This window comes from Phaethon aethereus (assembly GCF_964289735.1).
Source record: "Phaethon aethereus genome assembly, chromosome: 2".
NCBI classification, from domain to species: Eukaryota; Metazoa; Chordata; class Aves; order Phaethontiformes; family Phaethontidae; genus Phaethon; species Phaethon aethereus.
In genome coordinates, this window is record NC_138582.1 from 105,901,891 (window position 1) to 105,965,218 (window position 63,328).

At 40.3% G+C, this 63,328-nt stretch overlaps 2 protein-coding genes across 7 annotated transcripts in view; both read right to left on the reverse strand.

Annotated features, from left to right (window-relative positions):
* Nucleotides 1-3,864, reverse strand: part of RECK (reversion inducing cysteine rich protein with kazal motifs) — a gene marked incomplete at both ends in the record, with an annotated part of 67,370 nt that extends 63,506 nt beyond the window's left edge. Inside the window, one exon of the mRNA XM_082015043.1 lies at nucleotides 3,786-3,864. Coding sequence (XP_081871169.1) covers nucleotides 3,786-3,864 — 79 coding nt within the window. The remainder of the gene's footprint in view (nucleotides 1-3,785) is intronic.
* Nucleotides 3,865-31,291: 27,427 nt separating this feature from the next.
* Nucleotides 31,292-59,818, reverse strand: TGFBR1 (transforming growth factor beta receptor 1; the record flags this gene model as incomplete). Of its 6 annotated transcripts, none has more annotated exons than XM_082014685.1 (8): nucleotides 31,292-31,417; nucleotides 33,745-33,875; nucleotides 34,493-34,617; nucleotides 40,928-41,084; nucleotides 41,783-41,950; nucleotides 52,468-52,698; nucleotides 58,946-59,188; nucleotides 59,575-59,731. In XM_082014685.1, the coding sequence occupies 8 exons, from the start codon at nucleotides 59,714-59,716 to the stop codon at nucleotides 31,292-31,294; spliced, it is 1,323 nt and encodes a 440-aa protein (XP_081870811.1). The 6 variants fall into 6 exon arrangements, with proteins under 6 accessions (XP_081870811.1, XP_081870812.1, XP_081870815.1 ...); XM_082014686.1 differs by having other exon boundaries at nucleotides 58,946-59,176; nucleotides 59,575-59,716; XM_082014689.1 differs by lacking the exon at nucleotides 58,946-59,188 and having other exon boundaries at nucleotides 59,575-59,818.
* Between the last annotated feature and the right edge of the window lie 3,510 nt (nucleotides 59,819-63,328).

Here is a 63,328-nt window from a genome sequence, read left to right on the forward strand (position 1 = left end):
TTCACACACAGGATCATTTAACGATTACAGATTTCTGTCCAGCTGTGTCTGAACTACATATCACACTGATAAAACATAAAAGCAATACTGTACAATGATACCACAAAGTCGTATTTCACAATACCTAATTACTAAACAGATTTTGACTGAACCAGTAAGAGGGATCTTGGGCATGAATTCATTGATAATTTCACAGTTTACAACTGTTTTCATCTGAAAGCTTATAGCTGTTACAAGAAGATATCCAATCTAAAACCGCAAAGAATCCACCACCAGCAAAACCAAAATTCTCCAATATTGAAACGACATTAAAAAAGAAAAGAAAATTTCAGCCTGAAAATGTTGAGTAACTAAAAAAAAAAAATCACTGAAATGCTTGTCTGAAACAGTCATAATTTAAAACAGCTACTACAGGATTGAGCTATATTTTAATGCAGAAATCTATCATTCCTGAAAAGGAAAGAAGATAAACCAAAGTAGGACTTGTAACCGGTGAATGTTTTCATTACTAATTAGGAACAACACAGCAAAATGCCTGTAATAGATGAAGAAAGCACCAAAATCCTGCTTACAACATGATGAAATGAAAGAATGAAATTGTAAAATTGACTTCAATGTTTTTTACCAATCTTCTACCAATGCAGAAAAGGATCGAGATATAATACAGATGGCTTAAAAACCTTTCCAATTTGAGGGCTATACATGGGATCTTGCAAGTTTTGCTGCGCAATGCTTGGTAAGCTGATCTGTGACAAGAATCAACGTCATCATTAGCAGTCTCCACCATGTTCAAACTTCAGTTATTGTTTCATTAAACTGAAAAACTTTGCTTTACACTTTCTCAGTCTTATTATAAAGCCATGGTATTAGAAATATATAACAACAATAAAAAACATTAACTTCTAAGATCAGTTAATTTTTCTTAAGGCAAGAGTTGCACTTATTTTCAGAAACATTTCTAAATTTCAGTGCCTATGCAATCAGACTGCAAGCACATTAACACAGTGCTGGAGAAAACATTCAGGTTCACAATGAAAATATATCCAGCAAATTAACTGTCCTAAGTAAAAAATCCAACCAAAGGTACTTAAATATAGGCATTACTTAACATACTGGCTACTCAATCACATTTTTGTTGTTTTATTTCACCATAAGTCCCAAAAATTTTTCATTATATAAATTTTTATTCAGAGTAACCGCTACATTTAAGAGACCCAAGAATTCAGAGTTCCCAACCTATAAAGAGAATTCACGTTGGCTTGGGTGACAATGTGTATGTTTAACTGTGTATGTCACTATGATTTGAGCTCATGAATACCTTAGGCAGCATTTTATTAAACGTTCCTTCACATCGATTATTTAATGCTATGTGGCCTTTTATCCATTAGTTTTCAGTGGCTCTCAAACCTCTTATGATGAACTAACACATCCAGGAGAATTCTCCTTCTCAATCATTTCCACTGCTGAGTTTCAAATCTTACCAATTATACCAAAGAGTGTAACGATGAAGTACCAATATACAGTACCAAAAAAGTCGGTCCGGAGACAGACTTTTTAGCAGGGCCTGTTGCGATAGGACAAGGGGTAATGGTTTGAAACTAAAAGAGGGTAGTTTTAAACTAGATACAAGGAAGAAACTTGTCACAATGAGGGTGGTGAAACACTGGCACAGGTTGCCCAGAGAGGTGGTAGATGCCCCATCCCCGGAAACATTCACGGTCAGGCTGGATGAGGCTCTGAGCAACCTGATCTAGCTGAAGATGTCCCTGTTCCTTGCAGGGGGGTTGGACTAGACGGCCTTTAAAGGTCCCTTCCACACCAAACTATTCTGTGGTTCTACTAATATACTAAACTTTATGGCTGTTTAATTCCTTTTGTACAAAATCCTAATCAATTGATGGTATCTTGAATTAGCAGCAAATTAAACTGGCCCAGAGTGATCTTTAGTGCTTAAGTCAGAAATGGAAGTTACTAACAATATCCATTCCAAACACAATTTCTCAGTTCTCTTTCCAGTTAACCTTTTCTGACATGTCTTATGACATGTCTTTCAGTCAGTCCCTTACTTTCTCATTCCTCCTTTTTCTAGTTTTACTAAAAAATTTTCATGTTTCATTTCAAAATTTTATTCATGTCTAACTATGAAACATCTATGCCTCCTTCTTTGATAAGATCTGCTATCTCAGCAATATGAGTAAGTTTATCAATAGAAAGTTGAGCTAGAGTATGTCATATTTCATTCCACTAGCTTTTTACTGCCTTCTTCCTAAAACTGTTCCTCACTAGAAATCAGAGCTGTAGAACAACAATGAAATGCCCATAAATTGGTGGTGATTGCAGTCTTCTGCTTTAAAGTATTACGTATTTTGTATTTTCCATTCCGTGACAGCATTACCAACATGATCTATTTATTAAAAGCTATTTGCCAATATCTGTGCTTGTGCTGCCTTCTTTTTTCATTACTCTTTTTTGGTCCTGTCAAGAAGTTATTTGCTATCACCAGTTTAATACAGAAACTATTTTGCCACCATCCTTCTCTCTATTAAACATCTTGCCTTCACATTTAAAAAACTCAGTACCTTGTTCAATACCATTCTTACTGAAAATGCTAGCAAAACCCCATGGAATACAAGACCTGGAATACAAGGGCTATTCTGACATTTCATATGGCAATCCAGAAGTCAGGTTTTAGCCATTTGGAGGAAGATACCGGATCTTCTCCATTTCAAATCACAATCCTGGGAACTTACCTATTGCCAGCATGATGGAACAGTTCTCCTATGAGGACAGGCTGAGAGACTTGGGGTTGTTCAGCCTGGAGAAGGCTCCAGGGAGACGTTATTGCAGCCTTCCAGTACTTAAAGGGGGCTTACAAGAAAGATGGGGACAGACTTTTTAGCAGGGCCTGTTGCGATAGGACAAGGGGTAATGGTTTTAAACTAGAAGAGGGTAGATTTAGACTAGAGATAAGGAAGAAATTCTTCACAATGAGGGTGGTGAAACCCTGGCACAGGTTGCCCAGAGAGGTGGTAGATGCCCCATCCCTGGAAACATTCATGGTCAGGCTGGACGGGGCTCTGAGCAACCTGATGTAGTTGAAGATGTCCCTGCTCATGGCAAGGAGGTTGGACTGGATGGCCTTTAACGGTCCCTTCCGATCCAAACTGTTGTGTAATTCTGTGATTCTATGACAGCCGAAGACACAAATCCTGGCTCCGAGCCATGTAACCAGGTGGGGTAAAAGAAGGGGTCAATCCCCACCACACTGCCAGGCAGGACGCGGGAGAGACGGCCGCACCCCTGCAACCCGCTCCCTCAGTTGTTTAACCCCTCTCTGCGGCCGCCGGCCTCGGCACCGGGGCTTCGGCGGGTCCGTCCGCGGGGAGGCGGGTGGGGGCGGGCACCCGGCCGGCGGCAGCGGGACGGGGACCGACACCGGGAAGGCGACGCCGCCCCGGCCCAGCAGCGCCTCGCCGGCCCCCGGGGAGTCGCCCCGACCTTCACCTGCCGCGGCCCCGCGCCCACCGGCCTCCCGCTCCCGCGGGGCAGGTGCGGACGGCAGCGGCTACCGGGGTGCCGTTCTCCCTCGCCCCTGCCTCCAGGCAGCCCGCCCCGGGCTGCGGGGAGACAGGAGGGACCCACGGCGTTGGGCCGCGCCCCACGCCCGCCAGCGACGCCACCGCCCCAAGGCTTCGGCACCCCGCGGACGGCCTCGCCCCTGCGCCATGTTGTTGAAGAGGGACCCGCGGAGTCGCCTCCCCCGTGCTCCGCGGCTGGCTACTCACCGGCCGCCCCAGGGAAGAGCAGCGGAGCCGCCGCCAGGCAGAGCAGGGCCCAGGGCCATCGACCGGCCCTCACCGCCATCGCCCGGTCGCGAACCCGTAGGCCGGCTCCGCCTCGCGACCCCCACCCGCCAGACGGACGGGCTCTGACGCGGGCAGCGCCCCCTCCCCCCCGCGCCCGCTCCTCGCCTGGCTCTGCCTCCCTCCACCCCCATTGGCTGCGGCTCCCCAGCCTGGCCCCGCCCCCTCCGCCTGGCCGCCGCGGACATTCCAGCGGGCCAGAGCCGCAGCCGCGGGGAGCTTGCGACCCGCGCCGCCGGATGCCCCGCCCCCGCCCCTCCTCGCCCGGCGGGGAAAGGCGGTGGGGGACAGAAAAGGGCGGGGTCCGGAGCAGGGCGGTGTCCGGCGGTGGCCACGCCCACGCCCACGCGAGCTCCCCTTCGGCCCGGCACCGCGCTGCAGGCGGGCAGCGGCCGGCGGCGCCTGTGTCGGCCGGCGGCGGGGGCCCCGCTACCTGCCTTGCCCCCCGGCCCACCGAGCAGCCAGGGCGTGCCCGCGGGGCGGGCGGGCGGGCATGGCTTGGAATAGGGTTAAGGAGAGGAGAAACAGTATCCCGGAGAAGGTTTTTGTGAAGGAGGCAGAGCCCCCCCATTGAACTAGTTTATTTATGTAATATTGGCATTATTAATATTTTTCTACTCATTGCTTTCAGAGTATCGATCGTGAGCCTGGTGTATAGCGCTGTTTTCTGCCTGAAATGACTTTGTGCACCCCGTGACCGTGTGGGAGAAATGAACTGAACGGCACAAAGCGCAGGTTACCGAAACGGGAATGGCACCCGAGGCTGGGAGGACGTTAACACCCCCTCGCCCCCCCCCTCCCCCGCCGAGAGCGGAGACGAGGAGGCCGTCGTGGCTGCAACCCGTTGATTCGTCACCAGCTCTTGTGATGCCACGCGCTGGGGCAGGTATGGACGTGGTTTGCGCCCGCGGTGCAGAGGCGGGCGGCTCCCGTCCAGGTCGGGGGCGGCGGGCAGGGGAGCTGTCGCGGCCCTCCCGGCGGCGGCGTGCCTTCCCGCTGCCCGCGCAGCAGCCGGGCCGGCCCCGCCGTTCGCTCGCCGTGTTGCCTTTCGCGGGCTTGGGTTTGGGAAGGGGAAGGCGGAATGCTGTGCCGGGCTGCCGCCGCTTTTGCTGTCCTGTTCTGGGGCGTTTGTCGGTTCTCTGCGCCTACGCTGCAGCCTGGGTCGGTGGCGAGGTGTTCCTGTCCCCGGCAGCGGGACGGCAGTCGGACCCGTGGAGGTTCGATCCGCGGCGCAGACAATTAGAGAAAGAGTCTGTAACTGAGGAAACTAGCAGCAGGGCCACCACTGCAGTCTCCTTCCCCTGTAGAGGTCAAATTATCCCATTGTTTTTAGAATTCAAGAGAAATTAAATGTAAGCTCGCCAATGAAGTCAAAGCAAACTTAAGTTACTGCTCATTTCATGGATAGTAACTATTTTGCCTTGAAGTCTGGCCGTTCCAACGTGAATGGAGCAGCTTCTGACAGCTCCAGACTTCTTGGATGAGCACCTTAGCAGCCCGTTATTGGATTTTCTGGCAATAGTAAAACAGGAACATTTCTAAGAACCCAGAAAACTCGGTGTCCCACAAAGTGCTTATATCCTTTTTCCAATTTGTCATCCCAATTAATTCCTCCAAAGTCGGTCTGACAAGCTACCAAGCTATTAATGACTCCGTGGTCTTCTATGGCCAGACCATTAATGACCCCGTGGTCTCCTACAGGAGAATCTGTAGGAACCCAGTACTCTTTAATTCCAGTATCAAATTCATAAATGGTCCAGAAAAAAGCCTCAAGGCAATAACCCCCCCCCCAAGGAGAACACTCTGATGAGATGAAAAAGTTTTTCATCTTGTCTATCTGCCTATACACCAGTATAGAGTGATTAAATTGTACTACTTCTTTATGGAGCAAAGCTGTAAGAAATAACAGTACATTTTGTTGTATTTTAATTTAAAGTTGAATAAATTAAAAGTTGTTGCTGTAATTGTGAATTCAAGAACCTGAGAAGTGGCGAATGTAACCTGATTATAAAAAAAAAATTTCACACCGGGGAAGAAATGATGCTTATATGTAAGTGGGCTTACATGTCAGTTAAATAGCTGGGCTTTTCCCCAAAACCCCAAGGTTAACTTTTGTTACTCTGCTTACTATCTCGGGACTTAAAATTCATCATGAACCCACGCGGTGGCAGCAGATCCAAAAGCAAAATTAGCCAGATGGCCAGATCTGTGGGCTGGTTTAGTTTCTCTGAAAATAGAAGGGGCCTGAACAGATTAGATGCATTTTTCCCCACTTATGCTAAATGGTTTGATTTGCCTCGATTTTTTGGATGAGGGCAAACTGCTGTGCAGTCTGCTTCCCCTGAATGCCATTTATGTGCAAAGTCATTATCAACAGTAACTTACCCCACCAGTGAACAGGCAGAGAAAAGATGCTAGTATGTCTGGTAATTTAAAGGACTGTCACTCCCAAGTCACTGCTTCAGTTCCAGAAGAAACAACTGAGACCATTGAAAGTATTTCCTTCACTTTAAGGAAGCAAGCTGAACTTGGAAATAATATAAGCTTTTAAAATTTAGCTTTCAGTGAGGATAGTATAAATTTTAACCTGATTGTTCTAGAAAGCAAAGACTTTTGTTCCTTGGGAATCTGGATGTTGAATCTGCAGATGACTCTTTTCCGGTTAAACTGCATACCAGTCTTTTTAAAACAGAATCCATTCGAAATTGATTCTTAGCCAGTGTTTAACAATGACAAGTGGAATTTTGGGGTTTGAAATAATTAAATGCCTTTGTGTAAAGCGGTTTGCTACAAATATACTGACAGCATTCTTTTTAAATCTGGTGATATGACAGAAAGACTTCTGCAAATGTGCGTTGTTTTTTGCTGCTCCTGTCAACTGCTAAGGGAAAAGGAATACTTTATATGCTGTATTTCTCATTACTTAGAATATAATAAAATCTGCTCATTCAGCTAGATTTTTTGGTATTAGCTTGAAAAGTTAGTTCGTTACACTTTTTTCTGAGCAGCGTTTGATCCTGCTTCCTTATCCTAAAAATTGCTGAAATGTTAAAGGGTTTGAACATTACTCTGTATTTTATGTTGAAGTCTCCCTCAGCAGTAGGTGAAGATTCTGATGTAGTCACGGTCTGAATTACTGGTCCAGACATACATTTTACTGAAAGATATCTGACCTGATCAGGATCCTCTCAGAAAGTAAAATGATGCCACATTTTTCTTAAATCCAGAGAACTATATTGTCAATGTGGCGTTCCTCTATACCTTTCAGCAGAGTACTCTGGACTGAAAATACACTGTCCTATATTCGAATCTAACATACTATTGAGATGTATGTGAACTCTGTGTACCATAAAACCGCCTTCCCAACCTTCTAAGAACTTCAAGAACAGAGCTACCTCTCTCAACACAGTACATTATCAGGCAACAGGTTGTCTTCACCTTGTATACCTTCCGTTTCTAATTTTATCGCATTACTGGAAGCCAGTAGCATTTTCCTTCTTGGTAATTTCTAAAACCATTGTATTTTAGCTATGAATATTTAAAAAAAAATTGCTTTGCTGTAATTCTTAGGATACCTACACTTTACAATTGGAAAGGTACTTAACAACATTTGCAGACTTACCCTAATTAGCATTAATTTGTCTAATCTGTGTATCAACAGCTAGATACCTGCATGATAAGCCAGCGCCAGATTTTTAGCACATGTTGAAGAGCTTTCCTGTGCTGAGACTTGTTCTGTTTCATCTCTCTGTTCGATCTCAGTAGGGCTTTACAGCTGCCTCAAATGCATCTGTGTGCAAACTGGTAGGAATTGTTGGACCAGTTGTGGGTCTGTCCCTAACAAGTTGCTAGCAAGTGAGGCTGGTGCCTGTTTCTTCAGGCTAAGGATGAATTGCCACATCAAAGCCTCTTTCAAAGAGATTTTGTTCTTAAACAGGCAAACCTTTCTGTTCAGGCAAACCTTAGCCACTTTATTTTTTCTCCATTAGATCTGAGGCAGTGTTTTACAGCTGACCTTCCAAATAATGAACATGAAAGATTAATTTATTTTCAAATTACTTCACTTTTTTTAAAACCAGAAAACTAGAACGTGGGTTTTTTTTTTAATAACAATTATATTAAAAGGTAAAACGCAAATACAAAAGCAAGGTTTGGTGGCTTCTGTTACACACATCTGAAGCAGTGTGCAGTTGCAGTGATTAAAGTTGTATACAAAGCAACACAGATGTGAAATTAAAGCCAATAAAGATGTACATTAATGGTAAATATGATGTCTGCAATTAATTCTAAGTGAGTTGAACATGTGATGCATATTAGAGTTCATAAATTCTTGCTATAGGCAAATAATTAATGTTGCATACATCAAGTCTGGAAGGTTAGCCAACCGAAAGTGATTAAATAAATGTGGAGCATATAATTAATTACAACTAGCTGTGAAGGCACTAAAGAAGTAAATAAGATTCTGTCATCATCAGCAAGCATAAGTTAAGAAATTATTCTGTAGTTTTGGAAAGGAATTTGAAATAGTTCTCACATTTGCTGAAGGAGGCAGTTTTGATGTTCATAAAAGGTACCATAAAAAGATCCATTGCTACTTTACATTGCGTAACTTTTCTCAACAGAGCAAATGACCTGAAACTAAAGTCACCTGTCAGTCTAAATTTTAAACCCCTGAAACCAGTTATGGGATTAGAGACATGTCTGCTTCTCTTCAAATGGCAATGCTGAGTGAAGTAATATATACATCTTGGTAACAGAGCTTATGAAATAGATAATTGAAAAAGAGCTTGTGGAAAGGGGGTTGTGGCGAGGTGGGTGTCGGTCTCTTCTCCCAAGTAACTAGTGATCGAATGAGAGGAAATGGCCTCAAGTTGTGCCAGGGGAGGTTTAGATTGGATATTAGGAAAAATTTCTTCACCGAGAGAGTGGTCAAGCATTGGCACAGGCTGCCCAGGGAGGTGGTGGAGTCACCATCACTGGAAGTGTTCAAAAAACATGTATACATGGCACTTAGGGCCATGGTTCAGTGGACATGGTGGTGTTGGGTTGACGGGTGGACTTGATGATCTTAAAGGTCTTTTCCAACCTTAATGATTCTGTGATTCTATGACTGATGGAAGCATAAAGACAACTCATTCTTTTTGACACAGAAAAATTGCATCAGTAAAGCCTAATTACCATGTCCTTTCATGTTAAAGAAGGTAATGCTAAAAATAATGCCTAAAAAAATGTCACCAGGATACATTTACATTTATGCTGTTTGGCCAGTTGCTTTTTACTCTCTAGCCTGCTTTGTACGCTCTGTAGTCTTTGTACTGTATACTCTCTATAATGGAGTTTTATATTAATGTAACTGTATCAATTTGCTGCCTTCAAGACTACTACATGTAGGCCAGGGTTGCTAGCAAGTGTGTGGAGTACCTCCATGTAAAAGACTCTCTAGTAGGAAGATCATTTCAATTTGATTTCTGGAATAACATTAAAGAGACTGATAGGAGAAAAAAGGTTTTTTTGGTTTGAGAAATTGGAAATGAGGGAAACAATACTGGAAGATTCTGGAGTTTGGGGAGTAGAAAAGTAATCCCTTCAAAATGTGGAAAAAGCATATTTCAAATGGAATTGTGTTCAGTCCAGTCGAATCCTTCAACCATCCTAATGATCTATATCCAAATCTAAACTCAAGTGTCTGAATATGAAGTCTGCCACACCTGTACCGTGGTACAGACGGGCCGTGCTCGTGCCAGCCAAAATCCTGTCTTCCTTCTGCTCTTGGCTCACCAGCCAAGAGGACAAATAAGAGTGTTTAGCAAGTGATGACACATCTGTGTCTTTGAACAGAGATAAAATGGATATTCACTTTGCTTTTCAACTGAGGCTTCAGTATCAGCGGTGCATCTGCCAGCGTATCATAAGCATGGGCTGGAGATAGAAAAGGATGTGTTGAAGAACATTGAGAATGCCACATGGAAATTCTTCTGTGGATTATCCCACTGAATCATTGAGTCGTGTATAGGATTAGTTACTTCTCCTTATGGTGTTTAAAGGCCAAATAGCTGCTGGAATATTTTCCAAAGGTTGTTTTTATGTTTTGCTGTACTATTGAATTGTGTTAAAAATTACATCATAACCTGCACCTACAGTGAGATATTTTCAAGCACCCAAAGAGTTTTATACATTTTTCCTCTGCATTTTAGCAATTATAATACTGTCTTAATTAGTGATCTTTGAAGAACTGTGTGTATTTCATTCACTGCTATACATACATTTCTGTATGAACACAATTTGCAAGCTTTGCAAAAAGGGATGTGCGTGGTATGAAATAATTTATGCTGCTAATTGACAATTATGCAGTTGCTTCTGGTTTCAAACAGAAAAAAAATCAACATAGAAAATAAAAAAGAAAGGGGAAGACATAAAATTACATTTTTTTGCAACCAGTTTATGACACACTATCTAAATCAGTTCTAGTTAAACTAGCTGAAATAAAGTTTTAGCTAAAGTAAAATTATTTTATTCTTGCTATTCCATACATTAGCTAGCAAGTTCTGTCAAGATGACATAATAATTATGTGAATTACAAAACAGAGCAAGATCCACGTAAAATTTAGTGACTTAAATCAAGACTGAAGTTGCATAAACCTAAAACTGAAAAAAATATATTGACTGCTTGGAAGCACGTGGACATTGTATACACTTCATGCTTCAGCTTCCTGGGTTCCTTTGGCATCTGCTTCTTCCTAAATCCTCAGCTGTGCTGGTGGATCGCCAACCTCCAAATCTCAGCTCCTCCAGTGGCAGAGAGGCAGGATGTGGGTATCGACATCCAAGACAAAAGCTATGAGCCCCTCACCGTTCTGGGTGCCTACACTCTTCTCCGGGAAAGTCTGAGAATAAATAGCCTTTCAAAAATGTGATGAAGTCCTACCCATAGCATCTTAAAAGGAGAAAATGAAGAAGCAGCTTGGTTTAAAAATGTTATGACTAGTGCCCAACAGGTAAATCAAGTAATACTTTAGTGATGTCACAAATTAAATTATATAAGTGATACCATTTATGCATACCTATATACCTTATATGCACTACTAATTATGTTTTAACTCAACAAATAGCAAATAAGAAAGACACAATAATGAGATAAAAGCTGGGGAAGGGGGAGCTGTCAGTGTACTTTATCAAGCTACATGTTATTATACATCATATACATTTAGAGGTGCAAGAGTATTTTCAAAAGCAGAACCAAAATTTTATCTTTAAAATACTTCTAGGGTCTGAAAGTCACCTGGTGTGGTTTCTACTGTTCTGTACATCCCAGCTTTGGAGATATGAGAAAAATAGAGGAACACAGTCCTAAAATGGTACTTTACATTCTTCTGCAATTCCTAAAGGAAAGGCTATTTTAAAAGAAAAGTTTATTTACTTATTTATTCAACAACCATGACTACACCTATCCAGCAATAGTAAGAACAACAAATTCCTAAGCCAACAACTGAAATTAAACTAACACCATACTTGTAGCGTTAATAACAGAAGGAAAGTCTGCCAAAGGGTCCTTTTGCTGAAAGCTGAGGAAAACGTAAAAAAGAAAAGAAAAGAAAAGAAAAGAAAAGAAAAGAAAAGAAAGAAAAGAAAGAAAAGAAAAGAAAAGAAAAGAAAAGAAAAGAAAAGAAAAGAAAAGAAAAGAAAAGAAAAGAGGAAAACGTAAAAAAGAAAAGAGAAGAAGAGAAGAAGAGAAGAAGAGAAGAAGAGAAGAAGAGAAGAAGAGAAGAAGAGAAAAGAGAGGAAGAGAGGAAGAGAGGAAGAGAGGAAGAGAGGAGGGGAGAGGAGGGAGAGGAGGGGAGAGGAGGGGAGGAGGAGAGGAGAGGAGGAGAGGAGGGGAGAGGAGGAGAGGAGAGGAGAGGAGGGGAGAGGAGAGGAGAGGAGAGGAGGGGAGAGGAGAGGAGAGGAGAAGAGAAGAGAAGAGAGAAGAGAAGGGGAGGGGAGGAGGGGAGGGGAGGAGAGGAGAGAGGAGAGAGGAGAGGAGAGAGGAGAGAGAGGAGAGAGGAGAGGGGAGAGGAGAGGGGAGGGGAGAGGAGAGGGGAGGGGAGAGGAGAGAGGAGAGGGAGAGGAGAGAGGAGAGGAGAGAAAGAGAAGAGAAAGAGAGAAAGAGAAGAGAAAGAGAAAAGGATTCTCCCGAGAACACGGTGTTGGGGATGTGCCGAATGCAGCAGCCCCGGCAGCGGGGCGGCTCCGTGCCCCCGGTCCCAGCGGGCAGGGGCGCAGCACCCGCGCACGCACGGCAAGAAACGCGCAGCACACGCAGAGGCGGCGCCGGCAGCCTCTCCCTGCCGCCCTCCCTGGCTGGTCGGGACGGGGCTCTGCCAGGGGAAGACCCCACGTGTGCCTTCCGCGCGGATCCCTCCAGCAAGCTGCCCCCGGACCACCCCCACACCCGCCCAGCCATCGGCACCGGGGCGTGCGGGTTCCCACGGCCTGCAGCCCCCTTCGGCTGCTGGAGGAGGGGACCTCCCACCCCCCGCGCACGCCCGCGCACAGCCACGCGTGCTCTGCTCCCCCCCAGCAGCTGGGCTTACACGCACAGAGCATCGTCCTACATCCTCTGCCTTCCCCAGCTGCCTCCTGCACCGGTGCAGATGCACCGACGGGTCTCCCGGTCAACCCCATACCTTACGGTCTCTCCAGCAGCTGGCCTGGACCTGCCGGGGTTGGCACTGGCCGCCAGCTCCTCCAGGAGTCCCACCTGCGGAAAGGCACGAGCTCACCTGGCTCTCGGGCCGCTTGGCCCACTTGCCAGCAAACCCAGCCCCACCTTCATTAGCCATCACGCGCCCACGTGGGCACCCCCGCTCGCTCCAGCCGCCGCAGCACAGGCGCGTGGGCCCCGCCACCCATGGCCCAGCTCCGCTTGCTGGCGCCTGGACCTCGCTGCACACAGAATACACAGTCCCTTGGCCCAGAAAGTAGTTAGAAATGGAATTTCATGAGATGACAGGACAGACCGTGCTGGTAGAGCGCGGGGTGCAGCCTTAATGTAATGACGAAAGCCTAATGACCTTAAGTGTAACGACAGGCCACCTGTTTATACACAACCAGCCCCTTTTATCGCCTTTTATCACCTCGATCCCTCCCTTTCCCCACCTCTGGTTCCCCCCCTAAACATGCCACAGCAACTCTAGCACAACCCCAAAACCCTCTTCAGCCGCATGCCATGGGCCGTAGCCCTGCCAGCGGTGACCCTACCTGAACCTGCAAGAGAGCTTCTCCAGCAGGTTCATCGTCTGGGTCTCACACCTGGACGGCGAGGCTGATGTCTCTCCCAGAACATCTTTGGGACAAGCTGGGACAAGGTTTCCATGCCTCTTACCAGGCTATGGGGGTTCCCTCACCTGCCGCTGGGCCTCTGTGCTCCTTTGTCTTTGTGGGGACGAACTGTTTATCACATAAACCAACATTGAACCAAATAATGTAATCCACTTTTAGATCTCTTCATGTGTTATCTGCAAGCCAAAGAAAACCAGGACACATAATCAGCTAGCTGTCTCTGGATCACTAACCTCACGATAACCAGCTTGAGATCCTTTCCTTTAAAATGGATGTGAAGGGTTTTACAGTTAACCAAAATGGGGAAAAAATAAGTTATGATACCTATTAGAATTCACTCTGAATATTAACTGAGGAAAATATGCAACAATGGAAGTAAAACAAGTTGAAAAAACCCCCAGTGAATGGAAAAAACAACAGCTGAAAACTGACCGCTTGTCTAGAGACAGTACCCTATTGCAGAAATTGTACGTGCTCTTGCTCTTCCTCTTGCATTCCCCGAATTTTTCCCGGAGGAGCCTGTCATAATTTATGTATCCCTGTAAAGCATGCTGCAGCTTCTGAATACCTTACATGTGAGCAAAACATGCTATCTTAAAGAACAGCGTGCAATTTTGAAGGTACCATTTCTACAAAATGCCTGAAGAAAGTCTTGCTCCTAAAAAGGTGGTATGCAACAAACAGAGCAAACTCATTCTTTCTAGAAAGCATCGAGGGCACGCTTCCAAATGCTATGCAGGTAAGGGAAAAGAACATTCTGGCATATTGATTTTCTGGCTGGCTAAGTTAACATTTGTTATTTTTTCTGCGTTTATTGTTGCCGCAGAACAAATTTTATATTAGTAGTGCAATTCTAATATTGCTAATTAGTCACTAAAACATTAACTCATTGACAAGGAATCTCTAATTCTACTTATAGGTTTAGAAAAACTCCAATTTTAATTTTTCTTTTCTTCTTTTTGGGCTGACTGTTACTGAATGTTCTTCTTGTTATTGACCATAGAACAAGAACAAATGCCCACATGTCAATATGCTTATGGGCATCAAAGCCATCAACCAAAATCAAGTCACCAAGAAGATCTGGGGACATGTACCATTTTGTGCCAAGTCTGGGATTGTTGCCAACATCTGATCAGTTCTTTGTCCAGGAACGCGTTACTGCAAGGCCTAAAATGAAGATTAAAAATACTTCAAGATGAAAATTTAATTCATATAGATTTGAATTTAGCATTATCACATTCATTAAATCAGTATTACCTATTTAATACCAAATCAGGTATGTAGAAAGCCTGAAGTGCTCCAGCAAAGCAGAAATGCTCTAACAGGAAGAGGCAGGTTGTTTCATCTATGCTAATTAAACCCTGAAATTACTGGAAGTTGCTAGCTAGCTGACTATATCCCTTAGTGAGAAAAAGTGAAAACAGGTAGAATATTGCCTTCAGATTAGTTCAAGGTGATTCACTCATTACAGCAGTTTAAGGAAACAGCTGGGACTTGATGTTCTTTTGACAGCTTGTGAAGGATTGGGAATGTACCAAAAGGTTGGGATAGTGGGCAGCGATTCTTTTGAAGAAGGACAAAGGAAAGAGAGGAGAAATTATATATCAGTTAATTTTGTTTTGATTGTTTGGGGGAAAAAAACCCTGGAATGAATCATCTAACATTATTTTGGAGTACCACCATGACGGCAAGCAAAAGTCAACATGCATTTTGTCATGAGCAAGTTGTGGCAAACTTGTCTTATTTCCCTTCACAACATTGAAGCAAGGAAAATTCAGGTTGGACATCAAAAAAAGCTTCCTAAAGATAAGGCTAGTGAAGTAATGAAAAGTATTGCCTAGGGAAGTTGCAGAATATCCACCAGAAACAGGCTGGCAAATCTTTCCAAAATCCTCTAGGCAAATGGTGGCCAAGCACATGGATACGGCTTATCTCATCTTGCATTGGAGGTGTGTGAAAGGTTTGATGATTTCTGGAATCTTTTTGCGGCCTATTTTCTCTGATTTTTCCACACAGACCTCCAGGCTATGTGTCAGAAATGAATGAGGCTGTCGCTAGCAGGGCAGAGACTACTGTAAAGGGCTTTTGGCTGTAAAGGACACATCTGAAGGTGCTTCAACAACCCTGAAGCAGCTTAAAGAACCCTTGTTCTGGCTGGACCTTTGTAGGCGACTGCCTCTAAGTGTGCTCTGGAAGAGAAACCCAGCAAAGGAAGCTGTTGAAATTTTCCAGCCTTTTGGGGGATTAAAAACCAAAGTTACATTTTCAACAACCTCAGAATTAAGACCTAATCACCAGAGCAGACAGTAACAAACAAAAACGCTTCATCTCTAGGAAATGCTCTGCATTTTCTAAATGTCAAGACTCATCTCCCACATTCAAAACCTCCCAGATTTCATCTCTTTCTAACGTGAAGTTCAAACTCCTTGTTGCATATCTGTGAGACATTCCTGTGTTTTAATATATAGTAGAAACAAAGTGGGATTACGTATCATAGGAGTTATGGCCTCAAATGCTTCAAAAGAGACAGGCAGAAAATGAGGGGGGGGGTTAACATCATTCATTATATAGTTGCAGGAGAAGTTCTGTTTGCTCTGTGAATTTTGTGAAATTAATTGCTAGATCTTATCAAGTCAACTTAAAGTTTGTAAAAAGTTCGTTCGACGGTCACTGGAAGTTCCCATGACTATTTTTGCCTTAGCGCAGGCACTCTGCCTGCTGCAGTGCTGTGTTCAGAGTCAACCACTGCAGCAACTGCTTAATGCCGCTGCTTTCTGCTCCGCAATATAAGGGATTTTGGGGGAAAAAAGCTAATAAAAATAGTCTGTCCTAGTAATGAAAACCAAAGGAATTATAGATACTATGAAAGACGTGAGAAATAAGCCCGCAGAATTAATTCCAAGCAAATTAGTTATATATACCTTCCTTTCTCTATTGCTACTACAGATGCTTGAGTGTATGACTGACAACAGTAAATCTTAGCAAAATCTGTGCTTTGAGTTAAAGATATTTATAGAACTATTTTCTTCGGAAGAACATAGAGCATAGGTCCATCTGAGAAAGCATAGTGCAGAAAATACATAGCTAAAGAAAATTACCTAGATCCCAAAAGATAAAAAAGAATTAGTTTTGCACACTTATGAATAGAAATGCAGTTGTTTATGCTTTTTAATGTAGGATATTACAAAATTTAATAATCCTTAATTTAATATTTCTATTAAATATTACAAAATTATTAAAATACTTATTTGATTATTTAAATAGTTAAAGCTATTGCTCAATTATTTTTTTATTTAATCTTAAATGTCAAGTGGCAAAAATTAGGAAGGTTTTGAAAAAATGTTATGAATAAAGGCAGTTTAAATGAAGAATCCTTTCTTGTAATATTTATAATTTATTGAGAAGTTATCCATGCTAGGTTTCTGCCTTGCTTCTGGATCATTGATTTTATAGTCACCTCAACTATCAGCACTGGTAATTAAAAGCTGTAACGTTCTTTTTGAAGTGCAATGCAGCCAAACAGACATTATATATTTTCCTCACAGTCTTTCTATCCTCTTTAGCGTTTTCTGTGTACAAGTGAATAAATCATGAACCATGCGTTATCAATTGTAAGGTATTAGGATTAATAGAGTAGAACTTCTGATCAGATTGATGTATTATTCCTGAGACTAAATATCATAATAGTGTTTTATATGCAACACGAGTTGTCCCATAAATGCTACTTTTTCCTTATTCAAAGACATGGCAGATCTACTAACTGCAAGGAGAACAGGTTATTTTTAATCCAGAATTTGTTATAAAAAGGATTATTTTTTGAACAATGAAAATTCCTTACTGGGCTCAGCAATGCACAGTCCTTAACAAAGATATTTTTACTTTTTTTAATGCCTAAGTGTTGTTGCTGGTTTATCTTCTCACCCAAATATTTTAATATGTGGATATACAAGACCACTTGCAACAAAAAGTATAAAATTTAAATAACCATTTATTATCAACTGTATTACAGTTATACAGTGACTCATTTTTGTGGTAGCATTTAAAAATAATTTGATATGGTGGGAGTGGATCAGTAAATCTATCAGTAGAGCTACTAATTAACTCCAGTGTTTGGGTTTTTTTAAATTAAAAAAAATCAAAACACAATCCTTGTTTTTTATCAAACCATCTTTTTTGTGCAAATGAGAATGAAATCACTGATGAGTAAGAATTGCATTCTATTAAAAGAGATCAGTTCCTCCTAGGTCTTATTCTGAAGACTACTTTTCTGTTTCAACAACTTATTAAGTAAAATTGTTTTTGATTAGGATTTAAGTAAATGAATAAACTACAAAAATGGTAATTTTAGACAGATTCGTAATGCACACTTCTCTCCAGACACGTAACATATAAGACAGCCTGAATGTTTGTTGCTTTAGTTTGAAAAAAAGGATATTAAAAGCCTCTGTATCATATAGATAATGTTCTTTTCTAACCCCTCTTTAAGAAACATCAAACAAAACCTTGGAGAACTATCTGCGAAATTACAGGCTTGTAAGAAAAAATATTTCAAATCTTTCAAATCTTTCAAGAACTTCAAAAGTTCTTTTCTCTATTAAAAATTTCAAGTAAATTATACACCTGAGCAAAAATTAAGTACAATGTAACTTCTTTATTCCCCCCCAAAAGAACCCTGAAAGGACATGACTAAGATTTTCTCATTAAGAGATAAATTTCTGAAAAATTAGTCCTTTTTACTTGGAAATAAGGATACCAGTATACACTCATGTTGAAGTAGTATGGTACTAAAAATGTCAGCTTCTTTAAACCATGATTTTTTTTATCCCTTGATGAAAAGATTCTCACAGCAACAGTCTCTCCTTGCCACCAAGCTTTCCAGACTTCTCCATTGTCACCTTTTCTCAAAAAAAAAAAAAAAAAAAAAAAAAAAAAATCAAATTGTTGGATAATGATACATGTTTCTTTTCAGAGCGGGGCATAATTTAAGTAGATGTGTATTAAGAACTTTGGTTGTTTTTCCTGGCAGCTTTTTAGCATTTATAATAAGATTAAAGATGGGAGATAAAAATCTCAGGGTTTTAAAGTGGTGCAGTGAGTCTTCTGGAAAGTAGACCATCTAGCTGCAACATTGCAACAGGTTTTTCTAAAGAAATTCACTGCTGTTCAGTTCTTAAGAAATTATGTCCCTCTGATGCCTATAGCAAAAATGTTCCATTTTGGGGCAGAATAAAGACAGCAGACTTCCACTGTCAGTTAAAAGATTTATCACTATCTTGTGTCTTTGATCTTCAGTACGGGAAGTAGAGCTGACGAGTGTTCTTTCTCATTCTCCCTCTTCCAACAGTGCTGATCTTTCCCAAAATCTTTAATTCCATTGCAGCAGAACAATAATTAATTGAGGTTCCAGCAAATACATTCTTATTCTCATCGGTCCAAACAGGAAGCCGAAAGAGCTGAGTGATTCCCTGACCAGACTCACAAGAATGAAAAAAATGACATGCATTATTTATTGATGAGAAAAACAAACAAACAAGCCAACAGCCCAACAGAAAAACTCTTTCACTGGTATATGGAAAGCATAGTACCACCCAAACTAGCTCCACCTTCCACCTGAATGAACTAGTTGCAACGCAATCGCGCAATGCATTGCAATTTTAGTAATCCCCTCCAGTGTATCTACAGTGATGCACTATGGAATATCTTAAAATTAGAAGATGACTTGAGAAATGGAGATGGTTTCCAATACTAAATTACAATTTTATTTCACCTGTGGTATAGCTGTGTAAAATATGGAAGGCAGGAGAATAGTTATCATTGTAACTTTACAATTCATTGTCTTTAAATGTGAAATAGCATGGTTGTTTTGGTACCATACATAGGCAGATCACTAAAAACAGCTAAGCAACTACCAAATCTGACCTTCCTTCCAATGAAGAAAATGTATATAAAATTATTTAAAGGCAGAATAATCTTATGTAACAAGACCTGCAAAGTTTTTAAATTCAGATGTGAATGCCTCACATAATGTGAGTTTTGTGATGAAGTGTTTTGATTTGGTGCTTTTACATTTTTGCTGCAAGACGTGATTAACTCTTGACCTACCTACATCTATCTATCTAGAGTGTTTTGCAGTAAAAATAGCAGTGCTGAGCTGCTTTATGAGGTGCAGGAATAATGCAGCAATTCCTAAACATAGGGGAGATTCTTTTTCAGTTAAAACAAAGAAAATATTGGAATAAAGAGATCCAAAATTCTTGACTAGCGTAACTTAAAATTGCCGCCTCCTCCCCTTTCAGTATTAAGAAAATACTATTGTCCAAATCAGCTAGACTTTGCACTGAGTATTAAATGAAATATTTAAAAAGCAAATACTTTATTTTACGTGTTCAGCATCAATGTGCACATATAACTGATGCATTTGAGTTTGACCAATTTTGTGACAGGCTGTGATTGCCAAAAATGACAGAATTAGCAGCACTACAATAGGGCTTATGACAAATAAGAAAAGTATCAGTACTGGATTGTATTGCATCAGATACCAAAAAAAAGAAAGCATATGACCAGTTTGTGTACCTGCTTCTACTTCACCTATCTCAAATTTTCTGCCAGGCCCATGGAAGTATTACAGTTCGTAGAAGCTTTTAGAACTCATTGCAAGGAAACTAATTGCCTCTGATTAATTGCACTTTAACATGAAGTAGCCACATAAAATAGAGGCAGACATCATTACATAGCAGCCTGTCTTGTTCCTTCCAGGTAGCAAATCAATCTACCTACATGACTGTTAAGCTTATGCCTTTGAAACTAAGGAAACAGAAAAAACAGAAGAGAGGCAACAAATGCATGTTGTCTGAACACGGCAGTCAAAGAAGCAAATGTAAATTGTTCCAATTTTTTACTAAGTACATTGACAGAACAGAAAATTCCAGGTATTGCAGCGAGGAGAATAAAGGCATTAAAAAAAAAAAAAAAAGGAAAAGAAAGGAAATAGGTTTTTAACCACAACCTGATTTCTTGGTCAGTTAAGCGAGTCCTCCTTCTCTATAAACTTTTTAAAAATATATCAGTAAATAAGACACATACAAAACTGAGTGTGGGAAATGACAAACTTCAAGCCTGTATAGTGCAATGAAGAACTAGGCTGACAAACAAAAACACTTTGCAAGAACAGAATGCTTGTGATCCCCTGCACAGAAGAGTTCTGTGTCTTGGTATATAAGGTTTTTGTGGCAAGGAAGTGTCCCATTTTGATCTAAATAGCACAGTCAGTTGCAACAAAACCAGAATCCAAATACCAAAAAACTTTAACAGTGTGAAAGCAATAAATCATATAGTAACCATGTCAAAATACTTGCCATACCCAGATAGATTTGTAATTAAAAAACAAACATATGAAAAGTAGTTTCATATTTACTAATCTGTTTATTAAATACATTAATCAGAATAATAGAAATGAAAACTCTCATACCTTGAAAGTAATGGCTTTTCACTGATCTTCCCAATTACAGAGATTTCCGTAACAACATACAACAACCTGACCTACTGAGGGTGCAGTCCTGCATGACATTTCTCCGTATTCCAGAAGAATGAAACATCTTTTCTGGAAAACATATGTATCACCATTCAGGATCACCAAAGCAAAATACTGCTGAACGAAGGAGCAATTCTGACAACCATATGAATTCACCTCACAAATGCATTTAAACAGCACGGATTTAACAGCTTCAGCTGTGGAAAAAATGTATATCAATGTTTTATAAGCAAAAATATCTACCTTTATACCAGCAGAAAATATCTACCTATGTACCAGCAGAGTTTGGACAGACTGATTAAATTACAAATGGATTTTATTGTGCACATTCTACTAAAAACTTAGTCCTTACTAGGTCTACAAAATGAAAACTGAATTAAAACACTATAGATATTTGTGAGCTACAGGAGCACAGACGGTCTTTAACCTCCCTCCTCACTGCTCTCTTTTTGTGCTCATGCTTCAAAAAGAATGCCACAAGTAGAATCACAGAATTATAGAGTATCTTGAGCTGGAAGGGACCCATAAGGATCATCTCCTTGCTCTTCACAGGACTACCTGAAACGAAACCATTTGACTAAGAGCGTTGCCCAGACACTCCTTGAGGTCTGATGGGCTTGGTGACCTGAGGAGCCTGTTTCAGTGAGCGACCACCCTCTCAGTGAAGGACCTTTTCCTAATGGCTAGTCTGAACTTCCCCTGATGCAGCTTCATTCCGTTTCCTCGTATCCTATCACTGGTCACCAGAGAGAGGAGATCAGCACTTTCCCCGCCGCTGCCCGCCTTGAGGAAGTTGTTGACTGCCATGAGGCCATCCCTCAGCCTTCTCTTCTCCAAGCTGAACAAACCAAGTGACCTCAGCTGCTCCTCCTAAGTCTTGCCCTTGAGACCCTTCACCATCTTGGCCACTCTCCTCTGGGCGACAGACTCTGACAGTTTGATGTCCTTCTTACATTGAGGATATAAGTATTTGCATTCAACTCTCGCCTGCACAAGAGCAACTTAAAATAACAGCGTCAGTCTAACCACAAGTAAGATGAAAGATGCCTATGAAGCAAACAAAACAATAACTAAGCCCCAAACTGATAAACTCCTACTGCAGTTACAAAGAGGCCAGTTGCTATCTTTACAGTCTTCAGATATCTATGTATATAATCTCATACACACACACATTCACATCATCCCACTCTTAGGACAGGTTTCAGGCTAAACACAACTGTTAATATCATTTTAGACATGCCGGGGCATGCCAGCTGTCACTGCAGCAAGACGCGTGTCTATCTTGCTTTTGTGTTGTATCAATCTGCTTAAGTCAACGTGTGAGATATCCCAGACGTTATTATGGCGTTGAAGCCTTTGTTTATGCAACTGAACCTACTCTAGATGTGTAACTTAGATACTTAAATTGCCTGAGTGGACTCAAACTATATGAAACAGTGGAAAATGAATGTCTGAAAATGGAAGGAGAATCCAGACACTCTCCCGTCACAGTGAAACACCAGGGATAACTTTTGAAGATCACTTCAGTAATGACCTTGAATATATTAAAATATCCTGAACGTCCATCTTGTTTACGAAATGGTGACTTTGAAGACAAGAACAAAAACGTGCAAGGTGTATCAATCAGACATGCCTGCAGCTGAACTTAGGGGGCTGTAAAACACAACAGCTTCTTCAAATTTCTATTTCTCAGTGCACCTTAATTCCTGGACTCTTGGCAGAAGAGGCGAGAGTGCTGTGCTGTGAACCTAGGGAAAACACTAGCAGTTGTAGAGCTGCTGGCACAAAAAGCTCCCCCTTCCCAAGAGATCCAAGTGTAGCTTTGCTAACTGCAGCATGACATCACTGCACATGCGTAGAAACACACCTGAATGGAAAACCTCCTTTTTCCAGCCAAGATCATGCAACTGTTACAGTGGGCAGGCTGGAGACATTAGCAATGCTGGAATTTTCCCGACTGCAGCGAACCTCTGTCCTACCTGCGGATATGGTCTTCTCATTCCCCGGTATGCTACTTGGCTACAATTGCCCTGCGCGTTTGTACCACATGAATTAACTATGGTCCTTCTCCGTGGGACTGCGGGGTGAATCGGAGCATGCAGCGGGAGACTGACACATGGACTGCGTCTGCTAACAGAAAGGTTAGAGCAGCCCAGTAGTACTTGCTATAAGATAAAGCAAGTTGCTTTTCTGTGAAAACAAGGGAAGAAGCCTCATCACAGACTAGGATGCCAAAGCTCACTTTTTTTTCCGGCTCCCTTAAGCCCTCAGCAAGATGCCCTTTGCAGAGTGGAATAATCAGGGGTAACTTATCCCCTACATTCACAAAAGAAACATAATCTACTACATCAGTATTTTCCAGCTTGCTTTATGTCCTTTCACGATACAGGAGATGGCTGATATATAAAAAGAATCATGGTTTTCTTCCTACATAAGGAGCGTATTTTCCTTCAGTTGTTATCATTTCACTCTTTTCTCTACCAGAGAGCTGTGCTTTCTCTGTATCTCAGTGTTCTAGCTGCCTAGATTACAACAGCCCATGTTTTGGGGTCTTTTTGTTGTTGTTGTTCAAAGTCCATCTGAAAACAAACTGATTTGGGGATGATTTTCTGTATGAAAGAACAAAAATAACAGTACAGACAATGCAATATTTGTGTTATCTTCAATATCGCCTTCAAAATGGGATGCATCAGCAAAATTCTGTCTAGCACCTCCTCATATGCACAGATGGCATGAGAACTGCTAGAAATACAGCTTGGTTTCTTTCTCACTTTCTTAGCCTTGATTTTTCATCCTTGATTTAATTTATCATTTTCACATCTTTTGAATTTTTATTGCATAAGATCATGTTTGTAGTCTTGCACAGACACTTCTTTATTGAAAGCTTCAAAAATACCTGCATTATGTTCCTTGCTATGATTTTTTTTTTTCCCTATGGTTGTTCTTAGGTTGTCAGATGACTTCCAAGCCTTCCTCAAGGAAGATTATTTAATTTCTCAGTGTGCATGTCACTGTCTCGGTGCTGTTTTGAATAGGGTATTGGAGATACTTGCCTGGATAAAAAGCCATCAGTCCATACTAAACTGTGCCTAAGCAATGCCAAGTGGTGGCCAGCTGTCTCACCTCCTTTCCTCTCCGTGATCATCATGATCATCTCTGGTTTTAAATACCCTTTCCTTGCTTTTATGGAAATTTTCCAATGCATTTCTTTGAGTAGGGCCTGGCACGAACAACTTTGCTTGAGAATCAGCTTTGATTTCTTCCATCAATTATTCAAGGTACTTCCTTTGTGAAAAGTGGATGAGCCAATGTACCTTCAGCCTGGCCACCTCTTTCAGGCCCACAATCGCATACACTGCTAGGACTTGCAGGTCCTGCTTCCTTGGTGTTGGGATTCATCTAGGGAGACAGTTTGAAAGAGGCTGCCAGGCAGCCAGAAAAAGCAGACCATTCTGGATTTGAGGGATTGATTCATAACCTAATCAGTCACTCATATGTAAAAAATGTGTAATAATTTATAAAGTTACTGTACTCCATCATCTTAGACATGGTAAACAGATCATCTTGAAAGACGACAGCTTCCTGAACTTTGGCCTATATAAATCACCTCCAGTAGCGCTTAAGACTATAAAGGAAAACCAAACACACCAAAACACATGAAAACCCCAGTGACTAGACCACTGCCTGAGCAGTTACCTCTTAGGAATCAGTAACGTAGAGCTAGTCTTGGAAGCTCCTTAAACACTACTGCTACTTCACAAGTGCATGTCTGTCTCTGCTTTTGGCAGACCAGCTAGTTTTTGCAACACCAGTTAGATAAGGTGTGTGGATGTAATGAAAACCCTCAGGAGTGCAGAAAAAAAAAAAAAACCCCAAATTTCTTCTAAAACTCCTGTTTTTCTGATCAAATATGGAATCTACAGGACGTCAGTTACCATGTGTAAATATTACTGTAACCCAGGACTGCATCAACCTTTAAATGAGAAACTCAAACTAATTTAGATCTATAAAGATTGCAGTATCTCATAGGTTTTATATTTACCTCAGGGCACAGCTGCTTTCTTAATCAAGTCTAAGAGATGGACACCAAAGGAAACTCATGTTGATAGATATATGGAAACTAACGAGCTAGTACTTCAAAGTGCCATCACTGCTCTTTTGATTTGATTCTTTTTCTATCTTTCTGGTTTTCTTAAGGGCTGTTGTAAACAAAGTATTCTTTAAAGCACAGATTTTAAGAATTCCAACTGGAACAGCTGTTTTTTTGCAATTAAAATACGGATGACATGATAATGATCCCTTTGCTCGAGATAATACTCAGGAATGATCTCTCGTCTTGTAACCCTCCTTCCTTTTTCTCCCAAGCAATTTCATTAAAGAAATTATATCTAGCTCGTGCTTAGATATTTCCCAGGATGATATCATAAAGCACTACAGAAGTCTAGTTCTGCAAGTTGCTCATTGAACTATTGCAATTGCAACTTATTTCAACCAGAAAATTAATGCAGAAGAAATAAAGCATTGAAGTTTGCTCTATTTTACTGTATATTTTTGAACTGCTTTATGCATAAAAATCTAGGAGGGATTTTGAACATTAAGGATACTGGAGTCACTGTCCATACCAACATTTCATTCTGCAAATTTCAAGCAGACAATGCAGATGTTTCATCCTGCAAATTTCAAGCAGTAAGGGGCCAAAGCAAAAGCAGTCACCTGTGAAGTGTTCTGTGTCAAGGGGCATGCAAGTGAGGGAGCTCATGTCACGAACGGGCTGTGGAAATTCCATGATCTTCCCAGGCACAGAGGTGAGGCTGACAGGTTGGTAGTTCCCAGGTTCCCCCTTGCTACCCTTTTTAAAAGGACTTTGCTCTTCCAGTCCCCATCTTGCAGTCCATCCACTTGAGATGTGTGGAAGAGACACTGCCAGTCAAGACAGGCAAATAAGTCACCGAGTATCTAAGCCTTCTCCCTTGTCCATTGTTAGCAGCTTGCCAGTCTTGCTCATCAAGGTGGGTGGGGGGGATGCTTTACTTTGACCTTCCTTCTCTGGCTGACATGCCTATAGAAGCCCTTCTTATTATGTTTGCATCCCTTGCAAACTTCAGCCACACCTTGGCCCTCCTGACCCCATCCCTATACAACTGGCCAACATCCCTGTACTCATCCCAGGATACTTGCCCCTGCTCCCACTACCTATGCATTTCCTTCTTGCCCTTTAGTTCGCCCAGCAGGTCTCAACTCAGACATGCTGGTCTCTTGCCTTCACTTCCTGATGTCTTACACCTGGGGATCAAGAGCTCTTGTGCTCTATGGAAAGTGTCCTTTAATTTCTGCCAGCTCTGTTCTGCTCCTTCGTCCCCAAGGGCAGTTTCCCCAAGGGGTCCTATTGACCAACTCCCTGAAGAGCTGGAAGTTTGCTTTCCTGAAGTTCAGGGTCCTGAATTTACTCTTCACCTGTCCCATACCCCTCAGGACTGTGAATTGCATCAGTGCATGATCACTGCAGCCCCCCAACTTCACCAATTAGCTGAGTCCAGGGCCACAAAGATGACCAAAGGCCTGGAGCACCTCTCCTATGAGGACAGGCTGACAGCATTGGGGTTGTTGAGCCTGAAGAAGGCTCTAGGGAGACCTTATTGCAGCCTTCCGGTACGTAAAGGGGGAGTATAAGAAAGATAGGGACAGTCTTTTTTAGCAGGGCCTGTTGCAACAGAAAAAGGGGTAATAGTTTTAAACTAAAAGAGGGTAGATAAGGAAGAAATTCTTTACTGGGAGGGTGATGAGGCACTGGAACAGGTTGCCCAGAGAAGTTGTGGATGTCCCATCCCTGGAAGTGTTCAAGGTCAGGCTGGATAGGGCTTTGAGCAACCTGGTCAAGTGGAAGGGGTCCCTGCCCATGGCAGGGGCATTAGAAGTTGATGCTCTTTAAGGTTCCTTCTAACCCAAACCATTCTATGATTCTCTGTAAATATAAACGGGGAGAAGGAACACTTTGTCATTGGTTATTTTGTCCAAAACATCAGAGATGCCAGCAAGGTACTTTCTCGAACATTAGTGTAGGACACAAGGAAGGTCAGACACTTTATCATTATCTGCATATCATACATGAGACTGATTGCCTAAGCATTAGCAAACCCCTTTATCATTTTTATACCAGCAGGAATTCCTGCTGAGGAAAGGAATTTACAGCAAACCCACATTTTGCCAGGTAAGAACATCACACCCAAACCCATACCTACCTGCAACTTCTTCCTCTGAAAGACAACTCACACATTTTGAAAAAAGTTATTTATTTTCACTGCTTTAATCTCTCTACTGTAGTGTTAGCACTTAACATAAGCATCCACTCTTCTACGGTCCTATTTACAATCCATTGAAATGTATACTCTACAAATACAATACATATTTGCAGAAATGTAAGGGAAATGCACAATTTTGTAAGGTTTAAAAAAAGTGACACTCATCTGTACAGGATCCTCAAATCATCCAAAAAGTAAAATTTACAAGGCAGTATCCACACAGCTATGTAATGGCAGGTGCTACAGTGACAAAGCAGCAAACTTGCTAATACAATAAAATACAGAAAATTAAAGTGTTTTGGGGCACCAGATAATACATTTAGTACCGCTGATGTTGTAAATTTAGTAATACCCATATTTCTAGAAACATGTAACTGCAGACTTGGAGAATGTTTTGAAAAATATTAAACATTATATACACATGAGGTAAATGTACCTTGGTCTTTTAAGAGGTAATTTGAGTTTAAAGCAACTGATATGGTGAAGTTTTTTTTTTTTTTTAAACACAAAATGATTAACACCTTGCAGTCGTTTCAATGGCACAATATAAACAAGAAGCTAAATAAAAGGTGAATTTCATGGCAATCACACTCAGAACCATTACTGAAAAAAATAAAATAGCCTCTTATTTCATTTGACACCTTCATGTCCCCGTACAGTCAATCCCAATGTCTTTACCTTATATAACAAAGTCTTTCTTAGGATTACAAGTGAAACCATTTGAGGGTGACAGTGTGTCATACTTGGAAAGTCAGCTTGAGAAACATCCCAGAATTCCAGCTTTTAGGGTTGGAAGGTCCCTGAAGAATTCCAGCATTCAAAAAACAAAGTTTCGGACTTTTCAGCATCAGTCCATTTCCAATGCTTGTTATTCTCCATGTCCATATCCACCTGGTCACAAGTCTGTAAACCAAACTGAGGCTTCAATGCTACTAAAATGTCAAATTGATTAAATCCACAAAACTTAAGTGAATGTATAATGTATGTAATATTTACAATAAACATTTGCATCAGTATTCATCGGAAACTGTTTTGGTATATACTTGAAATGATACAAAATTAATATTTTGAATGCTAAAATATTTTGGTCCCCCTGGATTTCCAAGAGCAGATCTGGTGATATTACAATCTTAATTTAAAAAATACTTATGTGTACCTGTGTCCATATATATAAGATATGATCTTACACAGGTGACATTTAAAGTTACATAATATATACAGACACAGCCTTTGTAAAAGGTGTTCAGTTTATACAATGGAAAAGAAGAACAAAGCTTGAAGTTGTGGTGTCAGAACTGAGGATACATATAGCTCTATTCAGAATTTTCCTGTTCTGCATTCCAATATGAATAAGGTTGTCCCAAAATAACATCCCTAAATGTCACACACAGTATCAAGCATCCTTCCTGTGCTTTGTTTTTGCAAGCTTCTATTACAAAGCGAAAAATTAGAAGAGTGTAAGAATAGTTGCTAGCAATTCAGGACAATGAAGACTAGTAGGTAGTTGAGATGAGACAGGTGTAACAAACCACTGTACCGTTGACTGAATAATCTGCATACCATGATGCTGTTCAGCTGCCACAGATTCTCTTTTAAATGCAACAGAACTGCTCCTTATATTTTAGGAAACTAAACATTATGGTGAGAAGGTTTTGTAGGTGCTAAAAAAAGTCACTAATTAAATTATCTGATGAGTTGTATTGGAAGCTCTCTCATGTTACCATCAAGATTACTATAAAAATCTGAAGTGTGTCTGATTATTCTGAAGTAGGAACTATACCATTTGTATCTATGGTAAAGATCCAGGTATGCGCCTATGAAAAACTCAATTTAACAAGTTAACAAATTATTTAAATAGGAGGCCTTTGAAATTAGTATGGAGCTACAGTAAGTTCTACTTTGATGATGACCTGTTTTCTTTCAAGATTTGTCTAGAAACATAGAACTTATGAGAGAGGCATGCCAGCTGGATAGACTTGGGAGTTCAGTTATATTCAACAATTTTTTTAGAACAATCATAACTGAAAAACTCTGTGGTGCACAGCTGTCCATCTGCACAAAGGCATAGTTTATTTAAAATACCTACATGAATTAATTTTTGATCCAGCTTTGACTGATAGAGGCCTGAAGCACATGACTGGTCAGATAATGCCAAACAAACATAAGTGTGACAGCTGTACATATGTTTAAACCCAATTGTTTTCTAAGAACTTCTCTTATTTTTTCCTCTGCTCCTGGATGCCATCTTCCAATATGAGTAAATTAATCCATAAAGATGGCTGCATAAAGCATTTAATTATTTGCAGTTCAACATCTGAAGGTCTGTATTTCCCACATCATTTAAACCTATCTCCAAGCAAGCACTAAGAATTTGGAAATACGCAAAAGCTAGCAAAGTCCTAATGCTTATGTCACATATATATAGCCTCTTCTTACTAGGACCCATCCATCTTACTGCTTTAACTACCATATATCACAGACCATGGAACACGATCTCAACTATGCTTCTGTTAGCAACCACCTGCTACTAGCGTGAAAAAAAATACTACCAGAATCATACAGTCTCAGTAGACTGTATGCTGAAGGATGAACAGGAAGCAGACTTAAGGTTGCTCTGTGTCTTGCATAATAGGATGGAAACTGACGTGTTTTGGTGAGTAGGAGGTTAGGTGGCATATTTATTACCAGACAGTTACATACGGAAATACTATTGAGTGTTTTGGGCATTAATGAAACCAAAGGTCAACCAGACTCCTCCTAGAACTGCAATTAAAAAGAAAATAATCCTGTAACAGTAGGGTTTTTTTTAAAGAGAATTTTCCTCATTAATTCCCCCAGTCCCCTCCAGAACTTGTACATTTGGTCAGGAAGCAATTCCATTTCTAAACAAGTTTGCAAAAACTCTTGTGATATCCTTAAAATCCCAGGCAAATCTTGACTAAAGCCATGCATATTCTTTTGTGTTCCTACGACAACACAAGACACCATGAGCTTTGTTCTTGTAACTATGAAGAGGATTGCTGGAATCCTCTGGTATTTGTATCTAAAGACCTGCAGCTCACCACTTTCTGTGTATGAGGCACACACACAAAAAAAAATATGCACATAAAATTTATAAGCAGCTTTGAACTTTCTAGTACAAAAGCCCAAATAACTCTCCCTAATTACAGGTGCACTTAATCCTCATCTAATTGCAAATATTGTTCTTTGAGCCTTAAGACTCTGCAGAACTGCACGGAAAATATGTTTTTCATATTTGATTTAATGGAGCAAAATCTCCCTTAAGAACATCTTACTCCTCTTGCTACTTTTCTGAAGTAGACAGGTATTTGAAGCATTTTAGAAGTATAATTTGATAAATCTTGTATATAATTATGACTCATGACTTGACAAATATAAAATATGACAGTGAATTAACTAGCTTACACTATTTAAAACTCCTACAGTGGTTTAAAGAGTCAGATTTTGGTAAAATTAAAGGTAATCCTTTAATATTGTACTCGCCAAAAGGAGTGTGAATTAGATCTTAGCTAGGCAAAGGAACAGTTGATTTTTAACTTGTATTTTTGAAACCAAAAGTACCATAGGCTTTGTACGCTCCTACTGTTTTGCATTAAAAGACTCAAAAGCGGCACTTACTGGTATAATACAATCTATTTTGAAGGCAATGTAATGTTCTGGAAAAGTGGAAAAAGCCCAGTAATCATGTATAAAGTATAGTTGCATAAACTATGTTCCCACAACTGAATGAGGTCAATTTGTAAATCAAGGTAAGAGTCCAAAAGATATACTACGTTAATAGCTAGTAAAGCATACTCCAACAGTACATTCACAATCTGAATCAAAGAACCATACAGTGGTTCAGGATAGTCAATGTACCAGCCAGGAATAAAGTTGATTAAAGAGCCATCAATGCACTCCAGAACAATATAGTGAACCAGTTCTGTTTTAAGAGTGACCTCCTATTTTTAGCACAGTTAACCAGAAGTTAAGACCAGCTATCAACTTTCCAAATAAAAAATTATAGGTTAATAAAAATAAAACTATACTACACAATGTTTTGTAAGTAACCTGGGAAAGAGGTTCATAGTGCACAGAAAGGACCCAACACAACCGTTTAGCACGTCCACAAAAATCCTAATAAGTGACGTTCCTATGAAGTACTAAAAGGCAGCAATATCCTTCTGTTCCCCCAATGAGGTAGAACAATTAACCTTCTTAACACGCCACTCTGGTGCAGATATGGATTTTTACAGTATTCTTCGGTAGCAAATCCAGGATTACATCTTTATCCCCTCCTGTTGACTAAGTTGGGATAATGTTTTCTTAATGCGCAAAGCTGTTAGCCTAGCAGCTCCATTGGCATACCAGCATTCCCGCATAATTTTTGCCATTACTCGTAATGCCTGCAAAGGAAAGACAAATAATTATATGTACTGCTCTTCCAGTGTAGCCCATGTAACCTCTCTTTTTCCCTTAGCCTCTTCATGCATTTCTGAAGTCTATTACTAGTACTACAGATGCATGGAAGAGCGTCTTGTATAAAAACCCCTCAAATTTTTACTTTTTTTACAGAAAAATAAAATCCTTTAAAACACCATATAGCAGGACTAGTATTTTTCAGTAGAATTTTGGCCCATGCAAAAATATTTTAATGAAAAATTAGTAGCTTGTCTGTAACAGTTTTCTGAATTTTTGCATTAGACAAAAATACACTCTTTTTTATTGTACCTCCAGTTGAAAAGCAGTAATAAAATAGGAAGTACTCTGTATTTGCACAGAAGTACTGTGTAGCTGGGAATGTACTCAATCACTTCCTTCAGATATAAATGTCTTTTTAAGGAGTTAATTCAATGTGTAGCCGTTCAGAAGTTTATCAACGGTCTTCCTCAAATTGAAGCTCTGTAATGACTCTGACACTGCAATGACTCTGACACTGCACTCTTTTTATCCTTCTAACAGCCATTCTTTGAAATCTGTGACTGCTACTATACAAGTAACAATGTAAATAACAAAAGCTGAAGATGAAACAAAGTAATTGTTCTACATTCCAAGATTTTACACTCAAAGCTGTATTATAACAAGCTGCCAAGTATGTTTGCAGGATTGGAATGGCAGCATTTAAACAATGACTGTACAGTCCACTGGCATGTATCATCACTTTTCCCTCCTGCCTGCATTCTTCTTGGCCAATCTCTTATCTCAGGACTTCACCCATCTATTCATTTCACACATGCCACAACCCAGAGCCCTCTTCCATCTAAAATACATCGTACCTCAAACTCTTACTTCTCCTGTAGCCTACTGCAGCCTTTCATTGGCTGGAAAGGCAAGAGCTGGCTGCTGTGCATGCTACTGCCTGTGCAGTGACTACCAGCATAATGAACTGACCCCAGAATCAAGCAAGCAATTCTACAGAGGCATTGTCAGGAGTGGTGGTTTCATGCACACTTCAGTTCTAAGTCTTTGGCTTACTGAAGTCCCAGCTTCCTAATAACTGTGTTCATCTTTCAGTAAGTGCATACAGTACAAATTCTGACACACACAAAATACTAAGGCAACCACAGCTTTGGATGTAAATTCTTAAGGGCATTTACTACTTTGGCTAGTCTGTAGGATATTCCTTTACTATACAGTGATACAGCAAAGACCCCTGAGTGAGTTAGGTCCAAGCGAGCATCCACATGAGGCAGCACAGCACTGTTGAAGATATTCGTGTCCCAACAAGCAGTACTGCTGTGCGGGCAGAGTACTAAGCACAACTAGCCATTCCACATCTTGAAAGAGATAACCAGCCTAGTTACAAACAGTTTCGCACAGACCTGATTAGCTCATGTATCTTTACTACCCCTCTTGTGGGTTAACTCCAATAGGCAGCTAAGCCCCACACAGCCCCCTACTCACTCACTGCCCCACAGTGGGATGGGGGAGAGAATCAGGAGGGCAAAAGTGAAAGAACTTGTTTGTTGAGATAAAGACAGTTTAATAGGCAAAGGGGGAAAACCAAGCCAAAAGAAATTAAAACAAGTGATATAAAAACAATTGCTTACCGCCATCTGAACAATGCCCAGCCAGTCCCTGAGCAACAGCAATCCCTGGAAAACTCCCCCTCCCCCAGTTTTATTGCTAAGTATGATGCTGCATGGTATAGAATATCCCTCTGATCCACTTGGGTCAGCTGTTCCAGCTGCGCTCCCTCTCAGCCTCTTGTCCACCCTCAGCCTACTCAGCAGTAGGGCGGGCAGAGTGAGAAACGGAGAAAGCCTTGAAGCTGTGTAAGCACTGCTCAGCAATAGCTAAAACATCAGCGTGCTATCAAACTGTTTTGGTCACAAATCTGAAACACAACTTTCTTCATAGTAGTCTGTATGGTGCTAATCAATCCCAGCCAGATACAGTACAACCCCCAGTTGCACAATTTATTTGCAATGATGCTTCCTGCATAATGTAATTCAGATTAGCTTTAGTTTATGTTAGCATCACCTATGCTTCACAGGAAGGGATCCTAGAATCCTTTATACAGGGTTAGCTATTAGTTTTTGTGAAGTTACATTAAATATTAATGTATAATCAAGGCTCAATAACACCCAATAAAGCCACAATAATCAAAACAAAATTAAGTTCTCCTAGAAGCAACCCTTCTCCCTTCAATAACAAGCATAATTTTTAAGCCCTTGAAATCAATAAAAGCTCTAGTGTCCGTTAAAGCAGCTTTAGCAAGGTTAGTTAATACCTCACAGCTCTGCCATCTGTTTGGAATATTGGGCCTTAACTTCTGCTCACACACAACTTTCCTCATTTCTTCAACGGAAGGATCTGAAGGAACGAGGTCATAGTACGGCAACTGGTAATCTTCATGGATTCCTGTAATAGGTTGAAAATAGCTTTATTTTAGCTAACACTACCTTAGATATTTTTAACTTTTTACTTACAATTTCCTTCTTTAGCTTTTATTTTTAAAACTTACATTACAAACACTGACAAACAATTTAAAAAAGAATCCTTAATCATAGCTTAGAACTTTTAATTTTGAAATTTATACATTTGGAAAAGATGGAGGCTATATCAAATCTTTCATATGTTATACTGAACACACACTTCTTGGAAGCATACAATTTATAATAGCATGTTTTGTTTTATTTTAAATAAGGCACAGATGTTATCTGAACACATTATAGGTAGCCCTTACTTGTGGTCTTTGTCCCTTGCTCTCAAGGACGTTCAACTTCACCCTTTTCTCTCCTCTACATAAAAGTTTTAGAAAAACAAGATTTCTTGTTTTCCTCAACAGGTATGATTCATCAATTTACAAAGAGGTTGAATAACCCAGTCATCATTTACAGGATTAACAGAGAGAAAGTCCAAGACATACTGGCTATAACCTTGCACCATTTTTAGAGCAAAATACTCAAGTTTATTCAGGTTGTGTAAGTTACTTATAATTCCTTATTATGTCCAATTTTGTAAAGATTGCCACATACCACCAATTGAACATCGCCGAGCTATTTCCCAAAACACTAATCCCATTGCATATATGTCTGCTCGTTTGAATGATTCAAAATGTTTCATATTTATGGAATCATCTAGAACTTCAGGTGCCATGTACCTAAAAAAAAAAAAAAACGAAAACATTTAATTTCATAAATACTTACTGTAGAAAAAGTTCAGTGCTACTGATCAGCTTGAAACCAAACTTAAGTATTTATGTGGAAAAGGAGACAAAGGAAAATCTGCTTCATTAATGTTATCAAATCAAAGGCCTTTCAGTGCAAAGGGGATATAAACAAACTGAGAGGAACAAGCAAAAGAATAGGGAGAATAAGTAAAAAATGAAACAATAAACAAACAGAATCATAAACGTGATAGACACAGGATAACAGAGACAGTAACAAAGACCAAAGGTCTCCAGTTTCTAACTGATGGGCTATTAAGAAACTCCAGGCATAGCTTTACAGAGGACCAGTCTAGACATTGTAACCGCTAATAACTGCAAAACAAGAGGAACAGTAGGATTGTGGATATTCAAGGGAGGCCTGTGGGACTATGCAACACTTATCAAGGAATGTTTAGGAGAAGGGTAACTGGGAGGAACAAAAGTGGGGCAATAGATAGAAAAGGATATCAAAGGGGCCAGTTGCATAAACAGTTGCCAGTAACTACGCTTGTCCGACCAAACCCTGCACCTGCTCACCGCAGTGTATCCTATCTTTTTATTAAATCCTACATATCTTTCTATGCAATCTCACTCTCAACCCCATGTGCATGTGTTTTAAGGACTACAGGCCAGCAACTGCAGGCAGGCATGCGTGAATTCAGGGCTAGTTAGTTAGTTAGCTGGAGTCAGACCAGGGATGAAGTTGCCCTTGGGCCTGGGGTGCCAGTAACTGGGGAGAAGGAGGGTCTTGGCATCAACAACTGGAAGGGTAACTGTGGATCCTAGAAGCATGTGTCCACAGGACTTTGGAGAACATAGCTGGAGCTACTGTGGAGGGAGTCAGCGTGAATGAATTCTGGGCCAGCAACTGCAGTCAGACAGTGTGTGAAGGCACCCCTGGTGCCAGCAACTGGAACAAATAAGGGTCTCTGCTTTAGTCACTGAAGTAAGACCATGTGTCACAAGCTTCACAGTCACATGCTTACAGGTACCAGCTACAGGGAAGAAAACAGCAGAGTAAGTGCCTCTCAGCACCAGCAACTGGACTGGGAATCACAGGTCATAAAGTCTATGTGCCTGAGTGCCAGCTATTGGGGTGGCCTGGAAGGTTTATATTTCCCCCAAATGTGGTATGCATGGTAGGTATGCATGGGTATAATTCAGTAGCAAACTTCAAGCTGGTCTAGCCAGCAAAGAGGTGGTCCAAGCAGGGATGTTTGGCAAGGGGAGGGCCTCCACTGGTATTCAAGGGAATCCATGCATGTAGGTGTGCATATGAGTACATGCATCTGCTTGCTACTGCACATTAACCTCACCCAGCTGGTGAGTATGAAACCTGTGGAGCACAGAAGAGGGCATTAGACACATCAAGTTGAGGGATTCATAAACACGCATGGGCCTGTGAGGCTACAGAAGGGCATGTGTATGTTTTCACTAATGAAGTTCAATCCTTATCAGCTGAAGAGAAGGAAGGAGACTTGGCTGTCTATACTTCAATTTTATAGAAGTTCTGACAGTGTTTTATGTGGGTGTTGAAGACACCACATGGTGTATAGCAATCTGTGTAATCAGCTCTGTCAGTATTGCACATGTCTGTGTTCAACCAACCTCACTAGTGGTTGAGCCTCAAGAAAGCAGCAGCCACATCCACAGGCCTAGGATGGACAGAGGCCCAGCCCTGCTGACAGGCCAGGCTGGGCTCCAGCAGCCAGGCAGGAGGAAGCCCCAGCTGCTGGAATCTGTCAAGATACAGCAGTCACTTATAACAGCCCCTAGCAAGACTACAGAGGGAATAGACACGAAAGGCTGATTAAAAAAAAGCAGCACTGTTAAGGATTCCTTGTGAACAAAGGCTCCCTACCCTTGTAGTAACTGATTATTCATCACACAGTCTGTAAGTCCCATCATAAACCATGCCAGGCTCTTTTTTTTTTTAATGTGTAACCCAAATAGGATTTACAATTAACAACTGTGCTCACAAGAATAGTTTACTTTGTCAATGTTTCCTGCAATAGAAAAAAAAAAAAAAGCTGTGACAGACTTTAAACTGAGAAACAGGGACTGAAAACTGGTCATGGCATCCAAGTGATTGTTACCTTGTTTAGCGACTAGGCCTAATGTGGGAACATCAAGCAAAATGTCAGTGTGGACCACATTCTGAGAGTTACTGACAGCAGCATCCCCGATGGCTGCTGGAAAGAATGAACGGTATCTGCTGTATCAGTCAACATCAGTTGTAGCATTGCGCTCTCAATCTGGTATAGCTCTGGTAGCTAAATCCAGTATGTAATGTTTAGTAGAGTTCAGTGTGTTTCTCCACATCACTGCCTTGTCAATCTCAAGCTGACATACTAATGAAGCAGGCAAATAATGACACTAGGGCTTTGGAGAGCACAGTTAACTGCTAAAAAAGCAAACACATATAGACTACTGAAGTGGAATACAGTGTCAGGCAATAGCTCAACCTCTGGAACAGCCACAGCAGCCTAAGCACAATTTCACGTCACATAATACTAGGATTTTCTTTTCCTAGTACCAGGGATGGTAGGCAGAACACAAGACACACTACTTAAAATAAATTTCAGGACCATTAGACTTTTCAGAACTCTTTCAGCACTATTGTGTCTTATGGAAGTGACATAGATACAAGGAAGCAAGGGCTATCAACAAAAGAGCAAAAATGCAACCAAGTAGTCCAGAACTTCAACAGGGCTGCTGACATGAGAGTTCTCCTAAGGACTGTACAGGCATATAAATTCCCCACAACTGATAACACAGTGCAAGCAGAGGACAACTATCTAAAGAGGAACATAAGGTTTACTTTGACGGTATTTATGGAATGGAACCAGAGTCTTAAGAGTCTTAAGTTTACATATGTCACAATCTTTGATACAGACAAGGCTCAAATTAATTTGGGCTACCTATATCAAACACTTTTTAATCAAGAATGCAAGATTGTGGTGGGTGTATTAATGTTCTCCAAGGATTTTGCATTATTGGATCATCTTCTCATGCTACCTTATGTACTTGACAGTACAGTGATCAGCTTTGGGTCTAGAAGAAAGATTGATTGACCTATCTTAAGATCACTAGGGGATGAGAAGAGTGATGGAGCTAGAAAAACACCAAACCAAAAACCCCAACCATGTTACAAGACTGTCAGCCAGAGTCACTTATACAAGCAGTGAAGGACATTGTCTCAGTTTCTGTGTATCATCCTAAGGACAAGCGTTTTAACAGGAAAGACCATACGAGGCCTGAATGTGGCAATGGAGCTGAATTCGTACCCTTCCAAAGAAAAAAAAAATCCCACCTCCCCACCCTCCCAAGTGTGATTTCTATTGAGTTTATTGGCAAATCAACCTCTTACCATGATCCTCCATTAATGCATTTAGATTGGCTTTGGCTTCCATAACTCGGAATGGTGACTGAGTGCTCAAAAAGTCAGAGATTATTGCTGGAACAAGAGAGGCGAAAGGCAAGTAGGTAATCTAGTGCGGTTAGCAGATTTGCCGTTCTACAGCTATCAGACAAAAGGGAGAGAAACCTGCATCTCCTTGTCAGGTTATATATTGGAAATGCATTGCTTGTCAGAAACAGTATTTTAGGTTCTGGAGAACTACTCTACATAGACTACCTTTGACCTTCTGTCCAAGGTCTGCAGCTCAGTACCCTCCACGAATGAAAGGGTAAGTCTACAAAGAAGTGTACAAATTATGTTGAGCATGGCCTTGCCAAACTCTGGGTGCCCGCTGAGCTCTTCCTCCACCCCTTCTAGTCTAAAAGCTCTGTATTAGTTGCCTAAATTTCTTGTACAACATATGTTGATGTCAAGCAGGATGCATACACAACATGGTGAGTGTAACATCTTCCTTCATCAAGGCTGTTCTCCACAAGCATGGATAGAAATCTGCTTATATTGGGTTTAGGTAAAACTGCAGAAAAGCACCCATGTTAAGGTAGAATTTGCAGCCAAACTTTTTAAACACAGTCTATTTCAACTACCAAAATAACAGCTGGGTCACACTTTAAAGAAAAAGGAAAATTAGTCTTTTTTTTTGTTACTTGCCTCAGGGAGTGAGAGAGAGATTCTATTTCCTTCTCAGTTTAAAGCTCACATTCCCTGCTTTATGCTGCAGGCTGAGTTGTGAAAGCACACAGTTCACACCCTCTGGTAAAGTTAAGCCTCTGAATAGAAAAGAAATAAAGATTCACTCAGCTGGAGAGAAGGATCATCAGTCTGACTCGGAACCTAGATCACTCACCCAAGAATCCTGCTCACTACCTAGACCATACATTTTTACAACAGACAATCATTAGAAAAAATAAACTTAGTCAAATCTCCCCGAACTTGCACACAGAGCTTCCATGTGCAGAAGAGGTACCAGCAGTGGCAATCAATGGGAATTAAAATAGTCATTGAACAGGTAGATCTGAACTTTATTACGAAAAGTTAACCAGAGATGCAGAGTTACCTACCTAAAAATGCACAAGAGGGAATAAGAGGGAACCAAGCTTTTTATGAGAATGAACAATTTTCAGAGAGGTAGAAGTGACTAATATCTCTGAAGTGGCAAACTGACTTAGTCCTGCTACTGCCCACTGCAGCAAGAGTTGCTACAGCTTTACCCTTGTGAAGCATAAAGCAGATGAACAAGCAATTTAACAGTGCCTACACAAGAAGAGGTCTTGTAAGTGGGATCTACAGACAGAGCTGAAAGGATGCTTTCTCCAAAGACTACAGAAAGTAACTGATTTGCACATAATTTTTCTTTGCATGTAGTATAGTAGAAAATACTAAGTCACATGTGGAATACACCTTGCATACAGCTAAGTTTGCAATGACAAATTCCAAAGTACTCTGCTGTTCTACTACCAATGATTACTGAGCCTTTGAGAAGGAATAATGCCCAGTAGTTTGCAGTGCAGACAACAAGTCTCATCTGACTGCTTGTGTGGTATTTTTAAAGTTGACAAAGGACTAGTATAGCAGAGCTTGAGAACAAAGTAATTTCAGTGATAGAACAGTTAGCAAAATAAATTTTCAGTCAATGTTCTAAAAGCTTTTGTTCACTGAGCCTTAGAAGTTTTTTTTTCTGTCCAAAACGACACCGCTAAAGGGGCATCCTAGTTCATTGTAAAACCCCAACCACATGCCCCGCCCCTCCCCTGCAGTATCACTTGCTAAAGACATAGATTAAAAAAAGTACTTTTTATGTATGGATTGGAGATTGGGCAAGATCAACACAGAATTTTCTACAACACTGCTAGGGCATATGCTGAAGTTAATCGTGTACAGCTCTGAACTACTGGGCTTCCACACGTTTCTCCATGACAGGCATACAAACTTCAGTTTGACATACCACTGAGCCTATATGCATCAAAAGGACAAAAAGTTGCCCACGTCACACAACTCTGTTGCCGTGATTCATTGCTAGTGCTGCTATCTCTGTATGCTGTATAGCTGCACAGATTACTAAAGGAAATTAATCTTTTCAGAACAGCTTCCAGTTATTATTGTCTGAAGGTCAAGCAATGCTAAATTACAGCCAGTAAGTTTAACTGCACTTGTGTTGATGGAGTTACAGCTCTGAGTTCTTTTGATGACAAGAAAATCTGTATTTCCAAATTCAGAAGCAGGCCTTTAAAAGAAAGGGATTACACTGACTCATGCATTGATAATTCCATTTTGCACTAGATGACAAAGATGACTGCTGTTTCAAGTTCTCTCATTTCTCTCAAAAATATGATCCCATGAAAGCCCATGTCCAAGACTTTGCACCTTGGTATGTTCTACCACATAGGCTTCACACTGAAAAAAATTCAGTTTTTTACTACCACTGTCAGTATCCTGTCTTACACCTTAGACTGGGCTGCAGCCAACACTTCCATGCAGCACAAAGCAAAAAGAATAAAGATATAGCAGTGAAACCTCTAAAACTGTCATTCATGAAGTCTCCTAGTTTTAATATATACTTGTTCCCTAAAATATTTTGCAAGTTTTTGGTATTTTACACATGCTAGTGATAGGTGCCAAGATTCAGCATGCTTTTTAAGCACATACTGTCTAACTAAATTACCAGCTGGCAAGGAAGTGCCTAGGAAGTCTACCTGCCATTATTCGTATTTTCCATATTTCCTGTGGAAGATTTCCACAATTTTCCTACTTGTGTTTGTATCCGCAAAAGTCTTCTATATGGGACAAGAAAAAAACACAGCATTTTATTATAAAAGTTGCCTGACACCACATTAATGATTTTACCTTTTTGTTCCCACTCTGTGGTTTGGGGCAATATCAATTGTGTCTGTAGCTGAATCGTGCCTAACCGCCAATCCTAGGTCTGCAATGCAGCATGTTCCATTCTTTTTTACCAATATATTTTTTGATTTCAAATCTCTGTGGGCAATTGCTGGTTTGCCTGTAATGGAAAAAAATAGAAATAACACATCTGTAAAAAACTTAACTCCTACTATTCTAAGCCTGATGCAGATTTTGCTTAAAGTTACAGAATTCCTTCTAGTTCTGCTGCTTTATGTGCATCAAGGTGACTCCTGAAATCATTCATTGGGGACTGGCTGGCTGTCCAGAAACGTGTCTTAAAACATCTACCGTATTACTCCGCTGTATTGCTCCTTTCCCTCTTCCTGCAAGTATTTATTGCATACATATACTACTTGCCACAAAAAAGTTCCTAATATCTCTGGAAATAGACCCACAGTGCTGTCTCAAATCAAAGTTAAGATACTACAGGCACCATTACTTAGTGCCTTTTAATAGGTATTTTATAGGAAGGACTGTTACATTACAAAACCTGGATATACCATAGAAAGGAAGGTAAAAAGCCTGCCAAATTAAGAAGTTTATTAGTTCAGAAATTACAGGTCCCAACGAAACATTTTTCAAGTCACTGAACTCCACAAGGGATTAACTTGGGTATCTGTGCTGAGTTCAGCTGTCTTATCACACAAGTAAGTAGCTGTGTGCAAAACAACTACACCCTGAAAAGGCTGAATGTTCTAATTAAGAAGAGTTTTATAGTAGAAAGAGCTACCTATGTCTCATTTTAAAACAAATCCAGTATTATCTACATGACAGGCTGAAGAGTTTTAAGATTACCTTGTGTGCCAACAATTTCCATGTGAAGATGAGCAAGACCACTGGCAGTGGACAAAGCTAATTTTATCATTCCTTCCACTGTTACTGTATACCTGTTCAGGTAATCAAAGAGTGATCCATGCTCATGATAGTCTGACACCAACCACAGCTGAGTCCATGTACCATTGTCTGCAAAATAACACTGGCATGAATACCACACATATACACAAAGACAAGCAAACCATATATGCCACTTCTATACAATGCTTATGAAGTACAAATTATGTTTTGCAAGGAACCTCAGCCAATTAGATTCTTAATCTTTACTTCTACCCCTGTAACATTTAAATGCCTCTAAGGGCTGGGACTATCATGCAAGGCTTTCTGAACAGCTCAGTGAGTATTCTTTTATTTAAACTAAATGAAAGATGATGTCACTGATTCCAAAGTGAACTATTCATGGTATTAGCCAGGCCCTGCCTTCCCCTAACTTTTCTGCTTGAGAGGGAACAGTGCTGAATGCATGATGCAAACCTAATCCTGTCACTATTGGTCTAGTACAATATTGTCCAGGCTACCCATAAAAAAAAAAAACAAACCAAAAAACAGTCTTTCAGGCTTTGCCCCGTAACTCCTTCAGTTTTCTCATAACCTATCTGGCCTCAGCGTGGGAGACAATTCCCACAGTTACCAGCAGCTAGTGGATTTTTTCCTCCTGGAACAGAAGCTTGCAAGCAGCAATTTGACATATTACTTCAAAAACAAAAGTCAAATCCCACCTCTGGTGACCTCTAAGTTGCTGGCCAAAAACTGAGATTTCCAGGAGGCACAAGGGTAAAGAGAGTGAAAAACACTGATTATGAGAAAACCAGTTTGCTGTATGATTTTTCATTGAACAGTTAAGAACAAGACAGGCCATAATACATTTGCAGATATCCCAAGATGTACAAGTAACAGATAAGAACTAAACTGTTCCTATTATTAAACCTTTTTTTAAACCTAGGAAGTAGAAATATACCCAGAAAAGAACAACCCTGCCACCAAATGTATTTTCCAATTTTGTTCTGTTATAAAAGCAACTCTCATGTGGCATATCTGAGAACTGTTTTTATAGCTAACTACTTTTGTAGAAGAGGAGTCTTTCATCTCTTTTAAAGACTAGTTATCCCATAAAAGATTTCAGCTGAACTTCTATCCTGAATTATACAGCCACTATTCCTGAAGAACAAGTGAGAAAACTCAGTAAAAGCCAAAAGGATATCTCATTATGTAGGTGTTCCTAAGGATTATCAAAATGCATATGCAGGAACTAAATATGAAGAATAGGATGGAAAAGTGAATTCAGAAGTTAGTTCCTATCATAAACATACTGAAAAATGTTTAGTTTCCAAATAGAAGGTTCTCATGTTTCCTTCCCCTTTTCCTCCACTCACCTCAAAGAACACACCTGGCCCAGAAAGTGTGGGAGGGCCAAGCCAGGTCACACAATGCCTGACCTGATTGACAGAAATTATGTAAGTGCTTGTGCTTATCTTTAAATAAGCATGTGGGTGGCAGCAGGAAAGCTTTCAAGCATCCCTTCTACTTAAGTGTTTCTAGGGAGGCCAGTGATGCCATTAAAAATAACTTAAAAAAATTAAAAAGCCACCTGTGGTAGGTTGACCCTGGCTATCACTCCTCAGCCGGACAGGGAAGAGAAAGTGTAACAAGAAGCTCCTGCGTCGAGATAAGGACAGGGAGAGATCATTTCACAACTACCATCACAGGCAAAAAAGACTCAACTTGGGGAAATTAGTTTAGTTTCTTGCCAATCAAAATCAGAGCAGGATAATGAGAAATACAATCAAACCTTAACCCCTCCCTCCTTTTTCCCAGACTCAATTTCACTCCTGATTTTTTCTCTACCTCTTCCCCCCTGAGCAGCACAGGGAATAAGGGTCACGGTCAGTCCACCACACGTTGTCTCTGCTACTCCTTCCTCCTCAAGGGAAGGACTCCTCACACTCTTCCCCTGCTCCAGCATGGGGTCCTGCCCACAGGAGACAGTCCTCCACAAACTTCTCCACTGGGAGTCCTTTCCACAGGCTGCAGTTCTTTGCTCCAGCCTGGGCCCCTTCCACAGCGTGCAGTCCTTCAGGAGCACACTGCTCCAGCACAGGTCCCCCAGGGGTCACAAGTCCCGCCAGCAAATCTGCTCCCATGCGGACTCCTCTCTCCATGGGTCCACAGGTCCTCCCAGGAACTTGCTCCAGTGCAGGCTTCCCATGGGATCACAGCCTCCTTTGGGCATCCCCCTATTCTGGCCTGGGGTCCTCCCCAGGCTGCAGGTAGATATCTGCTCCACTGTTAACCTCCACGGGCTGCAAGCAGACAGCCTGCCTCACCATGGTCTTCACGACAGGCTGCAGGGGAATCTCTGCTCCAGCACCTGGAGCACCTCCTTCCCCTCCTTCACTGACCTTGGTGTCTGGAGTTGTCTCTCACATATTCTAACTCCTCTCTCCAGCTGCAACTGCTGTTGCTTCCCCACCTCCCCCTTCTTAAATATGTTATCCCAGAGGTGCTACCACTATCACTGATGGGCTCGGCCTTGGCCAGTGTCCGGTCTGTCTTGGAGCCAGCTGGCATTTGTCTCCATTAGACACAGGGAAGCTTCTTATAAGAAGCCACCCCTGTAGCCCCCATGCTACCAAAACCTTGCCATGCAAACCCAATACACCACTAAATGCTTCAGAGTAGGGAAATGAAAGCCTAATCTAGATTCAACTAATTCTTACAATGGAACAAGAATTCTGCCTTGCTACATTCACAGAATAGTCTCAACTAAGTTTTCATTTAAACCGGCAGAAGAAAGCAGTCAAATGCTCTAACCTGTAAAAGACTGTTAGAAATCTGCTGTTGCGGGAAACTTCTTATAACATACCCACAAACGTGGGTCCTAAGCTTTGCTTTTTTTTTTTTTAAAAGGGAAATTAAAGATTTCAAAAAAAATCTTTAATTATTTCATAGTTAGGACTGCTGCTTGTTTTGTTACTTCACATATCCAGGCATGAACTTGTAGAACTCTGCATACTATCAAATATGACTTTTTCCAAAGAGAATTATGGTCTCTGAAAAGTCAATCCAACAGTATTAGCTTCACTGAACCAGTTTTACAGAACTGTCAGAAACAGGCATGTGTTCACAGGCGTATAAAAGGTGCTCTCAAATACATATAGTCAAATTGCTCCAAAAAGCTGTTGAAGTTCAAAATAAACGAACTTAATCAGTTTAGAATATTCTCTTCACTCAGTTTTAGTCTACTGCTTCACCAGTTATGACCCTACATAGCCTGAAATAATCCTCTCCTGGGCATTAACACCATACACACTCATTGCTTAATCCTGTATTTGATTTCTTGTCATGTTTCTTATGAATGTGATACCTCAGCAGGCATCTAAACTCAACAGTAAGTAGGGAAATTAGTATTCTATTTCAAGTAGACTACCAGACCTATTGTGTTCAAACACATCTTTTAAAGACATCAAAGTTCCTGAAGAATTATCATTGCTTCGAACCAAGCTTACAATATCTTTGCATAAACTCTTCCCCCCTCTTAACTCTAGGTGCCCACCTAAGAATAGAATATGCTGCTGATTACAGACCCTTCTACTTCAGCTTTATCTTATGACCTGCAAGTCTTAACATTCAGACCTTCCTTCCAAAGCTGGGCTTACTAAACATTCTGAAAGGAGCCATGATTCTTTCCTATTGTATGTCATATTTCTGGATCTCCAACCAGATTTTAAGAAAGGATGGTGTTACATCCAAGCTTACATGAATAATATTAATTATTGCTGCATTTCTGCTTGTCTGCAAGTATAGCATCCAGCTAGCACATCAGACCTACTACATTCTTTACCTTGCTATATTTGACAAGCTACACATTCGTTTAGCAATTTAAGCAGAACATATTACGATGAACTTAAGTTGTCTTACACCATTGACAGTAGTTAATTATTACCAAGTAATAATTAATCTGACCCTAAGTATTTTTCGCCACACAATAAACAGCATCTGCCATGAAGCTTTCAATCACAGGACTTGCTTATCAGGTAAGAAAAAGTAATTACACTCAATAGTAATTACATACAGTAGCACAGCCTTTCATGACAAGGTAACCTAATTTAGTTCACATACGCACCATGATCAAGAATCTCAAGCAATTTCAGAATGTTCAAGAACACTACAAATACTTACGTATGTTCTTGGAAACCTATTTAAGAGATTATTTATGGTTATTTCATCTGTTTGCAAGAAACCTGAAAGTATTTTAGATCATCAAAATCACTCAGAAGTAAAATGTTTTTCTTTTGCAGTTCTAACAAAATTTTAAAGTCTGAGTAAATTAACTTTCAAATTCATAGTTAGAAGACCCATTAAGTTTGAGAAAAAAACATTAGCAAAGTCCAAGCAACATCCATCTTACACAAGCTGCCTCTTGAAGAAATGCATTCATAACAAACTGCTTTATCAAATATATAATCAAGTTCCAATTAAAACTGAATTGACTGAATTCACTTAAGTGAAAAATGTGTTTTTCACATTGGTACTAGCAAAACAAAAATCTGGACTTGGCACAGGCTTGTTTTTAAACCAAATACTAGGTTCCAAGGTGTGACAGTATTGCTTGGTACAAGAGTTTTGAGCCACACACTTATGTTCCAAGTTGAATGTTTAAAAAATTACGGAAACTTCCTAACTGCATGTGTTCTCTAGTGTCACATAGTAAAGTGTTTCAAAGAGAGTGGGATACATTATCTGCATGCCAAAAAAGGCTAATGTAACAGAGAAGAGAGACAAAAAAGCAGTGAAAAGATCAGGTACAGATGGGATCTATAACTAGAAAACTCTTGGAAATGAGATATTCAGTGAAATGTCGGGGAAAACACTGTGGCTGGAAGAGGACTGGTATTTTGTTAGTGAAACAGCTTGACTCCATCACATAGAGATAGTAATCTGATTAAATTGATGAAAAGCACTTAACTGTGTAGATTACCAAGATTTTCCAGTCAAATTCCTTCTTCTCAGGCTAAAGCCAGAGCTTCAAAAAAGAATAAATGGCTCAGATATTACTTTTCTCAAGAGGAAGGAATTCTGCTTGTTTCTCCACAGCATGTTGCCTAACATCATTCCTAGGGGTCTACTTACCATGTAAGGTAGTCTGACTGAACAAAACTTTCACCTAGGGAAGTGCAGCTTTCAATCAAAGAGAAGGAATGGAGAGGCCAACGTATTTTAGTGCATAAAGTTATCTGAAAGTACAAGACTACAGCTTACTTGTAACATGACTACAGACAGTTATGGTTACAGACAGCTAATCCAGGGAAACTTTTAGTACTGCAAACAGAGGTTGCTGCCACTACTCTTCTGTTAGTAGAACAATGCAGATAAGTAGTCCCTAATATACTTTTCAATTAAGTATCTAGCTTAGAAAGAACAAAATGAAAGAAACACCCAAAACATATCTGTTTAGACAGTTCAAAACATGGCAACACATGGCCTAGAAAGTAATTTCCCTGATCTGGCAGTATGTGAAAGTTAGCATATACTGCAAAGTACAGAGCTACACAGAACACAAATGTGCCAGCCAGACAGAACACAACTGCAGTTAAAATCATATACTGCTTCTCAGCCCTCAAGCTGGCATAACAGCAACACCTATTTCCCACTAAATTTTGGGATGGGAAAGCAGACAGGTTGGACCAGCTCCTGCAGCCTTCTGAACACCATACAGCTGTAGGGAAGTACAGGAGGAGATGTGCCATTAAGGCACGTGGAATGTCTAGACAGTATAGCAGAACAAGGAGGGAAGACAGTAGTTCAGTCACAAGCTTTATGACTCCACTATCTGAGCTGAACACCACTAACTTAGCTGATCTATCTGTGCTTGTAAACACTTTCTAATCTATACATGCACCCTTCCAGTTGAAGCACCCCCCCAATTTTACAACTACAATGACCAACCAGACATTGCCCAGCAGTTGTACTGAGAGGAGAAACTTTGTTTCTCATTAAGCACTTTACTTAATGCCTTTACTAGTAGTGAGAAATGCAGCACAACACTGGCCCACATTTACTCCACAAACTAAATGTCAGGAGATACAAGTCCTCAGCATTCATGATGGATACGCAAGAACCTACTCCTGAGAATCCTTCTCCATGTATCACCAAAGCTTTCAGTAAGCACTGAATTAGGATTGCAACAAGTAATTCCTTGTACTGCTCTCTGTCTGTAGTCATCTTTGCAAGGTCTCAGACACACAGTCAGATTCTTACATTCTAATGACTGTGCATTCCAGCTAGGCTGTAGTAACTCCTGAATGCATTCAACAGCCTGGCCTGTGGAGAAATGGATGCAAATACTTCACAGCTATTACTGCTGTAAACTAATACTTCATCTTGCACCTGGCACAGAATAAGCATTTATCAGTTAGCACCAGCATCTACAATGAAATACTTAATAGGTGTTTTTAAACCATTAGTCTCTAAAACCCTGTTGTGATACACTTACTCCTTTCAGAGTACCATGAGAGCACACCTGCTAAACTGAAAGAACTACCTCCTTCATGGTCCCTCTATGTTCTCCCATTTAATGGGAGTATTCTAAACAGAAGCTGAAGTATTAACATCCTTCAATATTCAGGACTTCTGAATGCTTAACCCAGAAAGAATGGTGTGTACCTATTTCCTCACTGAGAGAATGTGAAGGGTTATACTTAGAATTCTGCACTGGTGGGTTAGAAATAATCTAGCTTTCCACATCTGCTCAGACAGTTAGAAGATGGAGTCAAGAATAGCAGCATTTTCAAAACACATCTTCATCCATTTTTTTTTTTAAACCAATTACCAACTAGTTCAAGAAAACAGAAGAACCTTGCCCTAAAGCCCCAAATAATGGCATGACCTATCAACTACGGATTTTTTCCTTTGGATGTACAGCATATTAACAATAGAAGCCAGAAACAATTTTATAATCACATCTTATTATATCACAAGGAACCTAAAGATGACCCAGTCAAATGGAATTTCATCCTATTGTACCTGGAACCTGAGCCAGCAATCAGGAAATTATTTATAGGAACCCACTTGTTTAGGAAACCTTCCTCTGCACAGCAGTCAAGTGTATTTTTGGGACAAACTATCTACGAGTTTTAGGCAAAATGGGACACTGGTATGCTTAACTACAGATAGATCTTGTTAAAAGTTTGATACTGACTAACTCAGTAAATAGGACCCCCTGGGAAACTGACCTCAGGGACAAGGGAGCAGAGCAGAGCTGGCAGAAATTAAAGGACAGGACACTTTCCATAGAGCACATGAGCTCTCAATCCCCAGGTGTAAGAAATTGGGAAGGGAAGGCAAGAGACCAGCATGGCTGAGTCAAGACCTGCTGGGCAAACTAAAGGGCAAGAAGGAAATGCACAGGCAATAGAAGCAGGGACAGGTATCCTGCGAAGATTACAGGGACACTGCCTGGTTGGGTAGGGATGGGGTCAGGAGGGCCAAGGTGTGGCTGGAGCTGAAGTGGGCAAGGGATGCAAACAACAAGGGCTTCTACAGGTACGTCAGCCAGAGAAGGAAGGTCAAAGAAAGCGCACTCCCCTTGATGAGCAAGACTGACAGACTGGTAACAACAGATAAGGCAGCTGAGGTACTGAACAACTTCTTTGCCTTAGTCTTCACTGGCAGTCTCTCACACTGTAAGAGGAGGTCAGGTTCAAGACCACCTGAGGAACCTGAACATGCAAAAGTCAATGGGACCTGATGAGATGCATCCCAGAGCCCTGAGGGAAATGGCTGATGTAGTTGCCAAGCCACTCTTCATGATATCTGAAAATTAATGGCAGTCAGGTGAAGTCCCTGGAGACTGGAAAAAGGGAAACATTGCACCCATTCTTAAAAAGCGTACCAAGGAGGACCCTGGGAACTACTGACCCCATCAGCCTCACTTCTGTGCCTGCGAAGATCATGGAATAGATCCTCCTAGAAACTATGCCAAGGCACAGGGAGGACAGGGAGGTGATTCGAGACAGCCAGCATGGCTTCACCAAGGGCAAGTCCTGCCTGACCAACCTAGTGGCCTTCTGTGATGGAGTGACCACATCAGTGGACAAGGGAAGAGCTACCAATGTCATCTATCTGGACTTGTGTAAGGCCTTTGACACAGTCCCCCAAAACATCCTTCTCTAAATGGGAGAGAGATGGATTTGACGGTTGGATTGTTGGGTGGATGAGGAATTGGTTGGAGGGTTGCAGCTAGAGGGTAGTGGTCAACAGCTCAATGTCCAGATGGAGATCAGTGAAAAGTGGTGTACCTCAGGAGTCTGTACTGGGACCAGTACTGTTTAATATCTCCATCAATGACACAGACAGTGGAATCGAGCACACCCTCAGCAAGTTTGCAGATGACACCAAGCTGAGTGGTGCAGTTGACATACCTGAGGGATGGGATATCATCCAGAGGAACCTGGACAAGCTCAAAATTGGGCCCACGTGAACCTCATGAGGTTTAACAAGGACAAATGGAAGGCCCTACACCTGGGTCAGGGCAACCCCTGGTATCAATACAGGCTGGGGGATGAAGGGATTGAGAGCAGCCCTGCCAAGAGTGTCTTGGAGGCTACGGGTGGAAAAGCTGGACATGAGCTGGCAGTGCGCGCTCGTAGCCCAGAAGGCCAACTATATCCTGGGCTGCACCCAAAGAAGCGTGGCCAGCAGGTTGAGGGGTGTGATTCTGCCCCTCTACTCCACTCTGGTGAGACCCCACCTGGAGTACTGCGTCCAGCTTTGGAGCCCTCAGCACAGCAAAGACATGGACCTGTTGGAGAGGGTCCAGAGGAGGGCCACAACAATGATCAGAGGGATGGAACACCTAACCTGTGAAGAAAGGCTGAGAGAGTTACGGTTGTTCAGCCTGAAGAAGAGAAAGCTCCGGGAAGACCTTATTGCAGCCTTCCAGTACTTAAAGGGGGTTTATAAGAAAGATGGGGACAGACTTTTCAGCAGGGCCTGTAGCGATAAGACAACTACTAATGGTTTTAAACTAAAAGAGGGTACATTTCAACTAGATATAAAGATGATATTTTTCACAATGAGGGTGGTGAGATACTGACACAGGTTGCCCAGAGAGGTAGTAGATGCCTCATCCTTGGAAACATTCAAGGTCAGGCTGGATGGGGCTCTGAGCAACCTGATCTAGTTGGAAGATGTCCCTGCTCATTGCAGGGGGGTAGACCAGATGACCTTTAAAGGTCCCTTCCAACCCAAAGAGTCTATGAAAAGTTATAGCTAAGGTAAAAGCATATAGGATATATTGCAATAAATGTGACATAGTAACTAGGGCTTCTGCAGAGATGAATTTTCATTTACATCTTTAATGCAAGTGATCTACTAATTTTAAACCCAGGCTCCAGATACTCCACTAGGTCCATCAGAACAAACTCAAGCTCTCACCGGTGCTATTAATATGCAATACAGCTTTAGGCATGAAAGACAGTTTCTAATGGTAAGCATAATAAGCTGCAGAAAAAGTTGCCTGGTATGCTGCAGATCTGCAAGCTCTTGGAGGTTAAGAAGTTGCACAAACATCTGTTCAGAACAAGCTAGCTATAGCTAACCCTTTCCTGGAGAAGGGAAGCGTGCTGCACAACCTCTTGGGTTCTGTTCCAATTCCACAGATTTATACAGATACTTGAAATTAATCTACTGATAATTAAAGATAATTCTATTTACATGTATACTCCAACTATGCTAAAACCATTTAGAAATTTCCCACAAAACTGAGAGCCCTTTAAGAATCCAGGATGTGTGCATTCTTGACCCCTCCCTAAAGTGACAGAATTTTCTGTTAATGTTTTCTTCAGGAGAAAAAAAAAAAGGCAAAGGCCATTTGTGGTAAAACATGTTACTTCAGATTAAAATGACCAAACGAAACAGCATAACATTTAGCTCCCCTCAATGGAAGAAATAAAAAACCTTTTGTTGGTTTTGCCAAATTTGTGTCTTAAATTGGACTGCAGGAAAACCCAAGAAACTTTCATCCAACTAAAACCGCAACAAATGAAGTTGAAAAGAAAAGGTTAAACTGTTCTTAGTGGATACTTAAAGGCTTATCAGGAGAACATCAGGAAACGGGTACAGCTTTTTTACATACTGGGAACAAATCATCAATTACCTTTTCCCAAATTCTTTTCTAACTGGAGCTCTAAATTAATAACGTCTCAGCCTTAAAAACGAATCTTCTACCTCCCGCTTTATATTAGGACAACAATATTAGACATGATCTCTTTTGGTCCCACACACTTATTTTATTAGGCTATTAGGGAAGTACAGGTATTCAGCAGATGTGTGGGCTGACAGGATAAGGCATCTCCTTTTCGATAAAAAAACTTAGCCAGTACTTTAACTTGCTTGCAGAAGTTATACCTCATTAAATATGTAATATTTTTTACAAAATATTTAAACAAAGCATGCTTTCCAGAAAAAGGAATATGTACTTTTTTCCCTTCATTAAACCTATAAAAGCCTGCCAAACCCTGAAATGCTCTAGTAATAAAATTTTTTGCTGCTCTTAATTGGATCCTCACAATTTTATTTTCCCCTCCATTAACCATCTATTCTGACTGGGTACACAATCAGCAAAATGAATTCATAGCATCACTAACCTTTGTTGTCTGCAGCTATAAATCCAAGAATGTTTTCATGCCGTAGCATAACTGTTTGATAAATTTCTGCTTCACGAAACCATGAGCGTTCCTCTCTTGAAGAGAAGATCTTCACAGCAACTTCTTCTCCTCTCCACTTCCCTCGCCAGACTTCTCCAAAGCGACCCTTACCAATGCTTTCTTGAAGTACTATAGTTCTTGCAATTGTTCTTTGCACAAGCAAAGGTAAACCTAAAAAGAAGATTTAACATTAACCTTAAACATCACTCTAGCAAAATAAGCACTAAATATAAGATCCATATTCTGTTAAGATATTTCTCTTAGAATGCATATAAACTCTCAAGATTTTAACAGCTTATGAACTGCTAACAAGCATGTAGGTAAGAGGCTGCCTTCAACCTTAAAGGCCAGCTATACAAGTATTCAAAGATACTATCCCACAAACTGCCTCTACAGTTGTTAGAGGGCACAACCTTCCTTTCAGTCTAGAATTGACAGTTGTTGATCCATAAAGTTTTATTTTAATGAAAAAAACCAAAACCAAACCATGAAACAATTTGGACCAGGTCTGAGGTTTTTTTTTTGGGGGTGGGTTTTTTGTGTGTGTGCGTGTTTCGTTCTGGGGTTTTGTTTCTTTTTTAAGAAAAGGATCTGCCCATAACTCTCCTAGCAAAGCAATTCAAGAGCACTTTTGCTACTGATTAATTTACTTGATTTATCACTAAATATGACTCAGTCCATTTCTAAGTCAAACCACGCTTATCGGCAACGCCAACTGTCAAATGTTCACATTCATGCCCAAATATGCCAGTAGCCTGTTAGTACTCAAGCCACTGTAAAATTGGAAAACATCCTTGTAATGCAACCTTCTCATTTTATAGGCCATTCTTGTGCACCTCACTATAATTATACTTGCAGATTCAGAACATCTACATGCATTCAACTCACAGCATGTCATAATGTGCTTCAGTAAGTTTATACAACAAAGCAGCAGCACTGGCACCCCCCAGCCAGGGTGAGGTTTTTGTTTATTTTAAATCCTTCCTGTTGTAACTGCAAGGCTTGTCACAGAACTCTGTGGTGATACTACACTGCAGGATGAACGCATTAGCCAGGTTGTCTGCTCACAATAAGCTCTTCTGGTACAGGATTAACTTTGTGAAGTGTTTTATCTGTTACTCCATAAACACCGTTTCAATAACTGATAGAAGAACAATTGTATTCCCTTATACTACAGAATATTTGAGCTATTAGTTGGGATTTATAACTAGGTCCTGTCCATCTCTGGATGTTATTTGCTAATAACAGCTCTAGAAGGACATCTGATCTTGACAGCAGCATTGATACACTTGTGTCTCAGTCTGAGCAGTGCAACTTAAAAACACTACAGTGTTCAGAGGTGTTCCTCAAGACTTCCAGACCTACAGAAAATTTCTGTATGATCTGTGCTGACAATATACTTACCTGAAGAAGGGGATAAAATGGACACCGTACCACTGATTTAATCATTGTCAGGTGCTGCAATAATTCCTACTGAGAAAGTTAAAATTTTTGCTGTATGCCCAGGTCAATTCTGCTGTATGCCCAGACTATAAAGGCTCATCTGTGAAGCCTAACTTGCATTCTTTAGGGACAGACTTCTGAAATGCAGAAAAGGCCAGACTAGAACAACCACAGCACCAAACTCAACCCTGAAAATGTAAGATTTTACTTTATTGGCCAGCAAAAGCTTCCTCCTTAGCACTTATACACTACTGCAAAATCCACTGACAGGTGTTAAACACAAGCAGATTTTGTATACTTGAAATGGATGATATGCCTAAAATTTTCTTTTTCTTACAGCTGTTTCAGAAAACTGTTTGTACATTTTCAGTTTCAGATGCACAGCTCTCAGCTTGCTGTACCATTCACAGACATCCCTTCTGGTTTAAAAAGATGTCCAAGGCTATCAGCTAACCTCTAAACAGATACTAAGCTCCAAACCTTCCAGACACAAAGCATTTCAATTTCACATTACAAGCCCCCAATCATCCCATTAACATGTCACAGTACAATAAAAACCCTGCTGTGATCTATCCACCTTGCTCCTATATATTTTTAAAATATTACAAGATTCCACTTGCTTCTGGTTTTTGCAACTGAGTTTTCTCCCATTACTGCTGCTGAACAAAACTAGAAGATAGGAATCCGTGTTTATCTTACATCCATAAGAATTCCTTGCAGACCTCCTGTTGTAACCGAGTGGTCTCCTCTTTTTGCTATAGAGGAAAGACAGCCCTGTATCATGAGTAACTAAAGCAACTGCTTTATTACAAACTGGACTGCCTGCAAAGTGGCTCACTGGAGACAGCTACAACATTTGTCTTTGACATATCCATTGGGCACAACTGTCCTTCAAGCTCTTGGAGTCGAGCTTTTTCCCAACTGTTCATGAAGAAAGATGACAGGCAGTTCGCTAATCAGGGGGATTAGAAAATTCAGGCTCATGTTAAATTCAACAGCAGCCCATAACATTCAGCATCTTTCATTCAGCCATGGTCATCCAATTTAACCCTGATGCCGTATCATTTTCATACATAACAATAAAGTATCCTCAAGCCTTCTGAGAGTTTAACAAAAGAGTTTTTTCTCTTTCATAACTTAACTGTACTCTGATTAGCTTGGACCAATGACTGTTCAATGCATGAGAAGTTTGTACCTGATTTGGTTAATTTGGGAATTAAGGAATTAAGTTCTAAAGCACTAAAGGCAGCCAACAAAAGCAGCTGCTAGAACTTTGATCCTGTTTGTACCTCTCTGCCCAGAAGCCCTTCTCTGAAGAGTAATAACCCAGCCCCATGAACTGTGAAAAATCTCATTCTCTTCAAGCTTCTATGAACCACAAATAAGTTTGAGGAGTTCTACATTCACTTCAACTGATTCAACTTTACACTGATTTTTTGTGACCCTTTGGATTTCTAAACACTTTAAGTTCCTGCTTGAAGTCACCTACCAAAAATAACCAAAGCTTCTCCCCCGTTTTAGGCAATTTTTCCCATTTCCTTACCACTAAGAAACTTTGTCATTTGTGAGTTGGAGAGTAACAGCTGGGCATCCCAATCTGTCTATACAGTATATAGTTGATATTTAGAGATTTGCATCACAATCTGAAAAATCATTCTCAGCTCCAAGACACCTCACAATCCTTCTCTTAGAAGCTGCAGCTTCAGCAGGAAGATCTATTTTAGATGTTTAATCAATTCCTTTCATCAAGCCTCTAGTTGTTTCAGGTCTTGTTAGTCATGGAACAAGAGGGCATTACTAACAGAAATCAAGACTGAATAATTAAAAACAGCTTACTATTCATCATTGCAGAAAATGAATCCTACTTCCCTTTTGATCTGAGTAGGAAGCTCATTTTTAGAGTTTTGATCACTTCTGTTTTACATGCTTCTCTTCATAGAATACCATAATAAGAAGGATTCTACCAGTTTTTTATTTGACTACAAGCTCTTCTGATCCCTCAGCATGAATTTAAAAGCAGAACATTTACCTTAGGTCACCAGAACAAACACTTCCTTAGCTGTGCCTCTTAAGTCTGGATTATTTTGTCTATTCTGTACATTTCCATTGCATTTCTTGCAACCTCTTGCCCCAACAGCATCCCTTTCACATAGTTCAGTTTCTGACAGGGTTAAGCACTATTTTAACTAGCTGCTCTGACTTTTCTCCCTTCAGTGGCCGTGTTCCCCACCCCAGTTTATTTCATAAATGTATAGTCTTCTCAATTTTAAATGTGTTGTACCAGAGTCTGAATTAAAACATACATTTCAATGTGATTCAATTGCTGTAGGCATATTTCAGGCCACAAGAAACTTATCAGTTCAAGTGCTAGGGCACTGTGAATTTATATAGTCATTAATTGACTAATTTTGAGAAAAAGCAATACAAGTCATTGCACATATATATATGGGGCCAACAGTACAGAAAAGACTTGAAGCACCTCCTATCCCACTGTCATAACAAAAGGTAAGTACAGAACATGATAAAGGCTAATACATGTCTTACAAACACTTGAGCATGGAACTCACTGCAGCTGAAGTTAAAAGATCACTCTTAAGGAAACATCCAGTCCATCCAGTCTTCTTGTTTTACAGGGAACGTGACTTTGTCTTCCAAGCATAAAATCCAACCATATTTGTTGGTTTTCTTCCTCTGATGCAGCCATAAGTAGCCAATGCTCAAATATTATAATAGGTCAGGTGCTCTGGGAGTCTAGACCAGCTTGAGTGTCTTGCAGCTCTGAAGACTTCAGTAATTCCTCAGCATGCTGCTTTTACTTAAAGTGTAATTTGTAAGTAGGCGAGGGAAGAGTCAGTAGTTTCTAATAATTTGCTCTGGAGGAAGAATCATAAGATTCTTCTAACTGGGATTCCCTGCTTTTCAAGAGCTTTTTTTGAAGGAGTACTTCCATAGAGACACGAAAATAGGCTCAGAAGCACCATAGGAAAGAAGGCCAGAAGGGAAGTGAAGAAATAAAGACCAACAGACAACTAAGCCTGAACTAACACTATCGTAGGCCTGACTTCTGATAAGCAGTCATGCAGAAAGTGCTGGAAGTGCTGTGATTATCTACAGAAGTTACAAGAGAACTGTCAACCAGACAGTATTTTAAAACAAGTATGACTAAACAAAGTTTCACAGGGAAACTTTAAAGCCTTTCTCTCCTGGGCTTCCTGAAGTGATAGCAGCTAATACATTGCAGATGACTACTTAGAGAATCACAAGGTCATACCATCTTTGGGTTGGAAGGGACCATCTAGTCCAACCCCCCTGCCATGAACATGGACATCTTCAACTAGACCAGGGTGCTCAGAGCCCCATCCAACCTGACCTTGAATGTTTCCAGCGATGGGGCATCTACCACCTCTGGGCAACCTGTGACAGTGTTTCACCACCCTCACTGTGAAAAATTTCTTTATACATATGGAACACACACCTGCTCTTTTAAGGTTTAACTTTTTTTTAAATTACAATTTCTTTTTGGCCTTCTTTAGGAAAAGCCTGTACCTGCAGACATTAAGAGTTTTATGCTCCTAATAGTGTAACAATTACCTATCATAGCTTCCTGTATTCCAAGAAATGTAAATCTTCGACTACTTCCTATTCTCTTACTAAGTCTCTTAGCTCTTTCTAGGAGGGATATACAGAAGTAAGTGGAGGATTAAGTCCAGTATTTGCATTTATGAAGTTCTAGCCCAATATATTGGAAGTTCTATTAATCACTTTCATTGATTTAGTTATCACTGTTAGTAAACCAGAAACTACTAAAGCTCCAGTTCTAGAGAGAGGAACTTAATCCTATCATGATCAAATCTTATTTGGACACACAAAAATTTTCTCAGCTGAAACAACTGCCTATACACTCGGTGCTACCTCATCTTCTTCAGTGAAGATGTAACAACAAAACCCAAGGATCTGGGTTGTATTTCTTTCCCAAGGGCAGTAACTGGTAAAGCTGTTCAGAATCCATAATGTTGTTATAATTTTTTTCCAATTCTGGGAAATTAAAGAATTCAGCAGTTGAGAATCAAACACCAGTATTTCTTTGCAGAAAGTACTCTTGAAGGGCATCGATGTCTCAGCACATGTATTTGCAAGTAGTAGGAATAATTTTCAGTATTAAATTAGCTAAACTTTTTATGTAGAAGGCTGATAACAGGTTGCAGTACACAATTGAATCTCTCGCTCCTTAACATGGGTAAGAGATTAACGTATATAATGATTTATCTGACACATCATCCCCTATCAACGCCTGTTAAACTGTACTTCCGTGACACAGACCACCACAATCCTATAAGCAACTATGTCAGGATTGTGATAGCAGAGACTATATGCAGTGAACAGACTACTGCCTCATATTCCCAGAGCAACACCTGTTAAAGTCAGAATTAAAACAAAAATTCATGAAATCAAGGGATATAAATTCTTCAGATGTGGTCTGCATACTGCATCCATCCTATACACATAGAAATGGCTATTTGCAACTGAAAAAATATCTTCTGTAAGGAGTGAACTGGCTAAAATATTAAATCCTACTTAGAATTCAGAATAGTCTTCATATACCAATAGCTACAGATATAAATTCATTTTCAGTCTGAAGCTAAAGAAAGACTTCACAAATTATCTCAAAACCACAGAAGATGGTAATTCAGATATGCTGTGCAGATCAAAGACGTAAGTGACCCAAGATTTACCAGAGGAAACAAAGTATTTAATAGCTGATTATGATAATCCCTGCATATCAGACCGTATTCTCAGAAGGATGAGGAACAGTAGCAGCAAGTCTATGTTTATTTCACTTATTTTCATATATTGAATTTACATGGACATAGCTTTTCTACTAATTTCTCCAGTTATTTATTGGTTTAAGTAAATTTGACAATATGAAAAAAATTATGCCTCTTAACAGAGTAATTACTACTAGAAGTGTGATTACCTGACCCAGAGCCTGAAGTTGTCATATCATAAATTAAATCCTTTAAAGTAGTTCCTTCCGATATAAAGGGACGATCCAGTGAGGGATCTTCTTCACTTGGCACACGATGATGAATTACAGTACGATTATGACAGAGATATAGAATCAACATTAGTGAAATGCAGACAAAGCAGACAGGTCCAGCAATGACAGCAGCTAGTTCCACAGGTCCTAGATTAGAAGCTGGTTTCCCTGGAGTAGGGCCTGATAGTAAAAATAAAAGAAAAAGAGAAACAGTTTCACCATTATGCAACTTAATTTCTAGTATTTCACAGTTATCTTCAAATTATTTCGATGTATTATTAAAACTTTTGTACAGGAACTTTTTCAAGAATCAAAATTACAAAGTACAAAAGGAACTATGTGCTTACTCACAGTTTCCATTTAACTTGCATGTAAGTCTCCAAAACTGGCCCTAACACCCTATCCAGAAGATTAAATTACTTGCTCCAAATATCTTGACATTTTCTTTGCATAATCTAAGATGTACTTTAGGCCTTCAAATTCACCTACAACTTCAAAACTGAAATTTCCACCCTTACAGAATTTTCTTTTAAAAAAATAAAATCAAATATACCAAAACCCCTTACCTGGCGTTGGAACTGGAAGTTCTATTTTATTGCAGTGGTCTCTGTCACAACAATGAGGCAAAGTAATGACTCCATCTCTGGAGGAGGGGGCACAAACAAACGGTCTGTCTCGGGGAATCAGATCAATTTCTGCTATGCACATACTATTGTGTATGACTTTGTCTGCAGTTCGTGTTACTGAGGTAAAACACAGCCCATCTGTCACACATGTAAAGTTGTCTTTTGTACATAGATGGCAGTAACACTGTAATGCTGTATTGAGAAAAAAACATTAATGTTAGCATTGGTACATTTTCTGAGTTGAGAAACACTTTGAATGACAAAAGATCAAAACACTATGAGGCCTATAATCTTTTTGATTACATAAGCACAGAACTGTAACACTAATGAACACTACAAGGCTTTTGCGTGGGACAAAAAAAAATTTGGTGATGAGCAGACAAAGGAAAGTCAAATTTAAAGCTGAAGTCATCTCTCCTTATAACAATTATGTATTAAAAGAGAAAGGCTGCAAGCCTAGATGTTTCTCCAGGTAAAGCAGTTCCATTACAATTCCTCATACTAAAGATCTAGACTTTTTAATAACACTGTATGTTCTACAGCATGCCAATTCTGCTATTTTAAAACCCAATACAAATAATGCTATTTTTTCACAATAACCATGGGTTATTAGTAAGTAAGCTAACCACGGCTTAGCTTTAATAAGTGACAAATAGGACGCTGCTGGCTATCCAAGTTTAATACTTTATTTGATGGCTTCAATTTTGTGCCAAGGAATGGGCATATAAAGGCTTAATCCTCACTAACAAACTCTGAAGGACCTGAGAACATACCTTCACACAAGCAAAATATCATTTAGACTCATTATTTATGAAGCCGCAGGAAAACATTGCCTTACATTACTCAAGTTCCTAGTTTACTAAAGTTATCAATTACACTAGTAAAGGAGTGGGCACAGGGAGGAAAGCAGGAATGACAAACTAATCATGTCCAAGATGATAATTTTTCATTCTTTAAAACTGCAGAAGTTCTTAGAGAAGGAAGACTACTACATCAAATTTCTCCATTCCTTCCTGCATTTACAGGACTAAAGGCAGCCAAAAACCAGTGCAGCAGCAACAATAAAAATATCAATACACTCTGACTCCATTTATTCATCTGTGGAGAGCAAAAACTAGCATAGAACTTGTGTACATGCATGCAGAAAAATTAAAGTACAGCAATTTAGACAAGTGAGAAATCTTAAACATTCATGCCCAAAACACAAAAATGCACTGAGCCATAAACAAGCCTCTTTCAAGGGTACATACAAAAGTCTTACACCAAAGGTGTGAGGATTAATAGGTGGCCAAAGACAGCCCAAAATCCAAAATGTGGTATTTCACTTAAATTCAAGAGCTTAAGATAACCACCTGAATTGCCTGAGATTTTACACCCCTCTCTATCCTTGGATGTCATGGATTTAGCTAAATGGTGATCTGATCTCAAATATACATTCCATCTCAAAGTCTTTATTCTAAGTTGTACCCCCTTCTCTGAAAAGGCCTCCTTCCCCCAAGATTCTGAATCAAAACAAATTATTGCCAATCATCCTCTACTGTTACAGAAAAGATATAACAAATTTCTTAGATGCAATTTCCCTCCCCCCATCAGAGAAGGAAAGTCTTATTATTCAGAATTTAACTATGAGAACATTAACAGTTATTTTCCTGTTGGTGTGCCTTTGGTAATTTACACTTGAACAAATTATTTTTAGCCCATTAAACGTTGCCTCAAATAGTCACACATTGATATTTCTTTCATCTTTCTTAACAAGCAGGCCTTTATCTCGCTTGCTTCATCCATGATTTTTTTTAAATAATATTCTTGGCTCATTGTAACTGTGCATGCATCTGAATGCCTACAGTAAGAGGCAGATATTCTGTAAGATATATTTACATTGTACCTCTGTACAGAGGCCAAGTGAAAAGTGACATTTGGGTTGACCTTGTTACACTTATCTTCCTGATCTTGTGAAGTTGTAGAGACACCACTATGACTAATAAAGCATGTGGTATCTTACCTTCCTCATTCATTTTGTTCCCACCTCTCTCTTGCTACAGAATTCCCAATGTGTGCAATTTCATACAACTTATACTTTTGTTCCAGTTTAATGACACTATGTTCTAGTCTCCTGCCAAGACACAGTACACTGTCACACACACCTGAATGGATTCCTCAGCATAAACAGATCACTACTTCCTTCTGAGGCTACGCTCCCCCTCCCTCAAAAGCAGAAAACGATGCCTGATCAGCCGAATAGCCAAAGCTTCTAGGAATATAGGTTTTTGCTGCTCTCTAGTGGACGTACTCTTAAAAAAAAACCCAACAAACCCAAACGCATTAAAAATGCTTTGGCTCCCTTCCTACTCTCACCACTTACAATTCTTCATGCCTTCCAACTCAAGGGGGTAACAGTAGAACTTCCATATTTTACTAACGGGAAAACTAATTCATCATCTTCAGCAACAATCCATACCAGGAGGAGAGGAAACAGAATTGGAATATCTTTGCCCATGTCTCACTCTCCAGGTATCTATGACTATATGAAAACCTTGTAGACAAGATTTAACATCAGTGGGATGAGGAGATGTCAGTGACCAACTGTAGTTAAATTGCTTCATTCCTATAAGGAAGTGTTTTCACTTATAACTGGTCTCAAAGAGAAAAAATCATAGTTGTCCTCTTAGAGGTACAATTTTTTTTCTTTGTCTCCAAATAGTCCATGTTCTCTCAGAGAAATATTACAGTAATTTCAAAAACTCAGAAACCAGTCAGGTCTCCAAGTTCACTTAAACGAATACATGCATTTCTAGAATGGGTTGATAACAGTATGCGATGACAGAATGGCAGCCCTGATGTAAGCTAGCCTTCCAGAGCCAGTAATATCTTTCAGGTACAACGCATTTCAATACATTTGGAAAACACCCTCTAAATCTACTACCACAATAAGGTCCTTCAAAACTTCTAAACTCAATGAGGAGGGAAAAAAGTTTTCAATTCAAGTCTTAGTCCATGCTTTCCATGTCACAGAACTCTTTTTTTTTTTTTTTTAAGTATTACAAGTGTTTGGATGGAACCACTAATGTGAAGCTCCACTACTAACTAATGAAAGGTCACATCTGTTTAAGTGATATGAGGCTTGGGAAGTGAAAGTACAGACAGCTAAACAAATGCACTGAAAGTTATATAGACAACCAGTGACAAAGCCAAGAACAGAAACTGGGTCATCATAGCAATTTAGTGTCTTCTCTATTGCATTTCCTCACCGCACCATGACCATTCTACATAATCATTCCTGCTTTGTGACTGACTACCATAACAGAAAACAGTGAAGCAATGCAGTCATAAAAATGCATGTGTGTGCATTATGACACTACTATGACATATAGAAGTTATCAACAGCATACTTCTCATACCTCAGTCTGATTTAATAATAGATTAACCTCTGTGTTGAATACAATTACTTGGGTAATTTCTCAGGCTCAGAGTCTCAGTTTGACAGCTTTCTATTCCCTTTAAAAAGTCTCTCTTCCACAGGTGTTGGCTGCAGCCTGGAAAGCCCACGGTGAGGGTAAAGCAGGCTGGCAACATAAGCCAGACATTAAAGCTACACAGCTTGACAAGATTTAAAATAAGCTGGTTCCCAAGAGCTCAGATACTAATACTATATAAAAAACGTGAACAGAGAATTAAGTACACCCTAGACATTTAA